The 72,089-nt window shown below is 42.9% G+C and overlaps 2 protein-coding genes and 1 long non-coding RNA gene across 4 annotated transcripts; 1 reads left to right on the forward strand and 2 right to left on the reverse strand.

Moving 5' to 3' along the window:
• Positions 1-5,300: 5,300 nt before the first annotated feature.
• txndc11 (thioredoxin domain containing 11) lies at positions 5,301-34,198 on the forward strand. Of its 2 annotated transcripts, XM_056280020.1 has the most exons (15): positions 5,301-5,523; positions 11,216-11,312; positions 16,137-16,256; positions 19,377-19,474; positions 21,451-21,580; positions 21,997-22,090; positions 22,675-22,787; positions 22,991-23,194; positions 23,339-24,074; positions 24,511-24,695; positions 24,818-24,930; positions 25,111-25,191; positions 32,929-32,981; positions 33,174-33,306; positions 33,571-34,198. In XM_056280020.1, the coding sequence occupies exons 1-15, from the start codon at positions 5,399-5,401 to the stop codon at positions 33,677-33,679; spliced, it is 2,391 nt and encodes a 796-aa protein (XP_056135995.1). In that variant the 5' UTR covers positions 5,301-5,398; the 3' UTR covers positions 33,680-34,198. The 2 variants fall into 2 exon arrangements, with proteins under 2 accessions (XP_056135995.1, XP_056135994.1); XM_056280019.1 differs by lacking the exons at positions 32,929-32,981; positions 33,174-33,306; positions 33,571-34,198 and adding an exon at positions 27,627-29,210.
• A 3,543-nt stretch (positions 34,199-37,741) lies between these two features.
• Positions 37,742-51,573, reverse strand: LOC130112904 (mesothelin-like protein). Its single transcript, XM_056280427.1, has 14 exons — positions 51,566-51,573; positions 51,136-51,265; positions 50,928-51,013; positions 50,548-50,677; positions 50,109-50,299; positions 49,780-49,870; positions 48,806-48,935; positions 48,444-48,634; positions 46,125-46,286; positions 45,863-45,999; positions 42,578-42,717; positions 42,375-42,469; positions 40,168-40,456; positions 37,742-38,474 (listed from the first exon to the last, which is right to left on the reverse strand). Exons 1-14 carry the CDS (start codon positions 51,571-51,573, stop codon positions 38,380-38,382), a joined length of 1,875 nt encoding a protein of 624 aa, XP_056136402.1. The 3' UTR covers positions 37,742-38,379.
• A 4,710-nt stretch (positions 51,574-56,283) lies between these two features.
• Positions 56,284-56,906, reverse strand: LOC130112335 (uncharacterized). The gene is made up of 3 exons (XR_008810235.1): positions 56,858-56,906; positions 56,514-56,632; positions 56,284-56,396 (listed from the first exon to the last, which is right to left on the reverse strand). It is a non-coding gene; the product is annotated as an uncharacterized LOC130112335 (long non-coding RNA).
• Positions 56,907-72,089: the final 15,183 nt, after the last annotated feature.

A 72,089-nucleotide genomic window follows, 5' to 3' on the forward strand; every position in this document is an offset into this window, starting at 1 on the left:
TATATATTTTAAAGAGAGATAAATATATAAACAATGTAGCATAACAATGTAGGGGAAAAAAATAAAAGTTGCTAATTAAAGTTTGACATGAAACCCCTAAAATCCTTGAAAGAGAACTGTTTTGCAGAGTTTCTTTCTCGTGCTCCCTTTCTGCAGGTCAAGAGAGGTGAGTTTTGCAATGTGGTGCAACCTTATCTTGAGAAACACAGACACAACCAAAGACAACAAGTTGTAGTGGTGGTTGTCGATGCCAAACTGTGTCTCTTCAATGTGTTCCCCAAGCAGAAAAACATCCTCCATGCCAATCTCCTCTCGGGCGATGTGGGTGACTGTAGACAGCTTTGGAGTTTGCTTTGTTGCAGCTTGGCGAATCACCCTCTCTGCAGCTCTCAGCACCTATAATAATAATAATACATTATATTTATATAGCGCTTTACACAGTGCTCAAAGACACTTTACAGAACAGAGAAAATAAGAACAAAGAGCAAAGCAACTTTAATATACAAAGATGAAAATATTTTTTAAAACAAGATAATGAAATCAAACCTTCACTGTGCCTTGTGATGGGATCACTAGGCCGTCCGCCGTTGTGTTTCAGGGCTAGAACGTGGTAGGCAGCTCTCGTCACATGATGATGGGACAGCGTCTCTGACAAGGCTCGTTCGGCACACATCACAGGACAGCTTTCGCTCTATAACTTTTTTAAATAACTGCGTATCGCGCCAATTTTTTGGGAGAAGGGAGAGGTCTTATAAACACACACACTGATTTAATTGCATCACGTCCTGTTTTGTTTCCTTCGAAAAAAGCTCTGTGTTAATTTCGCGGCGTGTTACTTTGGGCCCGGTTCTCCCCTATCTTACTGTTGTTAGGATGGATTACATGTGAATAATACAGTCTGTGCCACCTGTGTAAAATTCGCTGGTCAATATAATACCAGTAACGTTAATATTGTTTTATTTGTACAATAGCATTCTTTTGTCAGTTGTAAAGTCAGTGTTATGGAATATGACTTATAAAGTCTCAGTTCATAGCCGGGTGAACACCGGCACTGAGCATAGCCTAGCTAGCTGGCTACGATTTCGCACTTGGACATAAATACAGTACTGCTCCGTTCGGACTGTTCCGAGTTCCTGCGCATGCCGTTTGGGCTTAAGAACGCCGCGCAGTCCTTCCAACGCCTCATGGACTCAGTGTTGCGGGACCTGCCTTTCCTCTTTGTGTACCTGGATGACATCCTGGTCGCTAGCACCTCCGTGTCCGAGCACTTGTCCCACCTCAGAGCCCTTTTCGAGAGACTCAGCCTGCACGGGTTGATAGTTAACCCGGCCAAATGCCAGATTGGTCTGAGCACCATCGACTTCCTGGGCCACCGGGTCACCAAGGACGGGGCGGCCCCCCTTCCATCTAAGGTGGAGGCCGTCGCAGACTTTCCACGCCCACACACGGCCCAGTCCCTCCGGGAGTTCATTGGCATGGCGTCCTTCTACCACCGGTTTATCCCCCGGGCTGCCGATCTCCTCCGCCCCCTATATGAGGCTCTGAAGGGCACAGCAGAGAGGGACACGGCTTTTAAGGATGTGAAGGCCGCCCTGGCTGACGCGGCGATGCTGGCACACCCTGTGTCTGGAGCGCCCATTGCCATCACGACGGATGCTTCGGACTACGCTGTCGGCGCGGTTTACGAGCAGTGGGTGAGCGGTGCGTGGCAGCCGCTTGCCTTCTTCAGCCGGCAGTTGAACCTGAGAGAGCGCAAATACAGCACCTTTGATCGTGAGCTGCTTGGCCTTTTCCTCGCTGTTAGGCACTTTCGTTTCCTACTGGAGGGCCGTCAGTTCACGGCTTTCGTCGATCACAAACCGCTGGTGTTCGCGATGGCCAAGGTGGCAGAGCCGTGGTCAGCCCGCCAGCAGCGACAGTTGGCCTACATCTCAGAGTTTACCACCAACGTGAGGCATGTCGCTGGGAAGTCCAACCCGGTCGCTGACTGTCTCTCCCGGGCCATCGCTGGTGCCGCCCATTTGGGACTCGACTACAGCCAGATGGCGGCTGACCAGGCCGCCGACCCAGGAGTGCAGGCATGCAGGACCGCCGACACAGGGCTGCAGTTGGAGGATGTGGCCACGACTGCTTGGACGCGACGCGACGGGTCTTCGACGCAGTCCATGGGCTGTCTCACCCTGGCAGAAAGCCTTCACAGAGGTTGGTGGTGGCAAAGTTTGTCTGGCATGGACTCAAAAAGGATGTGAGGGACTGGGCTGACACCTGTGTGGAGTGCCAACGCTCCAAATTGCTCCGGCACGTCAAAGCGCCCCTGATACCTTTCACGGTACCTGAGAGGAGGTTCAACCACGTGAATGTGGACCTGGTAGGCCCCCTACCCCCCTCCCGTGGTTTCACATACCTGCTCACCATGGTCGACAGGACCACGCGATGGCCAGAGGCCGCCCCGCTTTCGTCCACGACAGCGCCTGAAGTTGCCCGAGCGTTCATCGGAACCTGGGTCGCCCGCTTTGGCACCCCATCTGACCTCTCCTCGGACAGAGGGCCGCAATTCACGTCAGCGCTCTGGGAGGAGATCGCCGCGGGTTTAGGGGTGAGGCTCCATCGCACCACAGCATATCACCCTCATATCACCCCCGAATGGATTGGTCGAGAGGTTCCATCGCTCGATGAAGGCCGCATTGCGGGCTACCCTCAAGGACGACCGCTGGGTCGACAAACTGCCTTGGGTCATGCTTGGGCTCAGGACGGCTCCCAAGGAGGACCTCCAGTCCTCATCCGCCGAACTGGTCTACGGACAGCCACTTCGGGTCCCGGGGGATTTCCTTCCCACCGCCACAGCTCCCTGGTCCGCCAGATGCCAATGGACTGCGCTGCAGGAGGAAGCCAGGGCTTTTTCACCGGTCCCCACTTCTCAGCATGGCGGCTCTCAGTCCTATGTCCCCACGGAGCTGCGGTCGGCGGAGTATGTTTTCATCCGTCACGACGCGCACCGCGGTCCCCTGCAGCCACCCTACGACGGCCCATTTCGGGTACGGGACACTGGAGATAAGCACTTTGTGGTGGAGGTTGGCAGCAGGCTGGAGCGGGTTTCTGTGGACCGCCTCAAGCCTGCTCACCTGGACTTAGACCGCCCTGTTGGTCTTGCCCTGCCCCCACGGCGGGGGCGCCCCCCGGCTCTGCCCCCCTCCCCCGGCGAGCCGCCCCCTGCTTCCCCAGCCCCTCCCTTTCCCCGGTCCAGCTGTGAGGACTCTGCTGCTTTGCCTGCGGTTAACCAGACCCCAGCTCCTGTTCAGCGGAGCCGTTGGGGCAGAGAGATCCGCCCCCCTCGCCACACTGACTTTTCGTATTAAGGCGAATTCTGGGGGGACGTGTGTAGTGGTTATGGGGCTTCATAATTCCCCTTATTGAGCTCGTAGGAACGTTAGTTTACAGCTGCTGTTTCCTCGGTTCGGGTTTACAGTGACACACTTCCGCTGCGCGGGTTTTTTTTGGTTGTTGTAATGGTGGAAGGAATAAATGGTGCACGTTGTGTAGCCGAAAGAGAAAGTTGTCACGACTCCTGCTTGAGCTCTACAGTACAGTAATATTATATTCACAAAATACAACCAATAGTGATGTTCAATCTTACTTGTGAAAAGTAATCCCCCGAGCCCTGTTTTCGACGGTCCGCCGATTGGAGCAGGAATATGCTGAACAGTGTTCTGGCATCTTTCTCAGTCGTGTATTCTGCTGCTAGGCAACTCGTAGGATGACCGGTCCAAGATGGCGGCCGTATTTCTCGCGCCCCAACAGCCAATTCGGCGTCTACTCTTTATATGTCTATGGGGTCGCCTGTGTCCTAGACGATTACCGTAATTTTTTAAAATGTCGTAACACTTCCATTGCTTCAGAAACATGTGCCAGAGTTTCAAAAACTGGACCAGACGGTGTCTGATTTCTTGCGTCCTAGCTGACTGCCGTAAAAAGAAAAAGTATGTCGTTAAACCCAGGTGTCCTGGCGTGTGGTATGTAGAGCTGCAGCGCTTCCACACCAAATAAGTCAAAATAGCGGGCAAACTATATGACTGACATAGGTGGTCCCAATAGTAAAGTTGTTGAGCACATTGAGATGCATGGGTCGATTAAATTTTGTTTTGATCTGACTTATGCTGTGGGAGTTATGGCCTTTTCAGCATGACCCTTTGTTATAGCGCCACCATCTGGCTGACATGGGTGATTTGTAGTGCCATAGTAGTGGGGGGCCGTATGAATGCACTTACCAAATTTGGTTGGTCTAGGACTTATGGTTGCTGAGCCTCAGACACTTTTAGCTGAGAAACCGCGCCCAAACTAATACAAGTCAAAATGGCGGGCAAACTATATGGCTGACATATATGGTCCCAATAACAAAGTTGTAGGGCACATTCAGATGCATAGGTCTGTGCAGTTTTGTGTTGATGTGACTTATGGTGGGCGAATTACGCATGACCTTTTGTTATAGCGCCACCATCTGGCTGACATAGGTGATTTGTGGTCCCGGAGTAGTGGGGGGCCATAGGAATCCACGTACCAAAGTTGGTTGGTCTAGGACTTACGGTTGCTGAGCCTCACACACTTTTAGCGGAGAATAATAATAATAATCCTAACAAATACAATAGGGTTCCACCAGCTTCGCTGCTTGGACCCCTAATAGTCGGCCTCTGAAGAGACAGGATATACAGAAAATCAGTCTTGGCATTCACACACAAGCGCATTAAACATATTTTTATATGGGTCTGAGGTCATTGAGTGTGGGATCTTCAGCAGAGGGGTGCAAGTACATGCTTTCAATATGACTGGTTTATGGGTTAATATGATTACAGTAATAATTCATTTTTCAACATATGTAAAGTGCTTTAAGCAGAAATGTCATTGGCGCCTATTCTTAAAGGGAATGTGGTTTTCGAGTAGGCGTTTACAAATCACTCACAACAACGTTTTCTGTCGTCACAGCAAAATAGAGACAATCTCGCAGGAGTCATTTGGCTCAAAACGTGTAACCACAAATACATTGATTTTGAGTAAAACATAAACGAAAATATGCTTCTTCATTTATTTTGATTAAGGACTATGCCTTAGCAGTTGTTTATTTTCCCAGTTTGTCGTCACAACGGTTACAACCGCTGCGTTTTTATAACTACCGACAACAAGGTGACGCTCCCTTGCGTCACTATTGCGGAAGTAATAAGTCTACGTGGGGAAGAAAGGTTGGTCCGGTCGTGTTTGACCACCCTGTTCGGAAATAGGGCCAATACCCAAACTGCGATAGCTTTATTATGTTGACAAGGTTATCGTCTCCCCCCCCAGTTAGGTAAATGGACATCTTCTGCACCACTCGGGGCGTATAAATGGGAAGGAGAGCCGAAAATCTGTAATGCTGCGCCGGATACGGCGGTCTCTCCGGCAGGTGCTGTTTCTGATGGCCCGGAGACCCGATGTTGTCTGTGGGGTTTTACTCTTAAGTGTACTTCTCATACTCGCCGTCAAGTTTACTTGCAGGTAATGTGCACAAGATAAACCTCCGAATGCAACGTGTATTGCAATCCCAACTTGCTTTTGTCTAGGTAGGCTTACAATGCTGAATGATCCATTACCTTGCTGAGATATGTAACTAGTTAGATTGATGCTGCATGGTAAGAAGTAGGTCATTCATTAACCGCTTTTAAAAATGATCATTGACGTTGCCTCGTAATGTGCAACGAACCGTCATCGACACCGTCACGTTTAGCTGCTCAACGATAACAAACTGACGTGTACTTAGTGACAGTGGATCATTACTCTGAGCCATGCAAGAGCAGCTGTTGATAAATGCTAATGGCAGTTGGTTGGTGTCTTTATGCATGCTCAATCATCCAGGTTAGGATTTCACAGAAAGTTGAATCAGTTCATCTGGACTCAACGTTTATTGAGAGAAACATTTCATCACTCATCTAAGGGACCTCTTCAGTCTCAACTGACTGCAGGTATTCCCACCCTTATAAACAATACAATGGCATAATGACCCAACAACAACGATCGGTATCATATGCAAATTGCCTTCACGGCATGGATCTACTAGGCAGATGCACTGTTGTATTAAACCAGACGAGAAAGTTATGACGTTACTTAGCGACATGAATACTGATGAGCTCCTGAAACGAGATGCAGTCAGAGGTTACAAGAAAAATGTGATAGGACTATGCTATTGACAGAATTTTGTACCACAGATTATACCCTGGGGAAGCTACACCTAGTCTGGGTCACCTAAGATACATAACCAGGATGTGCCATTATGGCCTGTTGTTTGTATGATTAACTTGGTGACCTATAACATCTCTAAGTTTCTTGCGTCTATTCTTAACCCGTTGGTAGGCAGTAATGAACATCACATTCAGGACACTATGGAGTTTGTGGATAAATTGAGGAACATCACTATGGAGGGGATGAAACAATAGTCTCTTATGATGTTGTCTGTCTTCACGTGCGTTCCTGTTGATGAAGCAGTGGAGGTAATCTGTATGAAATTACAAAATGACCCCACCCTTAGCAATAGGACCACTCTTAACACTGACCAAGTGTGTCAGCTCCTGAAGTTGTGTCTTCAGTCCATGTAGTTCACATACAGGGAGCAGTACTATAGGCAGAAGCATGGGTGTGCTATGGGTTCTCGAGGTTTCACCTATAGTGGCCAACTTGTATATGGAGGAAGTAGAAAAGAGGGCTCTGATGTCCTGTCCAGGGACACCACCTAGCCCTTGGTTCAGGTTTGTGGACAACACCTGGGTTAAAATTAAATCTCAGGACATACGACATTTCACTGACCAGATTAACTCTGTGAACAACCACATCAAGCTCACCAGGGAGGATGTGAAAATTACAGGTTAGCTTTCTTAGACTGTAAAATTGGAAACCCACTTTATTTTTGTCATTGTACAGGTATGAAATTTGTTCTCTGCATTTAACCCATCCTATTGTATAGGAGCAGTGGGCAGCTGCAGTGCCCGGGGACCAACTCAGTTCTTCTTTCCATTGCCTTGGTCAGGGGCACAGGCTGCTATTAACCCCAACATTTGGTGATGGGGGACATTTGATTGTTGATGTTTACCGTAAACCAACACATGCTGATCAATACTTAAGGTTAGACTCTCATCATCCACTGGAGCACAAACTAGGAGTCATCAGGGCACTGTACCACCAAGCAGACAACGTCCCCATCGACAAAGCGGCCGGGGAAGGGGAGAAGCCCCACATTAAACAAGCCTTGGTTAAGTGTGATTATCATCATGTGTTTGTCAAAGCCAGGAAGATGCCCAAACAGTGCACTAGCCAATCAAAGAGAGAAGGACAACAGCTCCCTAAGCGTAAACCAGTGGTGATTCCGTACGTGGCAGGAGTGTCGGAAAAGTTGAGATGTGTATTTTCCAAACACCACGTCTCAGTTGCTTTCAAACCCCAAAACATGCTGTGCCAGAAGTGCCAGGAGAATTGCTGTGACTTGTACATCGGGGAAACTAAACAGACGCTGGCCAAGAGCATGGCACAACACAGGAGAGCTAATACATCAGGCCAGGACTCCACAGTCTACACCAGGGGTTCTCAAACTTTTTCACACCAAGGACCACTTGATCATAAAAATTTTTTCCGTGGACCACCTAACCAGCCGGCCAACACCCTCCCCCGCCCAAAAAAAACCCTTTTAAAACAGTCTATATTAAGCTTACAATAGCATATTATGTTTTATATTACAAATTATGTCTGCAGAATATTACAATACAAAATATGTAATAAATAGGCTACTAGCAAAATTAGGCTAGGCTTCTACCATATACCTCGACCTTGATTTTTGTGAGATGTATGTGTAATTACTGTTTCATATTAATTTTGTTCAGAGCTATTGCCTTTGGTTGTGATGTGATGAATAAAACATGGGAATTTATTTGAAATACCACTGTCAGGGTGAACTCAATGTGAATTCATCATTAAAAGAGTGAACTATTAATGTTAATTTAACAAAAATTCGTTTTAATAGGAATCAAATCTTTGTACTGGCTCTTGTGAAGCTATGAAATTACACATTTCAAATAAGCACAACAGATTTACAGGTAGCAGCAGTCAACAACTAATGGGAGGAATGCTGTTGCTTTTGCTGTTGCATCACTGACTCAATGTTTGGCTCCACACTAGAGAGTTTCTGTCTCATACAGGGGGCTACATCGATCTTGTTCCTCTGCTTGGCTTTCAAACCAACCAGTGTGGAGAACCCAACTTCACAGTTGTAAGTGGTTGAAAACGACATTAACACTTGCAAAGCAGACTCAGCCAGCTCAGGGTGTTCAGGTTGGACGAGAACCCAGAAGTCTGTCAAGCATTTTTCTCTGAACGCCATTCTCAGTGTTCCAACTGATGCAATGTCCACAAGACTATCCACCTTCCGTGCTGATAGTTTGGAACTGACGCGCTCAATGTGAGGTTGGTCTCCAAATGGATTTCTGATCCATTCAAGGTCCACATCCAATTCTGGAAAGTATCTTCCCAATTGCGTGTGAATGCCTTGCAAATGTTCCTTGAAGGCTGCAAGTGTGTCGCTATCCAGAACCTCTTTAGCTTCGGGGACAAAATCGGCTAGAGTTGGGAAACAGTCAAACTCCTGGCGATCAAGACGCGCGCACCACAGATCCATTTTGATGCGAGTGGTTTTAACTTTGTCCTGCACTGTAAAAACCGTGACCGCTTTTCCTTGCTGTGCTAAATTCAGGTTATTAAGCATGCTGAACACATCAGCAAGAAAGGCTAGTTTTGCGAGCCATTGAAAGTCATGCATTCTGCCATAAAGTTCATCAGTTTGATGCAAAAACAGCTTGACTTCATCGCGTAGTTCAAAGAGGCGGGTGAGAACTTTACCACGCGATAGCCAGCGAACTCTGTGTGGAAAAGAAGTCTTGTGTGCTCACTCCCCATTTCTTCACACAGAACTTTAAAAAAGACGTGAGTTCAGTGCCTTGCTTTTAATTAAGTTGACGATTTTTACGGCCTCGTCCAAAACCTGTTTAAGACAGGGCGGCATTTTTTTTACTGCCAATTGCTCTCTGTGGATACAGCAGTGCATCGACGCGGCAGAGGGAGCGACAGCGCGTACACGTGTAACCAGGCCCTTGTGTTTGGCTGTCATCGCCGTGGCACCGTCAGTGCACACGCCAGCACACCTCTTCCAATCAATGTTATTCTGCAAAATGGAGTTATTTAGGGACTCAAATATCGCCTCTCCTGTGGTGTTGGTTGGTAGGGATTGACAGAAAAGAAAATCATCGTGAACAGCACCCGCATGTATGTACCGTACAAAGCAGAGGAGAATAGCCTCGTTACCGATGTCCGTGGACTCGTCCAGTTGGAGAGAGAAAGAAAGACTCTGACGCAGACGCGTCACCAGCTGATCTTGGACATTTGCAGCATGGATGTTATTCGCCGCTTGACTGTATCATTGGACAGAGGTACTTTGTAAAGTTCCTCACTCGCTTTCTCCCCTAGCATTATGTTGGCCATAACCTTTGCAACTGCCTTAACCAAGGTCTCGCCGATTGAGTGAGGTTTGCCAGCTTTCGCAATGAGCAGGGAGACCTTGTATGAGGCTTCGGTAGCTTTCGCGTTTTCCCCTGGCATAAAAAACTGTGTGGCTTCCTTTCTCGTGTGTCGCTCAAGCTCTTCACGTTTTCTCTCAAAAAATTGCCAAGGTTTCGAGGTGTATTCCTTGTGTTTTGACTCGAAGTGACGCTTGAGTTTGGCAGGTTTCATTGCTTCATTAGCTAATATGTCATAGCACACAACACAATGAGGTTTTGGATCCTCAGCATCTCCAGTCCAGAAAAATCCAAATTGAATGTAATCGCTACTGTATTTACGTTTCACTTTTGCAGTCGCTTTTTCAGAGTGTTGTGCTAGCTAGCTCCTGCTGCTGCAAACTGTTAGCACTATGGGACTCGATGCTAACACTGACGCGCTCAATGTGAGAAGGAAGTCTTTGCACCTTGTTGCTTACATTGTTCGTCGTTTCTCCGGATTTTCTCTTCAGCCACCGATCCATGATGTTTGTATTTTGAACGGTTCACTTCACTCTTTGTTAGATTCTACTTAATTTTCACAATAGTCAGGAGGTCTTTGATATGAAAATCCTGTTATTGGAATGGAAGCTAACTAGGTAACCTAGGTAACACAGGCTAACTGAAGAGGCATGACTCAAAACGCAGGTTTGCATTAGACAAATTGAACAAAATTCTTAGGCTTATTTAGGCTACATTTTGATTCACTTTTAATTTAGAAAACATTTAGAAAACAGCTGTACTCGTAACTTTGCATTGGAACGCAGATGAAGGTGATTTGAGAAACACGATTTTTTTGCAATCCTCCCGCGGACCACTTGGGGGCGCTCGCGGACCGCGGACCACACTTTGAGTATCACTGGTCTACACCCATCTACAGGCCAGTGGCCACCCTTTCAAGAATGAGGTTGTGCACATCCTTGAAAGGGAGGAATGCTGATTTGAACTGGGAGTCAAAGAGGTCTACTATGTGAAGAGGGAACAACCATCCGGGGGGGGGGGTGTCTAAGAATATATCTGTCACCATCTTACAATGCTGTTATTGCAAACACTCCCAAATCCTCTGTGAATAATACACATGGCCATTGAAACTCTAGGTAATGGTCACAACAGATTGCATATGAAACTGAGCGTTGTTTTCGGTCGTTATGCCACTGCATTGTTTATAAGGGTGGGGATACCTGCTGTCAGTTGAGACTGAAGAGGTCATTTAGACGAGTGATGAAACGTTTCTCCCAATAAATGTGTCCAGATGAACTGATTCAACTTTCTGTGAGCCGGTTATAGTGTTTACGTTTGGTATGTATAACTCCTTCAACGTAAAGCTCTCATTATGGTCTATAAGGGAAAGGCCTCTATAAATGCAAGACATTGAAAAAGGCAGTGGGTTAACACTACATGCAGAATCTGCCTCCTGATGCAACTGTGTTCCTCCCTGGAAGCCAGGATAATTCAAATTTCAGGGAAACCGTAGACAAATTATCTCAGTTCCTCCTCTCTGTCATTTTCAGATTAATTCACCAATCTCTTCCAGGCCTGTATTAAATCCAACAGCAGAAAGCTTAAAGTGTGTGTCATCCTTATATTTGACCCAACATATACTGATTTTTTTTTTCTAGCCGTGCTAAGAATGTGGTTGCCTCAGCCCGCCCACCTGTGCGATTCTTTTCTGCCGAGGTACCAGTGGTGGACCTATACCTGGGCCAGCTGGATCAGGTAAAATATAAAGACACATTTTGTGCTGAGTAATGGCTTAAAGATGGTCTCTTAAATCATAATTTCAACAAATCTTAAATCATCGGGTTAAATAATTCAGGTCTTGGGAAGAATTATACCTACATAAGTAGGTCCTTGGTGGCATGGTGGCGCAGTGGTTAGCACGGTCGCCTCACAGCAAGAAGGTCCTGAGTTCGAGCCCCGGGGTACTCCAACCTTGGGGGTCGTCCCAGTCATCCCGTCCTCTGTGTGGAGTTTGCATGTTCTCCCCTTGTCTTTGTGGGTTCCCTCCGGGTGCTCCGGTTTCCTCCCACAGTCCAAAGACATGTATAGTCTGGTCAGTTAAGGGCAAATATGGGGTCAAGGCTGCAAAAAGTCATTCACATTTGAGCCAATGTTTTTCTGTTAATTTAGGGTCCAATAAAGAAAAAAATGCAAGGAGCCCAAAATTTTAGGTGGGGGAAGTCTCTGAAATGGCCACGCCCACTTTTTAGGCCTGGAAATCAGTATCTCGGCTCCTGAATGTCGCAGAGAACTGATCATGGGCTCAAAAGAAGCAGAAGCACCACATTTATATAAGCATTATGAACAAACATATACCCCAAAACCTTTACTTTTTCAGGTATTTACAAAAAACTAATTTTCACTGGTCACATACATGGCCACGCCCACTTTTTAGCCCTGGGACTATATCTCAGGCTCAGCTCTCTGAGGTTGCCCCGAGTTGATATTGGGCTCAAAAGATGTGGAAATAACTATTTATATTAGTGCTCTGAACAAATATACTGTATGCCCTAAAACCTTCACGTTTTGAGCTATTCATGAACATGTTCTTTTTTCCATTGAATTGATCAGCAGCATGCAATCAACTTTAGCCAAATCTGTGCAAGAAGGCTATACAGTTTGTTTGAGTAAAAGTGTTACATCTACTCATGGAGTGCTAGTATTCAAGTTGACTCTTTGTTATAAGAGGAGGAACCCAGTAACCACCAAAGAAACAAAGCAAACCATGTGAGGTCCAAAAAAATCTTTATTTTAACCTCACACATCCCATCAGACTGGATTCAAACACTTGCTGAGGCACTTGCAATAAATGAGACATTTCATCCCTCTGCCAGCACAAGAACATGAGGTACACTTATTAGATCTGCAACTACACACCCCTGTTACTTGAGACAATGTATCTCTTGTGGAAACTGTGCTCCACTTGACGAAGAGTTCCTCTCCTTCGGTAGTCCAACCCCATTCAATGACAGGGGGACAAGGGAGTTGTAGCAGGCTGTTTCCCCACAGCCATCCTGCCTGGAATGTAGCTCTCAACAGATGCTGTAGAAGCGCATCCTGACTTGGGGGTAGGTCTCTCAGCTCATCATTAACTGAGTGCTTGAACAGCTGGAATCTGAGCTCATCTATACTGACACAGTTGTACAGTCCAGTCTTGTTGTACCAGCTCATTACCCAGGGCTCAATAACTTCCATGCTTTCCTTAACTGTCTCGATACTAGGGCAGCAACTTAGTCCTCTCAAAGCAGCAGTGAGTTCTGTGGACTTACTGTGGTTTATCCAGGCTTTGTATTGAGCAGTCTTTGAGTGGCCAAAGAAGGCGCTCACAGAATCACAGCCACTAAAAGAATGGAACACAGGCATGGCATCGGCCACATCTCCACCAAGCTTCTTGTGTGCTTCTGTGATTGAGTAGAATTGGCGTTTGCCAGGAACTGCAAAGTCAACTATAAGTTGCAAGTCATTACATACTGATAGGAACTGTGTAGTGAACCCTAGTAGGATGACTACCACATCGGAGTCGACTGTTCTAACTGTAACTGACTTGATCCCCTTGTTTAGCATGTGCATCACATGGCAAACGATGCGGTTGTCAGCCTCCTCAAGCATATCTCTGCTGTCATAAAGCTGGATCTCGAAGCTTTCGCCGAAGTTTGCAAGCACCTTTCTGCCGTAGGTGATGCTGAACTCCTTGTCCCAGTTCCACGCTTGTGCCTTAGCAATCCTGGCGAACATTAGATTCAGGGCTACTTTGTTGTCTACATTAGACAGAAAAGCTTCAAAGAATTGCTTAGATTCTGGCATGGTGTCATTCTCACTGAAAGCCATCTGTGAACTACCTGCTGATCCCCGGTTCTTCCTAGTCGCAGTCTTGATACTCATATTCTGGTAGAGGTCAGCCACAATGTCAATACGATTGGCTTTCTTCTCATGACCGATCCTGGCAATGCTGTTCAACACTTTGATTACAAAGTCTTGGAATGTCATGCCTTTGGTGAGAGACTTTGCCATGATTCGTACTTGCACAGACAAATCTATCACAAGTCCTTCTGAGGATGTAGATTGAACTTGTACACCGATGTCCTTAAGAATTTGAGACTTTTGGCTATGATAAATATCTCCATCCTTTGTTGACAAGGCGTCGGGTAAACCTGAAATTGAAATGAATAGTTAAGCTAAGTGTAACTCTTGGGCTTACTGTCAAATCAATTAACTTGAATGTGAAATTGAATCAATGAATATCACTGTATTAAAAATCTGGTAAGACTTAAGTAACATCTAAAATATTTGAATAACTGACTTTATATCAATTAGTTTCACCTGTGAATTCACCACCAAATAACTTCCTTGTCTCTTCTTCTCTTGATCTGCAGGCCTCCTTCAGCTTTGCAAAGGTTCCTTTGGGTGGCTTGATTGCAGGGCTAGCGAGTTGGACTTTTGCACATGAACTTGGGAGTTTCAGGGCATTTCGTGAGATGGTTGCATTGACATCCTTCTTACTTAATACAATTCGCTCCTGCACAAACTGGTCATGCTGAGTTTTGCCGACTGTAAAGACAAAACTGGAGTCTTTACTTATGACATCTGGGAAGGGAATGGATGAGTTCAACCTCATGAACTGAGCTTCATCGAACGGGTTGGTAAGGATACCCTGGTACACCTTGAGTGTGTGGCTTGAAAATGTTTCCTTGAAGGAATCCAGCATTTCTTTGTGCCCGTGTGATGGATCTTGACCTTCGACCTCATCTAGGTAGCGCTGGATTTCGGGTAGCGCAAGTTCGAGTTTCCTGAAGAACTCTTGATCTTCCCGATTGATGATATCGACATATCCAGTGTCAGACTTGATGACCTTTATGTTATGTTCCTGCTTTTGATCACATGCAATCTTTGAGAATGGGTTGTCTCTGGTGTTTACTGTGAAAGAGCCTGAAAGAAATTCCTTGAACAAGTATGGGTGTCTCCATTTGAGCTCTTTGAGATCCTGAAGAAACACTGATGCCCATCTGGCATAGTGTGTATGATCAAGTGCAAAGAAAAGAGGAATGAGCTGCTCAAGTGCACTGATCATCATGATGAAGTTTGCCTCTCGAAAGGATCTTATGAAGATAAGAACCTTCTTGATTGTGTCAACAACATTGTTCCAGTAGTGAAACATGGGGCTGTTTTCATTGGCCACCCAGTTACTCCAAGTCAAACTGTTGTCCTCTAGACGTTTTGCCTGAAATGCTTCATCTCTCTTCTTGGCCAGCACCACAGCCAGGAGTTGAATACAGTATCTAGCCTTCTTTATGGAATTCACATCGCAGACAGCAGTTGTCAGACCTGTGATATTCAGATTAGCTGAGGTTAAGATGGTATCAAGGCCAGTTCCTTTTATCAACTGCCCAACACAGACAAGAGAAACCTTCTCAAGGTGCAGCCCACCCATGAACGCGAAGTATGAATGAGAAAACTCTTCCCCCATGGCCCACTGTATCATCTTCTTGATGGCATAAAGGGGCTGATCGGATCCACCCACTGCAACCTGGCCTGGGTTAAGATATCTTGTGTATGATACTGCTATTCTCATGACATGGAGCTGAAGACAACTAAGATATTTTCTAAACTCATGATTCGTGTGTGTATTGTGCTTCATGCTTTATAACATAGGCAGCGAATGAGATTCATGTCAAATATAGCTTTTTACAACCTTCAGGAGCTGATACGTGAAACGTGACCAGTAAAAATTAGTTTTCTTAAAATATCTGAAAAAGTAAAGGTTTTGAGGTATATGTTTGTTCATAATGCTTACATAAATGTGGTGCTTCTGCTTCTTTTGAGCCCATGATCAGCTCTCTGCGACATTCAGGAGCCGAGATACTGATTTCCAGGCCTAAAAAGTGGGCGTGGCCATTTCAGAGACTTCCCCCACCTAAAATTTTGGGCTCCTTGCATTTTTTTCTTTATTGGACTCTAAATTAACAGAAAAACATAGGCTCAAATGTGAATGACTTTTTGCAGCCATTTTGCCTTAACTGACTAGACTAGTAGGTCAGGTGAATCGGCCATACTAAATTGTCCCTAGGTATGAATATGTGTGTGTGTGTGTGTGTGTGTGTGTGTGTGTGTGTGTGTGTGTGTGTGTGTGTGTGTTGGCCCTGTGTGATGGCCTGGCGGCCTGTCCAGGGTGACTCTCCGCCTGCCGCCCAATGACTGCTGGGATAGGCTCCAGCATCCCCATGACCCTGAGAGCAGGATAAGTGGTTCGGATACTGAATGGAAGGAAGTAGGTCCATTTAATCATGTATATGAACATATGATGTGTAAATAGTAGCCAGGGAATATCATTTACTCTCCAACATCAACTCTTATCTTGTCATCAAATAAGGTTGAATCAGTTCATCTGGATACAACGTTTATTGACAGATACGTTTCAATGAAACGTATCCATCAATAAACGTATCCAGATGAACTGATTCAACCTTCTTTGATTTTCTTACCTGGATTATTGAGCATGCATCAAGACAGTAACTTGTCAGTAACTTTAAAATCGTTCTCCAGGTGGAACGTCTGAGGGCTGTGGCTGAAGTATCACTTGTTTTCTTCTATGCACCCTGGTGTGCTCATTCAATGGCTGCCCGGCAAGAAGTGCAGCAAGTGGCCAAAAAATTGGCCAAACAGGTATATAATGCCAAAGAAAACAAAAGAGTACTTCAGAGTAGTAAGAATTGATTGATGTGTGTTGACTGTTATCCCTTACACAGTAATGCTCTTAATACCCATTTTGCAAAACTACAGAGTTGGATCTCTTAGATCTCGGGTTTGCCTTCACTGTATGTTTGGGTTAGCTGGGGCTACTGACTTGTGTATTGGCTTGGGTCAGGATCAGGGTCATGGCAACAATATAACTTGGTTCAGTTGTAACATGAGGAGGCTTAAAGGTCAACCACAAAGGTGGGTCCTGTACTCTTTATATACAGTGCATCCGGAAAATATTCACGCCCCTTCACTTTTTCCACATTTTGTTATGTTACAGCCTTAATCAAAAATGGATTAAATTCCTTTTTTTTCTCATCAATCTAAACACAATACCCCATAATGACAAAGTGAAAAAGGTTTTGTAGAAATTTTTGCAAATTTATTAAAAATAAAACACTGAAATATTGCATGTACATAAGTATTCACACCGTTTGCTATGACACTGAAAATTGAGCTCAGGTTCACCCTGTTTCCACTGATCATCCTTGAGATGTTTCTACATCTTGATTGGAGTCCACCCATAGTAAATTCAATTGATTGGACATGATTTGGAAAGGCACACACCTGTCTATATAAGGCCCCACTGTTGACAGTGCATGTCAGAGCAGAAACCAAGCCATGAAGTCAAAGGAATTGTCTGTGGACCTCCGAGACAGGATTGTATTGAGACACAGATCTGGGGAAGGGTACAAAAAAATTTCTGCAGCTTTGAAGGTCCCGAAGAGCACAGTGGTCTCCATCATTCGTAAATGGAAGAAGTTTGGATCCACCAGGACTCTTTCTATAGCTGGCCGCCCAGCCAAACTGAGCAATCGGGGGAGAAGGGCCTTGGTCAGGGAGGTGACCAAGAACCTGATGGTCACTCTGACAGAGCTCCAGCGTTCCTCTGTGGAGATGGGAGAACCTTCCAGAAGGACAACCATCTCTGTAGCACTCCACCAATCAGACCTTTATGGTGGAGTGGCCAGATGGAAGCCTCTGCTCAGTAAAAAGCACATGACAGCCCGTTTGGAGTTTGCCAGAAAGCACCTAAAGGACTCTCAGACCATGAGAAACAAGATTATCTGGTCTGATGAAACCAAGATTGAACTCTTTGGCCTGAATGCCAAACGTCACGTCTGGAGGAAACCAGGCACCTCTCATCACCTTGCTAATACATTCCCTACAGTGAAGCATGGTGGTGGCAGCATCATGCTGTGGGGATGTTTTTCAGCGGCAGGAACTGGGGGACTAGTCAGGATCGAGAGAAAGATGAATGGAGCAAAGTACAGAGAGATTCTTGATGAAAACCTGCTCCAGAGCGCTCAGGACCTCAGACTGGGGCGAAGGTTTACCTTTCAACACGACAACGACCCTAAGCACACAGCCAAGACAATGAAGGAGTGGCTTCAGGACAAGTCTGTGAATGTCCTTGAGTGGCCCAGCCAGAGCCCAGACTTGAACCCCATTGAACATCTCTGGAAAGACCTGAAAATAGCTGTGCAGCGACACTCCCCATCTAACCTTACAGAGCTCGAGAGGATCTGCAGAGAAGAATGGGAGAAATACCCCAAATATAGGTGTGCCAAGCTTGTAGCTTCATACCCAAGAAGACTTGAGGCTGTAATCGCTGCCAAGGGTGCCTCAACCAAGTACTGAGTAAAGGTGTGAATACTTACGTACATGCAATATTTCAGTTTTTTATTTTTAATAAATTTGCAAAAATTTCTACAAAACTTTTTTTGCTTTGTCATTATGGGGTATTGTATGTTGATTGATGAGAAAAAAAAGGAATTTAATCCATTTTGGAATAAGGCTGTAACATAACAAAATGTGGGGAAAGTGAAGGGGTGTGAATACTTTCCGGATGCACTGTATATATATATACATCGTTTTTTTCAGAAACCCTCAGTGGTGTTGTGAGTGCTCAACTAATGAGGAGTGGAATATCAATAAGTTGATATATATATATATATATATATATATATATATATATATATGATTGGATCATGCAAAATCAAACTGTGATGATGTGTAATCAGAATCAGACTCATGTTTATTGGCCACGTAGGTTTGCACAAACATGGAATTTGACTCCGGTTTCGTGGCTCTCTCAGTGTACTTAACATAGAATAACTACACTATAACACAACAATCTTTCGATATATACACAAGAATTGACTTATGCAGGCGAAATAAGTGATGATAAGGTGCGGCACGGTGGCACAGTGGGTAGTGCGGTCGCCTCACAGCAAGAAGGTTCTGGGTTCGAGCCCCAGGGTAGTCCAACCTTGGGGGTCGTCCTGGGCCATCCTCTGTGTGGAGTTTGCATGTTCTCTCCATGTCTGCGTGGGTTTCCTCCGGGTGCTCCGGTTTCCTCCCACAGTCCAAAGACATGTAGGTCAGGTAAACCGGCCATACTAAATTGCCCCTAGGTATGAATGTTTGTGTGTGTGTGTGTGTGTGTGTGTGTGTGTGTGTGTGTGTGTGTGTGTGTGTGTGTGTGTGTGTGTGTGTGTGTGTGTGTGTGTGTGTGTGTATGTCAGCCCTGTGTGATGGCCTGGCAGCCTGTCTAGGGTGTCTCCCTGCCTGCCGCCCAATGACTGCTGGGATAGGCTCCAGCGACCCTGAGAGCAGGATAAGCGGTTCAGATAATGGATGGAATGGAAGGTGCAATGGTGCAGAGAATATATCAGAGATGCTGAGATAAATTTTAACAGGTTACTTACATACATACCTGAGGTAGATGGACATGACAGAGCGTACCAGTATATGTAAGAAGATGAGAAAGTTAGCAACAAAGAATTACAATTAATGATGAACCAGTAGAAAATTAACAGCATTACAATGTGCAATTTTAAAATGATATGTACTCGGGGGAAAAAAAAACTTTGGATGGTTCTTTATTTTTCATTTTCCATAACAGATCGATAGGTTGTCCTAAACTGTTCTGAGGAGTCAAATATAAACTGTCCCCATCTCAAAATATATCATGCAAAGCGCCAGTCTTTTGTTTAAATAGATTTTTACTACTCTGTTTTTCTGGTGAATGCTCACTCACAGGTCCAGTTTGTGGCTGTAAATTGCTGGTGGAGTCAGGGAAAATGCCGGAAGCAGAATCATTTCTATCACTACCCAGTTATCCATCTCTTCTATAGAAGGTAAGGCAGGGAGAAATTCCTTTTTTTTTTTTTACAGTGGATCGTACACCTTTCTCATCAGAATCACATGTTATTATCATAGTTGACTGTGAGAAATTGTATGTGGGAAAATTGTTAATAAGAGTTTTTACAAACAGAGGGACAAAGACAACAAAGATAGTAGTAAAAATAACAAATGTTAAAACACATTCTACACATGGATATTGAAGAAAAAAAACATCTTAAATATTTGATATTTTTTACTGCCATCTTTTGAAAATGAGTAAGAAATATCTCCAGTTGTATATACACTCACTGGCCACTTTATTAGGTACACCTTGCTAATACCGGGTTGGACCCCCTTTTGCCTTCAGAACTGCCTTAATCCTTCATGGCATAGATTCAACAAGGTACTGGAAACATTCCTCAGAGAGTTTGGTCCATATTGACATGATAGCATCACGCATTTGCTGCAGATTTGTCGGCTGCACATCCATGATGCGAATCTCCCGGTCCACCATATCCCAAAGGTGCTCTATTGGATTGAGATCTGGTGACTGTGGAGGCCATTTGAGTACAGTGAACTCATTGTCATGTTCAAGAAACCAGTCTGAGATGATTCGAGCTTTATGACATGGCGCGTTATCCTGCTGGAAGTAGCCATCAGAAGATGGGAACACTGTGGTCATAAAGGGATGGACATGGTCAGCAACAATACTCAGGTAGGCTGTGGCGTTGACACGATGCTCAATTGGTACTAAGGGGCCCAAAGTGTGCCAAGAAAATATCCCCCACACCATTATACCACCACCACCAGCCTGAACCGTTGATACAAGGCAGGATGGATCCATGCTTTCATGTTGTTGACGCCAAATTCTGACCCTACCATCCGAATGTCGCAGCAGAAATCGAGACTCATCAGACCAGGCAACGTTTTTCCAATCTTCTATTGTCCAATTTTGGTGAGCCTGTGCGAATTGTAGCCTCAGTTTCCTGTTCTTAGCTGACAGGAGTGGCACCCGGTGTGGTCTTCTGCTGCTGTAGCCCATCTGCCTCAAGGTTCGACGTGTTGTGCGTTCAGAGATGCTCTTCTGCATACCTCGGTTGTAATGAGTGGTTATTTGAGTTACTGTTGCCTTTCTATCAGCTCGAACCAGTCTGGCCATTCTCCTCTGACCTCTGGCATCAACAAGGCATTTTCGCCCACAGAACTGCCGCTCACTGGATATTTTCTCTTTTTCGGACCATTCTCTGTAAACCCTAGAGATGGTTGTGCGTGAAAATCCCAGTAGATCAGCAGTTTCTGAAATACTCAGACCAGCCCGTCTGGCACCAACAACCATGCCACGTTCAAAGTCACTTAAATCACCTTTCTTCCCCATTCTGATGCTCGGTTTGAACTGCAGCAGATCGTCTTGACCATGTCTACATGCCTAAATGCATTGAGTTGCTGCCGTGTGATTGGCTGATTAGAAATTTGCGTTAACGAGCAGTTGGACAGGTGTGCCTAATAAAGTGGCCGGTGAGTGTATTTGATGCACCCATAATACACCAGTGTCCACCTTTTCATCCTACATATATTGCAGATCCATGCTGTGCTTCTCCCTCCTGCTTAGTTTCCATTTTTAATTCAGATTGCTGTATTGCTCATGATTGCAGTACTTACTGTATCTTTTAGCTGCACATCATTTCCATTGTCGGACAGTATATTGCAGGGGAAAGCATCCACCTCATTGTGATTCAACAAGGCCATTATTTCATTTGATGTTCATTAAGTTTATTAAACAAAAAAAAAATCAAAATGTCATAACAGCTAGCACTTGTCATCTGTAAGATTTGACACCATGCACTTGTTAGTGTGTCGTGGTAAATAGACACAATGCAAAATGGAAATGCACAGGATTACCACCACTGCTACAAGCTTGCTATAGGTGAGGGTTCTTGTGGCTAAAGTTAAATTATACTATGCACTGCACATCTGTGGTTCTATCATCTAGGTTTGGGCCTATAGAGTACAAGGGTCCGTTCATTGCTGCCTATGTTGAGAGTTTTGTGCTCAGAGTCATCACACCACTCACTTATCTGCCATCAAGAGCCACTCTCCAGGATTTTCTCTCCTACCATGAGGTGGGTTCTGGAGTCGGCAATCCAAAGAAAGGGTAGCAAACATGTGGCTTCGTACAACAGGAGGCAAAAGGAAAATGGGGCATCGATTACCAAATGTGTGCCAATATAAAATGAACCATTTGGGCACAACTTTGTGAAGTGTTGATTACAGCTTTGATAAGTTTTGAGTTATGTGATGTCTTACTTGAAGTCTCCTATGTAGTACATACTAAAATATTTTGTCATTTTTATTAAAGCTCTCAAAGAGATCAAGAAGTTTCACATTGTTTGATGAATAGATAATAGCTGCACATTTTTCTGCAGGATCTCCTTTGTATTGTTTTGAAGTTAGTATTCTATACAATTAATTCTGATTCAAAGCGTTGTGGTCTTTCTTTTCCGTTTACGTCCTTGTGCTTTCTCCTCTGTATTCCTAGCCAGGAGTGGTTGGTTTCTTTCAGTTCAACTCCTCTCCTCAACCACCAGGATACATTACCTATCTTTCCTCTGCCCTGCAAGCCCTCAAGAGGGGTAAGCTGTGCTGATAGAGCACATGTACTGTGCAGTGATCCTCAAAAGGCTCCCCAATCTTTGATATATTTTAGTTTTTATTTTCTCGAGGCCAGAAATGGAAACCTATTGAATCAGACTCTTCACTTTTACACTTTGCATACAATAATAGTAAAATAAAGATAGGCAAAAGGCGGCTCTTTCTGATAATGTATGGGAAATTAAAAACTTAAATACCTAGGATTGCTTTAACTATGGTTGCCCATGTCTGCACACATCTTATGATGGGGGGTGTATTATAGTGTCAAGATACAACTAAACACATTTCAAAACAAGGATTGTATCACTCATCATCTAAAATTAAAGTGATATTAATTCACCAACATCAGCTGAAAGCATAATTTCGCTCACCGTTTGTTGTAAAGTTTGTCAGTGTGCAGATACAGGATTAGCATGGGCAACAGTAGGCTGACAAGAGGTCTCCCAGATGGTCATTCAAAATCTTCAAAAACATTAACATATGTTGTCCATATAAATTAAGTCTTGAAATTTGACAAAAAGAGCTTCAGTCCTCATTCAAAATGACCGATTTTCTCCTGGTATAGATTTCCGTGGTGTAATACGTTTTGGAGTGGTGACCAGTAGTCAAGTGGCAGAGGCGATCTCGATCAAAGACGATGAAACTGTTTATCTCCACCGACGGTTCAACTCGTCCTTGGTAAGTGGCATCATCAGACAACTGATGACTGCTACACTGAGCATTTGAGTAGAGAAGAAGATTCACACCATAAATTTTTTTTTATAAAGTTGTGTGTGTGTATAAACATATAATAATTGAGTCAAAATAGTAGAAATAATCGGACTCTATGGACAAGCAGTAGCATTTTGCATAGAATTATTCTTTGTATCCGCGTCCTTCAGATTTTCCCTCGCAAAGAGCGGAACTTCACCTCAGTGAACATCTGTGGCTGGGTGTTTGAGCACCGTGAGACAGTCCTTCAGTGGCTGCAGCCTCCTGGGACAAAGTCCCGCCTCCTGGAACAGGAACTGACCAAAGGCCCTGCACTCTTGTTGTTTCTGCCTCACACTCCCCTTGGGTCCAAGCCAAACCCCATACTCACCCAGGTGGGTCATGACCAAACAATTATTAAAACTCTGTTTGAGATTTAAGATTTTCTGAAAAACTTTCTAAATGTTTCTGACTGCCCATCATTATTTCTCTGACACCTCTCCTTTGTTTTCTTCTCAACTGTTTTCCCTCTTGTCTAGATTGCAGACGTTGCTGTGCGTTATCATTCGTGTGACAACCCCAGCTGGATTAGTGATGGCACCTCTGTGTTTGACTCTGTGTGCTGTCAGTCAGTGGTTGTTCCTGGCTCTAGTACAGTCACCGGCACTAATTTTTGTGAGTTGTGCTTAAATTTTTCTAAACGAGATTCAACCAACTCTGCAATGCCTTGCTCTTTCCTTGCTGTGGCTCAGGGAGGGGCTGTGTTGCACTCTTACCTCAGACACTGCTGCCAGTATGGACCACCCACTCCTGTGTCCATAACAGCTCCAACAGTGACTCCTTCAGCTGCATGTAGCAACTTTTTAAGTAGCTACAGCCCGTTTGGTCTGTACAGTGCCTGCTGCAGACAAATCAAACCCCAACTCCATGCCTATTCCTCACAAGCCAGTGTAAACTCGGAGAGAATACCCGTGGCACCTCCCTCTTCCGCCATCTCTCTGTCCTCCGTTTCCTACCAGGGAGTAGGCGGGATCACTGGACTGCGATGTCGTACCAATAAAACACTGAGGTTCTATGTGCTCGATGTTGCCTTGAACTGGCCTCTGGCTGTGAGGCTTGGGGCTCCAAGCAACAAGACCGCTTTTCATCAGATGGACCTGGGGTTGAACGGTGATGGTAGCGCTGATTCTCTGTTCGCAACCATTGTGAACCTTAAGGACGAGGTTCATTATATCCTTCAACGCACCCCAACAACTCCCTTAAAAGAGTCTCTAGGTAAGAGTAGAGAACAGGATTTTGCTGATATTAGTCTAGTCTCACTCTGTTTGGGCCTATGATATCACTTAGCTCTGTTTACAGTGTCAAAAATGATAAACCACTGCATATTGAATTAAATGTGCGTTGAATGTTACAAAAAAGTTTTTAATTACCAATAACCACTTATATACAGAAAATTTCAAAAAAGAAAAATATTTTTTAGAGATAATTTTCAAAGTTTCCCGTATTTTATGTTACACTTGCAGCCTATTATCAGCCCACCACATTAAATAAATAAAAGATTGTGCATATATTTTGCCACGGTATCAACACAGCCACTGATCCTGGTGGTAATTTTCTTTTTTAATTCTGTATGCATGCATGTGTTTGTTCCTGTATGGATGTGTGTGTGGGCGGGTGTGTATGATTGCATGTGTGGCTACATCTCTCTTAGAGGCCTTCATAAGGAACTTCAGTGCACCCTACAGCCTCTTGCAAAGACACCTGGTGGAGTGGAAAGGGGAGGAAGGTGAGGAGAAGGCCAGGCATCCTGTAGAGGAGCAGTCACCTCCTTGCCCCCACATCATCACAGAGCTCACCACCTCCTCCCTCCTGCCCTTTGTCATGGACCCTGACAAGGTGACAGCAGACTGCACACTGTTGAGCCTATCTGAGCTGGACTGTACATGGTTGGCTGCCCAGAATTCCTGATTCTTAGTTTTTGTCTGTGTTAGTGTTTCTATTACTGTGTGTTCCTCTAGGATGTGCTGCTGTTCTACTACACCCAATGGTGTGGCTTCTGCTCAGTCCTCAACCACATTGTCATCCAACTGGCAAAACTATTCCAAGGCAATGGCACTGTCACTATTGCTAGGTAGGTGTGTTTGTGAATCTCTCTCTTGCTCTCATGTAAATAGTATATGTGGTTTTTCAGTTATAGTTTTATCAATTTTTATTGCCTTTCCAGTAACACTGTATAATCAAGGGTTAGTTCCCTGCCACTACCTATTTATAATTCAATTTTATGTCATAACTCTCACTCCCCTGTATTTAGGATTAATGTTGCACGTAATGACCTTCCATGGGAGTTTATGGTGGACCATGTTCCCTCTATTCTCCTCTTTCCTAGACACAGGTAAGAAGAATAGTATGTCTCACACATATATTCAAACAGTACACATTGTACAAGCAGCTAACTCCTGGTCTCCATTAAAAAGAAGAAAAAAAACAGCTGAAAAATAAAATAGATAAAAAGTTTGAACCAATGAATAATGTCCATAAACTAGACTCCTCCTTAGCTGTGTAAAAGGGTGTCCTGGACCATTCCATCATATGATCATTTTTGTGACTAACTACAGGTACCACAAAGTATTATTTTAACGTGTGTATTAACAATTGCATTTTGTTTACAGTACCTTTTTTGTTTAAAATACCTTCCACCTGATGAAAAGAATTAAAACTAGACATAATTCCAACATTAGCCTAGATAACTTCACCAGAACACTTCCATTGAAACTGACGTAGTTATTCCACCCAAGTTCAGTGGAAATGTTCACCCTTGCTGCGCTCAGCCCCAAGCCTCTGTATGCATTACCATAAACACTGGCTTCAGACAGTATTTACCCCCCCCTCGAACCTTTTCATATTTTTCTCTTTACTCTGCCAAATTTGTGTATTTGAAAAAATAATTCACTAGCACAATAAATTCAACACATTTATGAAAAAAAAATTTTTGTTAAAGAATATTTGTTTTTAAAAATGAAAAATTCGCAATTCCCATGTTGAGAAGCCCCCCCCCCCAAAAAAAAATCAGCTGTGAGTCTTATTGAGTATGTCTCTGAGTTTTGCACAGTTCGATTTTGGGTTTTTCCCCCATGCAAATTTGTTCCCAGTCTGCCAAATTAGATGGAGATTTTCAGTGGACAGCAATTTTTAAGTCATACCATAGGTTTTCAATGAGTTGCAAGTCTGGTTTTCGTTGAGCCCTTCCAGAATATTAAGCTTCCTTGTTGAGCCGTTCTTAAGTAGTTTTTGCTGTGTGCTTTGAGTCATTGTCCTGTTTGAATGCGAATCTTCGCCGTAAATGCTCTGCTCTTGTTGACTGAAACACTGTCTCCTCAAGTATTTGCCGGTCTTTGGCTTTATCCACTTTGCCCTTGACAATAAACTGTCCAGTGAGCTGAACAAAGGTCAATGACACTGAGTAGCTCCCCTAGAATGATTTTTGATTTTAACACACATTTACAAGAGCATTTAGATCGACATGATCTTCATCAGGTTCACCATTTCTAAAATGATCCACTTTCATATAACGTAAAGACAGTCTTCGGGAGTGGTAGCTTTCCAGTCTCTCCAGCTGAAAAGCATCTCCTTGGCATGAGGCTGCCACTATTATGCTTTATGGAAGGAATGGTATAAGGAAGGAATGGTATAACCAGGATGTTGGGCTGTGTTTGGTTTGGTTTGTGTTGCGAAGTGTTTTCTCTGGACAGATTCTACCAAACCATAGCAAGTCTATGAGCACTGTAGCTGGTCTCTTGGTCTGTTCTCTGTTAATTGCCCTTTCTGTCCGGTTGCTCAGTTTGGTCAGACTGTTTGAGCTTGGTAGTATCTGGGTTGTACAATATTTCTTTTTCCATTTTAAAATGAAAGTGCTCCTAGGAAGAGTTAAAGTTTTTTGGTTTTTACCTTTTTACAAGTCGTCATGAAGTGCCACAGGCAGGTCCTTGATCTTCATAACAGCAAGCATGATCTGATCTGCTTTTTCACTTGTGAACCTCACACAGTCAGGGGTATGTATACTGTGTAACCATGTGGCTGAATACAGGTGGATTTAAAATCAACATGAGTGGACCTTGTTAACGTATTGTGTGCGATCTCGAGAAAATTGAATACACTTGGCTCAATGGAAGCTGTTAATCTGACAGGGATGAATGTTTTTTAGTTATCCCCGAATGTTGAATCAATTCATCCGGACACAAGGTTTAGTGCGAGAAACGTTGTGTCCAGATGAACTGATTCAACTTTCTGGGATTTCGTTACCTAGACTATTGAGCATGCGTCAAGACACTTATTAGTTAAATCATTTTCAGGTTTTAAGTTTTGATATAACTTTGAACACATAGAAATATTTTATTTCATTTTGAAATTACCCCTGAAACCCCTGAATAACTATGCAATTGTTGTTATGTGTATCCTCAGCATTTATTTATTTATTGTATTTATGTTGGGAAGTTGGGTATGTTAGCATGGAGCTACCATGCTCTACTGTAAACAAATACCACCAACCGGGTTGTGTGGCAGTAAAGTTTCTTGAATCCTGCTTTGAAAATGGCACCTATAGGAGTTGGAAAACAATTCCCATTTAAATTTATTTTCATTTCATTTTGCAACACAGCAAAACAAGAAATAATCAATGGTGAGTGAATACTTCCTGGAGCCACCGTAACTTGAGAGTTGACGAGTAAATTTCCAAAATGTGCATTTAAAAAACTTTACTGGAAAATGCACATAATGTCCTGAAATACCTGATTTCTTATCTAATGCACCACCTATTTTTACATCTTCAAGGAAACAACAAAGTGTGAAATTCCCAGATGACATGCCCATCACATTACCCAACCTCTTACGGTTTGTCCTTAAACACTTGGGCTCAGGCCGTCACACAGACAGATCTACAAAAGCATCAGGTGAGGGCGATGGGCTGGGGCCTGGCGCTCTCCTACGTGCGGAGTTCCTGGCACTCCAAGGCGAGGTTCACACACTGCATCTTGCTTGCGAGCGTCTCTCCCAACAGTTAACGCAGCTTTGGCGCGACAACCGTCGGCTGACGTTCAACACGCGCACCTTAGAGGCCCAGAATGCTGAGCTACAGCAGGAGAGGCAAAGCTTGGAGGAACAGCATCGGGAGAAGAGCCGTCAGCTCGAAAAGGCAGTGAGACGGCTCCAGGAGCTGGCAGACGCTTCTGAGACCCTCCTGAATGAAAACACACTGCTCAGGGTTTTACTAAGGGCACTGAAGGACAGGACAGAAGTGAAGTTGAGGGGGGATGTGGGGAAAAAAGGGGGGGAGCAGAAGCGAAACCATCTAGCCTCATGACAAATGGTCTCCAGGGGATCTTGACAGCAGCTGAGCAGAGGAGCGAGGAAAGAAAACCAGAGGCATGGTGGCCAAGAAATGAGTGGACGATGGGAGAACACCTGGCATAGATGAATGGGCGAAATCAGAATTTGGTAGGAGCTGAAAAGGAGTCATCAGAATTGCTGAGCAGAAGTGCTAAATGAGGATGAGATGGAAACCCAATGGAACATGACCACAAAGAATTGGTGAGGATGGAAGTTAGACATTTTTGGGGGTAAAATTAGAAACGCCACCTAAACAATACAGGGCAACATCTGCAGCAAGGGAATTTTTTTAGTGGGGTGTGAGCAGAGAATGAGAGAAAAGTAGTCACAGGAATTAGCAGGGTGCTTCAAAGAACAGAGTTTGGCTTTAGGGTTTGACACAAAACCAATCTCCAATGGGTGCTGTGTAGTGAGTAACCAAGCTCTGAACTCTAGACACTGTTGGATAGAGCTTTAGTGCCAACTGTCTTATCAAAGGGCTCTTTTCTGATTTGGAGCTTGCATAACTTAAACATCCAATGAAGGATAGAGAAGTGACCAGTGTCACCTGACCTCTTACAGAGACCTTGTACACGAGTCCTTTACCATTTTGAAAGTATGCCCTCTTCCACTGTCCTACAGGCTTGGGGTTGGTGAGTTTTACCCTATAATGCCATGTTTTTGGATTAAAGTGGGGCAACGTCTGTGTGCAAATGCAAGCGATTTAAAAAAAAAAAAAATTGAGATGCAATAGGAGTTGGCCTTTAATGGAGCTGAGCTGTATTTAAAATTGAAGATGAGAGCCTGCTCTCTGAGGGCTTTTTTTGGGGGGTGGGGTGGCCCAATTAACACTTGGAACTAATTCACGAGACATTTGAAGGGGATAATAATTATCCAGCGAAAATCATCTTTTGTGGACTTAATATATTTTGGCAGGAATCCTGGAATGACAAAAATTATGTCTATTGCTATGTAACTATTCAGGTCTTAAAAATACAATGCTCCAGTTGTTTACATGTGAAATATTGCACCAGTTTTTACTGATTAAAAAAAAACCAAACTTGAGCTTCTTGTTTTTCTTGAATGTGTTTTTAAGTGGTCAATAGTCTACTGTATGACATTATTGCATTATCACCGCCTATTTGATAGATAACGTTACTTTCAAAAACTAAGGTAACAAGGTAAAAATGAAATGAATAGATTACCCAAGCTATTGATCCATATTACTCAAATCCTTGCCTTGGTTATTTTAGTCACCTGATGTTTGTCTTGATATTCCTCTGCATTTACAGACAATGGCACCCGTTTCTTTTTTGTAGGCTCTTACAAGAGCTCACAAAGAGAGCTCTTCTCTCGTTTCAATGAGCAGTATAATAATCATTGTTTGTCTTTGCATGCCACCTTTTTAGTTTTGTGACCCATAACTCCAAGTAGATTGAAAACCATTCCAATAGTCCCACTTTTTGACAGTTTTCAATTTCACTGGACATAAAACCCCATTAATCTTTTCTCTGACTGCAGTAGAAAGCCCCATTTAAAGAAATCTCTAGTTTCTTTATTTGTCTAAGAATGCAACTAGAGACTGATACGTGTTGAGTGAAAGCTGTTTAGATCTTGCCATTTTTCCTTGTAAAACTACCAAACGGAAAGAAGAACTGACAGAAGGACTACCTAGGGGATGATGACATGATATACCCATGCTGTGATGTCGGCACTCTGCCTTTCAGGTGTTCAAACCATCTTTGGGGCTGAAGAGTTTCAGTATGTGCTCCTAATAATAGTTTTGAAAAAGAAAACTGGCTGTTTGGCCCATGACATGATCAGGCAAGGATGTAGAATTACTTGGATTCTCATGACCCTGCCTCTCATATTGCCTGTGTGTGCGCGCATGTGTGTGTGCATGCACGCGTGCGCATCAGCCAAGAGAGATAAACGTAATCTAATTCAGCACAACTGAATCATGTGCTGTACGTTTCAGTCCGGCTGGGAGTTTGTCTTCAACTGCAAAGCTTATTCAAAACTGCTTAAAACCCAGTCCTGTTCGCGCCTCTCCATCTTTGTTTAACTATATTGCTCCAGTACAATATGCAACCAGTGTACACACACAGTCCCCTTTCCTTTGTCGAAGATTAAATTTGATTAAAAGTTTCCACATTCTTTTCCCGAAGTCAGCCACCTTGGACTAATAAGAGACCACCAAAAGACAGAACAGAGGATATTTTGTCTGCCGAGAAGTGGAGGAGTCTGACACGAATTAGCAGTTGAATGAAGCCGTATACAACACAATCAAACCGTACAGGTCCATGCCATTCAATAAAGTTGTTTCAAACTTTGTGGATTCCTCCTCACAGATGTGAAGATATTGAGCAAGAGTGTGTAAGACGAGCAAACTTGAATTTCAGGGGACATTCCTGATGAGATTTGCTCAAACTGGAGTGGCCTACTGCAAGTCTGAAAAGTCTGAGCACAAACCAGACCTTCGAGCACAAATCTTTTGGATACACATTTTGGAAGAGGTTAGCTGGGTGTCCATTGGCATATTTCCTTCACTCCCCTCCACAGACGTACATAAAAGGATTGGATGGGTTAACGGAAGGCTGCCGGACCAGTCGGCATACCGGGTTGGGTCCTCCGGGAATGCTCCGACCAGCTGGCTGAGGTCTTCGCAACTATATTTAACCTCTCACTATCCCAATCCATAGTCCCGGCATGCTTCAAGACCACCTCAATCATTCCTGTCCTCAAGAAATCAACACCCACATGACTGAAACACTACCAACGAGAGGTGTAAAAACCAGGTCCAGAAAGTAAATGTCCAAACTGTATATTTGCTCCAACCATGTGACTAAACCAGCTGATTTCATAAACTAGTTTTCCCTACCTAGTTGAGGAGTGGTGTTGACTCGAATCCGCTGGTGTAGTGCATGAGTAGAGCAAATACATAGTTTGGACTTTTACTTTCTGGACCTGGTTTTTACACCTCTGCTACCGACCCATAGCACTCTTCCCCATTGCTATGAAGTGCTTTGAGAGACTGATTCTGGCTCACATCAAAAACATTATCTCCCCTACAACTGGCCCACATCAGTTCGCCTACCATCCCTAAAGATCTACAGAGGATGCCATTGCCACTGCCCTGCACTTTGCTCTGACCCACCTTGAACTTAACAACACATACATCCAGATGCTGTTCATATATTACAGCTCTGCTTTCAACACTATCATCCCCACCAAACTAACCACCAAACTAACCACCAAACTCCTCTCCCTTGGCCTCAACCCCTCCCTCTGTAACTGGACTCTGGACTTCCTGACCAACAGACCTCAGTCTGTTAGGTTAGGTGACTACACCTCCTCCACCCTGACCCCTCAGCACAGGTGCCCCTCAAGGCTGTGTTCTGAGCCCCCTCTTTTTCCTCCCTCTTTACCAACGACTGCCTGCCAACTCACCCTTCAAATGTAATTGTTAAATTTGCAGATGACACCACAGTCATAGGCTGTATCACCAACAATGACGAGACGGCCTACAGGGACGAGATTCAGCACCTCACATCATGGTGCACCACTAACAATCTTGTCCTCAATGTGCAGAAGATGAAGGAGCTGATTGTGGACCTCAGGAGGTCTAGAAGCTGCAGCCATTCCCCCATACACATCAATGGGGTGGAGTTGAAGCATGTCTCCAGCTTTAAATTCCTTGGAGTCCACATCAGCAAGGACCTCTCCTGGACACTAAACACCCAAGCCCTTGTGAAAAGGCCCAACAATGCCTACATTTCCTGCGGAGGCTGAGGAATGCCTGTCTATCCCCCAAAATTCTCACCAACTTCTACCACTGCACCATAGAGAGCATCCTGACCAGCTGCATCTCAGTGTGGTATGGCAACTGCACATCAGTAGACCAGAAAACTCTGCAGCGGGTCGTCAAGGTGGCCCAGCATATCACTGGTACCCAGCTCCCAGCCATGAAAGACATTTATCACAAACGCTGCCTTCGAATGGGTCTCAGCATCAGCAGAGATCCCACCCACTCCAACCATGGACTGTTCTCCCCCTGCGCCTTGGGAAGTGCTACAGAAGCCTCAGAGCCCGCACTACCAGGCTCAAAAACAGCTTCTTTCCCCAAGCTGTTACCCACCAGAATCTGGCTACCCACTGAATGTCTGTAAATATGTTTATACTCGTGCTCTTTATTTATTTTTTTTATCTATCTTTAGCTTTTAGTCTTTATCTGTATATATCTCATACTGTTTGCTATGTTTGTCTATGTCTGTCTTGCACTGTTTGGTGAAGCTGCAGCCCTCGTTTTGTTTTTACACATGTGCCTGCACATTGTTTTAATGACAATAAATTGAATTGAATTGGATTAAGTGCTGCGCTGAAACAGAAGGTACTTTGTGCACACTGCATGGCCATCGCATGACTGCAGTGGGACGTAAACAGGGATGTGAAGGAAGGAGTTACCCTTCAGAAAGGCACATTACCTACCCTCCAAAAGCTGTCATCATACTTTTCTGATCTGACGGTTTTGTCTGTTGGTTTGAGTGTCCGACCAAGTCTGTAAGTATTACAGGATTTCCTCAGCAATGTCATTAATGGTATGTTAGAGAAGTAACAATGCTGCTGCTCTTTTATAGGATTGTATTTATTCTCATGGCTTGATTGACATCTCTGTTTCATGTTGAACTTGTTAGCAGACATTGATATTCAAACGTGATATGTTGTACATGTTATGACATATGATGTACTATTCCCTGTATTTAACTAGATCTTTGACCCATGGTATAACGGGAACAATGGCAAATGCCCAAGTGCCTGTCGGTGAGTTCTCCATTATATATTTTTGACAAAGAGTAGTTCAAATTATGATTTTTTTAAACTTAGCCATTATTTCTTGGTATGAATGACATAAGTAGTGTTTGCAGTCGGTCTATGTATTTCCTTTTGCTTTGCTGATTCTGTGCTCCCTCTTTTTGCACACCTGGACAACAACAATCACCGTTTTTCTTCAAGTGACAATTGGTCCATTTGGAGACAATCCAGTTCAGGTCAGCTGTCCTAGTTGCCATCAGACAGTGGTTTCTAAGGTGGAGTACTCCTCCGGTTGGCTCACCTACCTGTTTTGTGCAGGCCTGTTTTTCTGTGGGTATGTAGTGCAGAAATAAAATGTTACCGATCCCAACAAATTACATCAGTTCGAAATGGAACGGGAAATGGCCATAGCATTGAGAATGGCTAAGAATTTACTATAATAACAGAAATTTGTGAAATGTAGTATTAAAGTAATATACATATTCTTTCATAGTTAACATGATTAATTTTACAATGCATACATTCAATGTTAACCTGGATAAATAATCAGCTGCCTTAGTTGCCTTGCAATCACTAACTAGTTCTCACCATCCTCCAGCTTTGCTCTAGGTTGCTGTCTCATCCCCTTCTGTGTGGACCGACTGAAAGATGCAAAGCATACCTGTCCTGTCTGCAAGACGGTCCTTGGCGTATATAAACGCTTATAATTGTGATATACTTTTTTTAGACTCTACATTCTTTTGATCTAAAACCCAAAATAAACGAGGCTTCACGACATCAGGGTTCCCATGCGATTGGAACGGGATAATTCAACTGAGACCGATAATAACAAAATGTTATCACTGACACTGTTATAGCCTCTTGTGTCCTTTGTTTGGTTGTTACAGTAGCTGCTGCCTTGGCACTGGGATAAGATGTTGAAAAAATATAAATACACGTTATGGTACTGACTCTTCTGTGCATTGTCTTCATAAAGTCTGTAATGTGTGCAGTTTTATTTAGTGGTACTTTGGCCGGTTGGTGTATAGGCAAGGCTAAATTGAATTAGTGGTACCTCTACATTTCTATAATTGCTTTTTGCAGCTTTGTGACCAGTATAATGGTATTGAACAGATAATGTAATATTTCAGACTTTTCTTTCTAATCTTTCACGCTATTTAATGTTTCAAAAGAATATTACCGCAGAGGTGAAAGTATAATAAGTACCTTTTCAGCCAATAATTTGTCAAACGATTCATAAAGAAAAGTTGTTCAAAGAACCCCTGCCATGAAAATCAAGTATTTAACCTTGTTAATATGTACATATGGTGTTAGGGTAATGTTACAAGACATATCAGGAGCAAAATAAGCAGCCAACGCCATGGCCGAGCATTTGAAACTGCAGTGTACCAAGGACAGGCTCAAAAAAACAACAACCCTGATTCAGACAGACAGGGTTTTATACGTCACAAACATAAGGAACCAATCCCGTTAATGGACGGGGTGATTTCCATATTATCTGCACCCGCTTCGGCGACACGAACCAGAGGAGAAGCGGTGTAACCATGGTATGGTAATGTTGCCAGCTGTAAGTTTGTTTGTTAGTTTTTTTTCGGCTGCAAATTTACGAACCTGAACCAGTGAGCCTTCCTTTATTACCAAAGGATCCGAAAATCCGAGAGAAATTTATTTGTTTATTTGAAGAGAGAGAGAAAAAATCGTAATGGCCCAGCCAAACTTTCAGAGGAAACGTGGGTTTGCAGTAGTCTTTTCTAGAGCGCCGATTTTAAAATTTATCACAAAATAGACGAATTTTGCCTCAAAACTTACACTGAAGTCCGACGCTGTGCCATCCTGGGGACACGGCGAGTACGAGCCGACATGCGGGTCAACCGGTAAATATATTTTTCTTTCTCTTACGCCAAAGACTTTCTATGGTGTTCAAAGCACTTCTTCCTAACGGCACATCTGAGTGTTTGATTTGTCAGAGCTGGCAAGCGGGACCAAGGTTTAGCTAACATTAGCAAGACATTATTAGCTGGTTGATAACGTAGTCAAGCCGAAGTCTCGTGTTATCTATTACCGTTGCATTTAGAGAGCGATACACTTGCACGCGACCCTGTCCAATTTGCTCTTATTCTTCGGAATCGGTTTCCGGTTCGAACATTTATGGCTGAATCACTCCTATATTATCACTTGCCATTGTGTAGCGTACAGTTGCAAGCAAAAACAGAAAACAGGGTTCTGTGATGGCCTGGCGGCCTGTCCAGGGTGTCTCCCCGCCTGCCGCCCAGTGACTGCTGGCCTGGGATAGGCTCCAGCATCCCCGCGACCCTGAGAGCAGGATAAGCGGTTCAGATAATGGATGGATGGATGGATAGATAGACACGTTGCTGTGATTGATGAGCAGAGTCAGCGGTGAGCAGGTATATGCACTGCAGGCCAGCAGCGGTGGGGAGATTTGAATTGAGGGCGGGGATAATTTGTATATTCATAGAGCTGGATTTTGTTTTAATTTGGGAGGAGTAGATGTGATTTTAAGGATTTTAACAAGATAACTGAACTTGCCCCCCCCCCATTTTTTCTCCCCAATTATATCTGGTCAATTACCCCACTCTTCCGAGCCGTCCCGGTCGCTGCTCCACCCCCTCTGCCGATCCGGGGAGGACTGCAGACTACCACACGCCTCCTCCATACTTGTGGAGTCGCCAGCCGCTTCTTTTCACCTGACAGTGAGGAGTTTCGCCAGGGGGACGTAGCGCGTGGGAGGAACAGGCGCCCCGGTCGACCAGAGGAGGCGCTAGTGCAGCGACCAGGAGACATACCCACATCTGGCTTCCCACCCCCAGGCATGACCAATTGTGTCTGTAAGGATGCCCGACGAAACGGGAGGTAACACGGGGATTCGAACCGGCGATTCCCCTGTTGGTAGGCAACGGAATAGACCGCCACGCTACCCGAATAATTGAACTTATCGTCGTTCTGTAAGGACTTGCATTTATTTTTCTAGTATTTTCTCCTTTCTAGTGGTCGTTTAGGAGTAATTTATGATTCTTTAGTTTGCGCCCTGTTATTGTTTTCATTGGTTATTTTAGTCATATGATACAATCGGGTCATAGTTCAGAGATTCAGATCAGGAAACGCTTTCGTTGTTCATCACATGTGGTCAGCTTGCAGCTCCAGCTACCTTATCCTTCATTACTTATCCTTATTGCTTGTGAGTTATATTTACTTTCACGGTGAATCAGAATAGTGCACGGGTGTCATGTGGGGTATTCTGTTATGTTACATTTAAATATTTAGTTTATTTGCATGTGAATGCGGTCAAAGCTAAACTAGTGTAGCCGGGTGGTAAATCTGTTAAATATGTTAAATGATTTTCCACTTAAATTTAGTATAGTTTAACTGTTAATATATGTAATTGTTACACTGTCAAGCCATGTAAAATGTCATTTGATGTATTTAAATTGTGAAGCAGATTGTGAGTGTATTTTTATAGTTTTGGTTGTCGTTGCATGTTTTGACCAGTAAGTGGCAGTGTTGCGGACTTTTATTGTAACTCCGTGCAAGTCATCCAAGTGCATCTTGGGTACTCTTTCTGCAAGTTATCCAAGTGCATCTTGGGTATTCTTTCTTTCTTTCTTTCTTTCTTGTGTGAAGCACCTGAAGATTGCGGTGTGACGGTGCTCTGACTCCGCAGTAAGTAGGGGTAAATATCTTGTGAGATATACCTGTAACATTATTCCAAACAATATTGTATGTCGGTAATTTGACACGATGGTTTGATTTAGACGCTACTGGAGTTGATGTTCGGTGATTTTGGGCGCGAGCCGTCGACCACTGTTCGCCATTGCAGGCATGACAAGGTAATGTTGGCGTGCATAAAGCCACACCATGCCATTGTATTTGGGCAGTAAGGGAAATGTAACGGTTTTATATGCATTTTAATTCTGTTAAAGGTAACTGACAGAGTGAGAAGTTGCGCGATCTTCAGGAAGTTCCACATGTCTTTGTTAAACCCTGTTTAACATACATAGTCCACTGCCGTATTTTGCACCGTATGTTGTATGTTGTATTTATTTTCCTTTTAAAATCTTTTCTGTTAAACTCGCCACATCTGTGAACATTTATGGGCTGTTTGCTCGAAAGACACAGGAATTTATGCACTCAGTAAAACGATCTGCATTCGAAGGTTCAAACAATAAAATTAAAGCTACAAGAACCCCGGAAGTAATTGTGTCCTGTGTGGTATCTAATTCCACGGGCTACACTAGTGTAACCGGTTATTTTCTTGCCCGGTGCGGGATTCGATACGGGGTGTACTGCACCACGAGGCGACATCACTAACCGCTCGGCTAAAGGGTTAGACCTGTTAGCTAGGGACTAATGTGTCTTATTAGTAGTTTACACTAGCTATGAGTGGCTATGGCGTTTCCTATTCTAATACCTGTTTGATAGTTTCCTTCTGCAAATATGCCAGTGTTGTTTCTATTGGTGTTTTGAAGCTGTTGAAGGTTATGTACATTATTTGCAAGATATTTACAAGTTATGTACAGCTATTTACATATCATTTCAATCAGGTATTTGTACATTGTAACCTGTTGTCATTTTACATAATTTTATGTCTGTGGATGTATAATGTGATTTATATGGCATACAGTAATTGGTGTCATCGTTATCATTTCAGTAAAGAGCATTTAGCTTTACTCCAACCTCCGACTTTCTCTCGAAGCCCGTTAGCTATCTGTCAATTTGTGTACAGACACACACACTGAGGACAGAATACTTGTCTTGCAGAAAAAACATATCAGACAATTTAATATATCAACCAGGGCATTTTATATGTCTTTAAACATGACTGGGGGGGGGATCTTCATTATGCTATAATATATACGTTTAATGATAAAAATGATAAACTCCAGGCTTGCTCCTACAACGCAAGGCTGTGTTGGGACAGTGCTGTCTGCAATGGTAAACAATCAACACGTTGTGAAGAGATTGACTGGCACCACCATCCTTCATTTACACCTTCATTTTAAGAATATAAACACTTAAATGCATTTTAGCCAACAAGACAAAGTTTTACATTATTTAGAGCAGATCACAAAAATGAGGTATGAAAATGCGTAAGAGCATTAATATACGTACATGGCTATATGGGGCACATTAATATATAAGTGCTAAATTCTATCATATCTGTGTGTAAAATATTTATCATTTCCTATTTATAAAGCAAAAAAAATTAAGGATTTTTTCAAGTTGATAACCTGATGTTTGTGATTCAGCTGTTTGAAACTCATTTTTTCCTGCCAATGCTAAAAGCAGATGGGTAGACCCATTTCATCCCTTTTTTCATTGAATAAGTGCATACATTCATTTTTTCATTGAATTTATAAGTGCAAAAGAGAGACATTATAAGAGGACTGTGCTATTGTTGTGAAAAATACTTTGAAGTGATGTAGCAGGTAAGTAGAACAAGTAAAGAGAGGCCGATGTCTGGTCTGATGCATGTGCTGCCACTACCTGAAATAGGCACATACAAAACACACATAAGAGATGAGTAAAAATACAATGAATTCACTCATCTACAAACCCCAGTTCCAAAGAAGTTGGGACGTTGTGTAAAACATGAATAAAAACAGAATACAATGATTTGCAAATCCTTTTCGACCTATATTCAATTGAATACACTACAAAGACAAGATATTTAATGTTCAAACTGATAAACTTTATTGTTTTTTGCAAATATTCACTCATTTTGAATTTGATGCCTGCAACACGTTCCAAAGAAGCTGGGGCAGGGGCAACAAAAGACTTGGAAAGTTGAGGAATGCTCAAAAAACACCTGTTTGGAACATTCCACAGGTGAACGGGTTAATTGGAAACAGGTGTGTCATGTACCGGTTTGGCATGTAAGGGCAGAACAAGGTGAGTGTCATGACTGGGTATAAAAGGAGCCTCCCCGAAAGGCTCAGTCATTCACAAGCAAGGATGGGGTGAGGTTCACCACTTTGTGAACAACTGCGTGAGCAAATAGTCCAACCGTTTAAGAACAACATTTCTCAGCGTACAATTGCAAGGAATTTAGGGATTTCATCATCTACAGTCCATAATATCAAAAGATTCAGAGAATTTGGAGAAATCTCTGCACGTAAGCGGCAAGGCCGAAAACCAACATTGAATGCCCGTGACCTTCGACCCCTCAGGCAGCACTACATTAAAAGCCGACATCATTCTGTAAAGGATCTTACCACGTGGGCTCAGGAACACTTGGGAAAACCATCGTCAGTTAACACAGTTTGTCGCTACATCTACAAGTGCAATTTAAAACTCTACCATGCAAAGCGAAAGCCATAGGGAATATCAGGGAATATCAACAGCACCCCGAAACGCCGCCGGCTTTCTTTGGGCCCGAGCTCATCTGAGACGGACTGATGCAAAGTGGGAAAGTGTGCTGTGGTCTGACGAGTCCACATTTCAAATTGTTTTTGGAAATCATGGACGTCATGTCCTCCGGGCTAAAGAGGAAAAGGACCATCCAGATTGTTATCAGCGCAAAGTTCAAAAGCCAGCATCTGTGATGGTATGGGGGTGTGTTAGTGCCCATAGCATCATGGGTAACTTGCACATCTGTGAAGGCACCATTAATGCTGAAAGGTACATACAGGTTTACACAATACACAATGCCAAGCCACATTCTGCACGTGTTACAACAGAGTGGCTTCGTAGTAAAAGAGTGCGGGTACTAGACTGGCCTGCCTGCAGTCCAGACCTGTCTCCCATTGAAAATGTGTGGCGCATTATGAAGCGCAAAATACGACAATGGAGACCCCGGACTGTTGAGCAACTGAAGTCCTACATCGAGCAAGAATGGGAAAGAATTCCACCTACAAAGCTTCAACAGTTAATGTCCTCAGTTTCCAAATGCTTACTGAGTGTCGTTAAAAGCAAAGGTGATGTAACACAGTGGTGAACGTGCCCCTGTCCCAGCTTTTTTGGAACGTGTTGCAGGCATCAAATTCAAAATGAGTGAATATTTGCAAAAAAACAAAGTTTATCAGTTTGAACATTAAATATCTTGTCTTTGTAGTGTATTCAATTGAATATGTCGAAAAGGATTTGCAAATTATTGTATTCTGTTTTTATTTATGTTTTACACAACGTCCCAACTTCATTGGAATTGGGGTTTGTATGATAACAGGAACGAGGTAGTCACCTGTAGTGGTAGCTGATCCTCCTGTAGTGCTGCTGATGCCAGACCCTGCTGTGGTTACTTGTGCTGAAACAGTGGTCACTGTACTTCCTGTTCCTGTACTTCCTGTTCCTGTACTTCCTGTTGTGCTTGTGGGATCTGCCCTGCATGCAACCAGCCCCAACGCCAGGCTGTCGAGATCCGACTGGTACTGATTACAGATCCAGTTCTGTACCACAATCTGGTTTTCATAGGATTTCAAAGTTGGCAGGTTGGTACCCAAAAGACCTCTAACCTCATCAACACTCAGGGCCTGGGGGAGAGCAGGACATAAGAGATATTTATAAATCTTTATTATTTACATATATACATGCTATGATGCAAAAATACACTCCAACTCGCCCTCTTTGTTCTACATCTGGAGGGCTGCAGTATTTAACCACTTCAATATGGCCAAGCTAGGTTCAGACTCTTCTCTCACCTGGACTCAAAATGGTGGGAGAAAAAACTCCCATCTTCGAACAGAGAAACTGACTTTATTCAAGAAAGGCTAAAAAAAATCTTTCTTTTCAAGGCCTACCTTAATCTATTGAAGGTCTCTAAGCATGTCTGTTATACTGATTTGTGGCACTGTCCAGCTAATTTCTAATTTGAATACCGGTAGTCCCCAGGTTAAGAACGAGTTTTTTTTTGGAGTCTGTTCTTATGTCGAATTTGTATGCAAGTCGGGGCAGTTACGTACAGATCACATCTAGCGTCAATTAGTCAAATGTTTATCTTAGTATATAGCATACATTTTACCTAAAAAAATAAATATAATAATGCAGTTGTGGATTTATGGCCATAATTCACCATAGCTTGTTGTCTGTATGAAGTTGACACGCTTACTTTAAGGGCTCAGGGTGTGGCCATGGTGACACAGCGCCTTGTGGTCGGGCGGGGTGGTGTATATAAAGAAATAAACGACACGTTGGGACGGGGTGGTGGTCAAAGAGAGAAGTTGTTCATCTCCGCTTCCACACAGTAATAATAATAACTCCAACTATAGTACAGTATTTATAATTCAGAGAGAGAATGTGTGTATCGGTACAAAAAACTTTAAAGTAACATTTCTTGCATTTTAGATTCCCCACCTGCCACTGTCCCGGGAGCAGGTCGCAATTGGCGGAGGCCGGCCGTTTGATTCCAGAAATGAGAGCCTGCTCGGGGCTCATCTCACCAGGTAAGTGGGAAAAAAAAACGATTAGCGTTTCACCTCTCTCTGAACGCTTTATTGTTTCCACTTTCGTTTCAATCGTGATAGTTTTCATTTTCTTTAATGCACACACTTCAATGCATTCACGCTTTGAATTGGGTCCGCAGTGGTGTAGCGGTTTAAGCATCGGCTTTGTGTCGATGCAGTTGCCCACTGGGGACCGGGGTTCACGTCCCGGTCTCGTCAGATCCGACTATGGCCGGATTCGATGAAGTGGCAATAATTGGCAACGCTGTCTTCGGGAGGGGGGCGGAGTCGGCTTGTGTTCGTCACACGAATGCGTCTCTAAGTGTGTCGGAAAAAGCAGTGGTTCAGCCTGGATTCGCCTTGCCATGAAAATGGCGAGGCGTCTCCTCCAAGATTGCCGGCCGGAGAGACGCAGTTGACGAACGCATACAGTACGAGGGTGGGTGTTTTATTAGAATAGGGAGCGATTGGCCAATACGTTGGGAGAGGAAAAAAAGATTTACGATTTGAAGCCATGATTATGAGGGTAAACACACGAAAATTTAAATGAAAACACAACGCACACAACGTGATCCAACGATGGCGTGGCATTGTTCTCCCTCGTGCCGTCGAACCACCCCAGTGTTTTGCGCGTCGCGCAAAGTAGTCCGTCCGTTTGTTAGTACGAACCATTGTGTGTAACTCGATAAAAAAAAGGTTTTACGTAGGGCGGTTCATAAGTACGGGAGTTCGTATGGCGGGCGTTCGTAACTCGGGGACTACCTGTACTACTATTACTAGCATCACTTTTGGTGATCTACCTATTTCATACTAATCACACCTGATATGATATAAACCCTTGGCTATGATACGATAACTCTAGTTCTCTATGTCTATAGGTTGACACGAGTATGTTTGCCACTTGCTGACTCTTTTTTAAGTCGCTCTGGATAAAAGCCTCTGCTAAAAGAAAAAGTAAAATGTAACTGTAGATACTTTCGTCGTTCATTCATTCTCATACATCTCTAACCATTATAATGCTTTCATCCAGTCTTATGAAGGTAGCCATGTCCATGCTGACATCTGAGGAAGCCAAGCTTCGAACATAGCTCACAGGTGCACCACCTGCATGAAAGGAATGAAAGAGAAGGCATGACCACCATTATCTGTGGTTTGTTCACTTTAAATATATACTGTGTGTGCGTGTCATGTTTGTGTGTATCATGCATCTACCAAGGTAGGGTTTTATGAGCTGGTAGCTGGTAATGGTGTCAGCTGAGCGGGTGTTTCCAGAGAAAGCTGCAATGGCAATGGTAAAAAGCACTTTCTTTTTCTCCAATGTGCAGTTGGACACCGTCAGTGCTTTGGCCTTTCTGCAAGAGATAAATACACAATTTACCCCTCAGAAATTGTAGCGAACAGGAGATTTTCGATTGTCAGTGTTCCTTCTGAGATATTCTTTGTTTTCAGTCATTAAAGAACCCTAAGAAGGCAATTATTTTAAGTTCTTTGTCTTTCTGTGTAATAGAAACATGCATTTAAATGTTCACTAAATTTGTCAATTTGGTCATTTTAAGGATTATCCCTTCAAAGGAGCCACACTGTCGTAAGGAAGCCACAAGTGGCTCGATCACTAAATCAAAAAGCAACTGGGAGAGTGGACAACCTTGTCTTGTTCCCCTGTCCAGAGGGAAATATCTTGATTGTACCTCGGTAGGTCAAACCGATGCTAAAGGGTCGTTGTATAATAATTTAACTCAAGAAAAAAAATTTGGGTCCAAAGCCGAATCTTGAAAGTGTGTTGAAAAGGAAACCTCATTCCACCCAATCAAAAGCCTTCTCCGTGTCTAAGGCAACTGCAACTTCAGGTGAAGCAGATTTTGACTGGGTGTATGTTATATCAAAAAGCCTACGAGTATTATTGAAGGAGTGCCTACCCTGAATAAATCCTGATTGATCGGGTGAAATAAGGGCTGGGAGAACCCCTTCAAGGCGCTTCACTAAACATTTCGCAAGAATTTTAAAATCCACATTAAAGAGACTGATTGGACAATAGGATTCACAGCGCAGAGGATCTTTATCTTTTTGGGGGATGAGGTGTATTAAGGCTTGCCTCACAGCGCAGAGAATCTTTATCTTTTTGGGGGATGAGACATATTAAGGCTTGCCTCAATGTTTGTGGTTGCTGACCATCCAAGTGGGATTGATTATACATTTTCAGGAGTAATGGGGAGAGTTCATTTGAGAACTTCTTAAAAAAAATTCACTGGGAACCTGTCTGGCCCAGGTGTTTTCCCTGACTGCATACACTTGATGGCTTCCCAAACCTCTTCCACTGTCAAACTGCTATCAAGGTTGGACTTCTCTGCATCTCCAAGTGTAGGTAAATTCAATCCTTTAAAAAAGGAATCTGCCTCATCAGGACCATTATTACACTCGGATGTATATAGTTTACCATAATACTCAGCAAATGTATCATTAATTTGTTTATGGTCTGTAACTGTGGAACCTGAAGTGGTGTGTATTTGTGTAATTTGACGCAACATGTATGCCTGGCATGCCTGGTAGCCAACAGTCTACCCATTTTGTCCCCAAATTCATAGGTAGTGTATTTAGCCCTTGAAAGAAGATGTTCAGCCTTAGCTGTTGAAGCTAAGTCAAATTCTGTCTGAACACGGATCCTCTTTTGGTAAAGTTCTAGGGTAGGTGAACTGGCATATTGTGCATCCAATTGGGCTATGTTATCACTGAGGTCCTGTAGTTTGGAAATATTTTGTTTTTTATTATGTGAGGTGTAATTAATAATTTGGCCACACTGGTAGGTTTTCAGTTTCCCAGAGATTTCCATGGGAGATATCTGGTGTAGCATTTGTTTCAATAAAAAACTTAATCTGGGTGCTCAAGTACCTAACAAATTTAGAGTCTGAGAGTAGAAGAGCGTTCAGGTGCCATGCTCTGCATGGCGTGGGTTGTTCAGGGAAAGACAATTCAAAGGAAAGGGGGCATGATCAGAAATGACAATACTATGATACTTAATGTGGTCAGTGATGGGTATAAGCCGAGTGTCAGGAAGAAAATAATTAATTTGGGAATAGGTGTGGTGAACTGGCGAGAAAAAAGAAAATGCTCTTCTGGTTGGGAAACTAAACCTCCAGGGGTCAAATAACCCATATTGTTCAATGCAATTAATTACTTTGGCTGTTTTAGACAGTGGCAGAGGTCTGGTGGCAGAGCAATCTAACATGGGATGCACATTGGGTAGAGCTGAGAAAAAAGAAATAATAAAAGCATCGTCATCCCAGTTAGATGCATATATGTTTGCTAGGATTACGGGTTTTTTTTTTTAAAAGTTTGACAGTAACTGTCATATCTACCATTCTGGTCAGCTACAACTTTTTCAGTTTCAAATGAAATATCTTTGTGTCTAATTATAGCAGTTCCCCTGGCCCCTGAATTAAATTTTGAATGAAAAACCTTCCCTACCCAGCTTTTTCGGATTTTGTTGACATCAGTGTTATGAAAGCGTGTTTCTTGAAGAAATTATATACTCATGTTTATAACTGAGAGAGGTGAACTAGTACTCTGTTTTTTGTCACTTGGTTGTTTAGGCCCTTCACATTCCAAGGGCTTGGATTAAAATTTCTATTCCTAACCTTATTCATTAATGAGGGCAGTGGAACCATATAGATTGGTTAAATCCAGGGAAGGAAAAGTCTTTTGCTTAACGAGATTGATGTAGGTGAATATGGTTGAAGTTGTAATGGTGAACTTTACAAAATACAAAGCAAAAAACTACAAAAAGATAAAATTCAGATAAGAGGGTACCCCCCCCCCCATAGCACTTACCCAAACTAAGCGCACAAAGCCCCACATAGTACACAACTGCTTAAGATGCCTTAAACCTAACACTCTTGCATCTTGGCACTCCTCACTAAATACCAGAAATGGAGGTGTAAACTTATATCGTTGGAAAAAAAAAGAAAAGAAAAAAAGAACAGAACACCCAGCCTTCACTATTAGTGGCAGCCTCCAAACATTGGAATGAGTGAGAATTAACATATATCTAAGACTGGATCATGTCATTGGCAACAGTCTGACATGGATAATAAACACAAATTACAATTGTGAACTGAAGCACTTTTTAAACCAATGCATTTCTTCACATTAACATAATATTTCTTCAGTTGGTTTATGTAATTTTCTTTGTTAATGAAGTAATCTGCCTTTATTCTTTGAACTTTCCATGTATTTGTCAAATACAACCCATCAATAACAACAATCTGCTGAAAAATCTACTTTCTAATTTTGGTCTTTTTGGTCAGAATACACTTCTTTTACAATTAACTTTGAAACCATTTCACAGATATCCAGACCTGCATTAATATTCCTTATGTAGTGGGACATTTAGGGGAATTGATATAGATGCTGCTGTGATTCATTAGCATTGATGAAAAGCATTTGTCTGGTTAACACCAAGGAACCACCCTCACTTATAGATGCACTCATTTCAACCCTCACCTGAGGCTGTCCTGGGAAATTTTCTTTAAAACATCAGCATCTAGGGAACACAGGTTAGCTCCTCCAATGAGATTTAGCTCTGCACTGCCGATGCTGTTCCCTTCTTCACTCAGATACTTGGTTATGATGGTATTTGCCTTGTTGTGGGGTACACGAGGCATAAAAGAAAATATGCAATGTTTAACTGCATGGACCAGCATTGGCAGATTCGTACTTGCATATGAAAAAAAAATCCACCAGAACTGATTAATATTTTACTTACCATGGCTGGATCCCACTCGCCATTTGAAGAGTCCATTAATGCAGACAGTGTGTCAGTCTTGGTTATCTTCCACATACTGATATCTTCATTGGTGGCCACACGAGATGCTGGCCCTAGGATGTGAACCTTCTCTTCTGGGATGGTTGAACTGGCAGCATAAGCCTAGGCGACATTGAAACCGTTAAATGTATTCAATTGAGTGTATGACCAGTAGTGGTACTACAAATTGAAATAAGAAAAGCATGAAGAAGCACATGCACATCATGAGTACAGATGGGGGTGATGTATTACACATTTCTACAATACAAAGAAGAAGAAGACAACATGTTGGCTGGAGGAAGTGAAACAGCTGCAACAAAAGCAAAGAAACATAAGCCTGACTGGAATACAGAACGAAGAAAACAACAGGACAAAGAAAGAAAAAGCTTAAATATTGGCTCCCCCTAGGTGGAAAAAGTTGCAGTTGGAGAGTGGTTTTTGTACCTGATGGTCAGGTAAACAAGAAAAAGTGAGCATTTACTTCAAAGACTTGGCCAGGTCAATCAAGTGAAGGTGCAAGAGTAGCTGAATGACATTTTGCGCTCCCCCCCCCCCACTCATTTGTTTCTCACATTTCATTCCTGTTTCATGCAGTTCGACAGTTTGTGGTGGTATTGCTCCATATCCACCAATTAAAAGAGAAGAAGAGAATCGCAAGCCGAACAATGCAGCTTTCAAAACATTCCAAAAAAGGTTTTGCAAATGTTTCATGAGGAAGGAAATGCATTCAACATGTTAGGCTTCAAGGACACACACAATGTGTTTGGTTGTTTGGTGTGAAACCTGGACTGTAAACAAAACTGAGCTGTTTATACAGGGAAAACTCCATTGGATACCTTTAAGTAGTAATGTTATTACATATTTTTGCTGAGAATCAGAATCCGAGTCACTGTATTTGGCATGTACAGTAAATCTACAGGAATATTGTCTTGATGAAAATGGGGCATCCACAGCGAGACAACATAGCAATAACATAGTAGTAGAGCATATTGTGGCATACGGATTGGACAGTGCCAACTAGACCTTTGATGCCAAGCAAGTTGACAGTGCAGGATTGAAGGCAAAAATTATTTAACCATATGATGCCATGATAACAACCTCTCTCTAAATGTCAACAAGACAAAAGAAATCATTGTTGACTTCAGAAAGATCAGAGGAAATCACATTCTTGTTTTCATCTATAGGTAATCTGTTGAAATTGTGGACAGTTTTAGATTTCTCGGTTTACACATCACAGACACCCTCACATGGTCTCTAAACACCAATTGCATCCTCAAGAAGGCACAGCAAAGACTGTATTTTCTGAGGCGTCTCAAGAGTTTTGATATGAGTACCAAAACTCTCGTGAACTTTTATGGCAGTACCATCAAGAGTGTCTTGACAGGCTGTATCACAGTGTGGTTTGTCAACCTGACAGCTCAGGACTGCAGACTGCTGCAAAGGACTGTAAATACAGCAGCAATAATCATTGGCATAGAACTACCACAACTTCATATTTACACCAATCGCTGCAAAAGGAAAGCCCAAAACATAATGACAGACACCAGCCACCCTGCTCATGTTCTGTTGTCGCTCCATCCATCTAAAAAAAACATTCCCGGAGCATTAAATTACACACCACCCGTCTCAGTAATAGTTTCTTTCCCCAGGCAGTCAGGTTGCTGAACAGCTGATGCACCCATATGCACCTTACATTGTTGTGTTAGTATGCATTGTATATTGTGTATATAATGTATGAATTCATTGTGTACATAGTCTATGTAGCTCTGTAGTGTTGTCTTTTTTTGAGGGGGTGGGGATGGCATGTCCTTGTTCTTTGTCCTTGTGTCCCTTGTTAAGGCAGAAACCCAGAGCACAAGAATTTCATTGTATGCTAATACACAACAATAAAATTGAACTTGGACAGTAGACAATACATCTCACTCTTCATACACACATTCAACACTCGTTCGACTTACTCAGGTTGTATTACTCCCAGTTCAGTATTTTCCCCAATAGTGAAGTCATTTTGGTTACTGATTATGTAGCTATTATGGCTTCAGCTCAGTCTAAGAAAATTTTGATTTTCTAATTTCACACACACAAAATTCCACTCATCTTCAGCTTTAAGGGGAAACTTTTTTTTAAATACTTAGCAAAATCTGTCTGTTGGTGTCAAATCCTCTTTTCAGGGGGGAATGTAACTGATTCCCAATAAATATAAGCTTTGACTACTCATAAAAAAAAAAAAAACTTGGAGCACCAATCAGAAAAACACAGTCTGCTAGTTAAGTGACGGACCTCTCGTAGCTTTTTGAGAATAATCCCGAGGTAGTCCTCGTCGTCCACTTTGTCTGTGATGGCAGCCAAGTTGTCTTTAACTGTCTTATTGCTGAGGCAAATGTTGAATTGGTTTATGTCATCATAGTCGAAGGGGAAGGCTTCGTCACTGATGGTCACCTGGGTAATCTGTCCTACAGTGCACTCATTTTCTATAACAGATGAGGAGAAATTGTGCAAAGAACAGACAGTTACACACATATAAGGATTTGGGGTATAACATAGAAGTGCTTTGCAGATGTTAACACCTGAAATGGATCAGAAAACAAATACAATGAGAGTCAGTAACAGGGAGGAATTACTCATGAAAGAGAGAGACTTACCTATTGACCGCTTGGATAACTTCCCTTTGGACTGTCTGATGGCTTTTTTCATCCTCCTTATCTTTTTCTTCTTCACTCCATCTCTCCTAAGTTTTTTCAGGAAGTACCGCAAGAACTTCTGCTTTGCTTTCTGCTCAGATAAATTATAATATTAACAGTCAGACACAGCACCTTCAATAAATCAACACATTTGCAGACAGTCCAAGTCATTTTGATATCAAAAATACTACAACTGCAACTGAAAACACATGCTCCATTTTCTAAATTAAAATCAGACCAAAATTGAGACATTAATATCTTCTAAAATCACTCAATATGATCATTATGCATTTTGCACAGTATCTTTCTACTGAAAAAAAAATATAAAAGTAGAATTCATCCATCCATCCAGCCATCCATCCATCATCCAAACTGCTTATCCTGCTCTTGGGGTCATGGGGATGCTGGAGCCTATCCCAACAGTCATTGGGCGGCAGGTGGGGAGACACCCTGGACAGGCCACCAAGCCATCACAGGGAGGTAGAATTCAGTTTTTCTATATTTTTAATAGAGCTACCCCATTCTAGCTTATTTCAGCTTATCATTTTTGCTGTCACTCACGAGGTCATCAGACACTATATTTACATACAGCCAATCAGATCAAATCATTAAATTACAAAACACTACCCACTCTTACTGCCAACCCTTACTTTTATCTGTCATTTAAAGGTCACTCATGAATTTTAATAAGTACTAGACCACTTCCTCACAGTTCTCCAGACAGTTGAGAACAGTTATGGATAAAGGTACAAAAAGACAATATTAGTCTTTTACAAGTAAAAAAATTGTTGCTAATTGTCTTATTATGCAGTTATAAACGTTTTTAGACATGAAAAATTAAATCTAATTACTGATTTCAGTCTGATTTTAAGAAGAAACATAGAACCCCCTTCCACCCGCAAACACATACACAGCCAAGTTTATGCATTACTCACTTTGTCGAAGTGTTTGTAGAAGGATTTGGTTAAGTAGAGTGGTAGAATCCCCAAGTCCTTTAAAGTTTGTATATCCCATGTTGACGGAGCACTGATTTTACAAAAATAAGAGTGAAAAAACTTTATTTCATATACGATCGCGATGAACAACAAACCCCCCATTTGCCCCCCCCCCCCCGGTCTATACAATGATATGATTTCTGGACAGAAACGGAAGCAGGTATCAGGACACTTAAGAGGGAACCACAGAGAACCTGCCAGATTGACTCAAACTGCTGACTACACACATAATGTGCATCTTTTATTATGAGACGGACAATGCGACAAACCCATATCTTGTGGTGCCTGTCATCAGCAGGCTCTCCATTGCAGCAACTTGAGCATCATCGATGTCTGGGCAGTTTTTGAGTTTCTCGAGGATGGACGAGTGCGAATTCTGAATGTAGGACCCATTGAGAGTGCAACACATGTTTCCCAGAACCGATATGTTACCCTCAGTCAGTTCCACTCCTGTTATACCCTAACAAAGAAGCAAGACAAATAAAAGAATTAAAAGTGTAGATCATAGTATAAAAAAAAATCATTAAGTCCACAGTATCATAGCACTGAACTTATAACAGTACATTGTTTCCTCTAACAACTGCATGTTATACATTTATATATGTAAAGGGTGTACAGATCTTGTGTATTATTAATTTAAAACAATAAATGTTACTTTAATCATTCGAAGTAGCTGAGATATTTATTCCCTATTGTTCCTGGGCTCACCAGACAGCTCCTAGCATTGGTAAACAGTATGGGGATTCTGTAGCTGAGGGCATCGGAGAAGACTGAGAAGTCGGCATCTGCAATCTCTTGAAAATAGGATGTGCAGTTTGCTTGTGGCACAAGCGAATAACTAAAGAAAAGAGGGAGGAGTAACATCGAAATGACATATGACCATTATTTCCACCATCACAAAAACCAGTCCATTGTCTCTGAAAACGATCCTGCAACTTGGAAGTTCTCATCTAGTTTGCAAGGCTACTCCCATTTGTCAGTCATTAACTTGAGCAGACAATTTACGCTAATTAGGTTTATTTTAAATCCAAATACCACAACACTGAAGTCAGTTGTGAACATTAATATGGTGTATGTGCTAAACTCACTCATAATAAAGCAGCATATCTGGAGGGTAGATGTTGTAGTTGGTGACATCTGGTTCTGCTTTGATGTAGTTGTACATGCACGTCAACTGTTGGTGATGTAAGCATATTTACTAAAATTGTCAACATAATCACATCTCTCTCTCACACACACATTCACACAAACACATACTGTCTTCTCCCTCTATTTTCATGTTTCTCTTTCTCTCACCTGAGTCTCCTGCAGGATGACCGTTCTCCTGCGCTTCCCCCTGCAGGCTTTAACTAGGTTCTTGATCTTCTCCCTTGACAGAGTCCTCACTCTGGTGCACGTGAACCCTTGGAGGATGTAAGGTGACAAACTGAAGACAAACACAAGCAGCATATCAGACGCATTCTGAACACTCACTGGCAGACCTCCTAATAGGCATATTTAAGGAAGGTATCGTTTCAAATTTTTACAGGAGAGACAGTCAAAACTCACATGCTTGCATCTCCAAATCCCAAAGCCACTGTGTCAAAGAACAACACTGCCTGTAACAGAAATATACTGTGTCTAAGTGAAAGAGAAGTGTGTGGTACTTAAAAGTATTTGTGTGTGCGCCCACATTTGTACATGTGCGCGCGTGAACATGCATGTACGATGTAGCCCACCTGCTCACGCTTCCATTTCTTCTTGTTGAGTCTATTGACGGTACTGTTACTGCTGGTGAAGCTCAGTAGAGCGCCAGGGATCTCAGAGGCAAAATCATCGGGAACATTCTCTATGATTTTTTCACTGTTGGTGTCCACCAATATAATCTGGTGAAGAAAGATGTGTTTTGAAAAGGGAGGTTAATACTGTCTAATATTGTAGTGAATTCAGGGGGCAGCCGGGAGTCCGCCACAGCCGGGATGTGAACCCGGGTCGCTCGCACGATAGGCGACTGCGTTACCCAGTCGACTAAAGGATCCGACCCATTGGCCAAGGGCTAGCGAGTCTAGTCATCCGTGGTTGTTACACTACTCCCTCCTTCAGGAAACGCATCCCCGCGCTTCAGCATATGAGCTCCCTCACACCTCTGGGCGCACGCGCTTCCGATGGTCTCACGGTCTCACCATCCCACTTCTGACACCAATGTCGCGAATTCGGGGGGCAGCCGGGAACCATCGCAGCCGGGACATGAACCTGGATCTCCCGCACCACGGGCGACTACGTTAACCAGTCGACTAAAAGGTCCAACCCGTTAGCCAAAGGCTAGCAAGTCTAGTCATCCGTGGTTGTTACAATATGAAAGATACATCTGAGATAAGGATATCCCCCGAGACACGCAAAGAAAAAAAAATCTAACAAAAACATCTTGTATTGCTGATGAATTGTTAACAAATTAATGTTGTTTTTTTTGTTTTTTGTAGGAACCTAGATCTCTGCCAGTGGTGAAGTTTGTTATGAACACGGTGACCAATTGTGCATTTATACAGTTTATGAGTTTGGTAACAGAATGACAGAATCCAAGGAACAATTGTACCTGAGTGACAAAAGTCTGCTGGATGATAGTAGGAGCGGTTAACATATGTGTCAGGAATCCAGGATTCTGGGATGCACTGAGAAGCTGAGAGCCACTGATGCCACTAAACGTTGATGAGGGCACTCCCACCACAAGAGAGCCCAACATAATCAGTGACGATGCCTGGTTGATCTGGTGGGACAGAGGGATGGAATGAAAACCTTACTTTTAACTGATACATGGAAATATGCAACCTTTTAAAATTCAAGTCTTTAACAAACTTGGTAAAACACACGCAGACACAAAAAGGATACACACAAACATACAGACCACACACACACATACACAGATGACACACATACACACAAGCCAACTACCTTCAACAGCCCTGAAGACGTCAGTGACGAGATAATAGCCATAGCCTGACCCTGATTCCAACGAGGGACAGTGCTGAGGGTGCTGAGGGAGGCATTGAGGTCTTCAGGCTTTGCCATGTTGATCTGGCCGGTGGACAAGCCACTGCTCTCTGTGCCGAGGGCTGTGATGAAGTTGACATTGATGTTGTCACCAAAGTTAGCTGCCAAGGCAGCAGGAATCTACAGAGGCCAGGAGGAAAAATTCAGTAAACCATGGCATTTGCAATTGTTTCATTTTTTTGGTGTGTATTTGAGTCTTTGTGCAGATTTGTTTGTATGTGTGTGTGTATGTGTGTGCATGCGTGTGTGTGCGTGCATGCGTGCATGTGTTACAGTGACTGTGTGTGTCTATGCATGGTTGGTGGGTGTTACCTGCGGGTCCAGGTCTGTGCAGTTGGTAGTGAGGGTTCGTAGTATAATCTGGCTCTGGGCTGCAGTGAGCTGTGTGAACGCTGAAGCAGGAGCAACACAGCGAAACAACGGAGGGAGACTGGTGGGAGAGAAGGATGCTCAGAGAGACAGTGGTGCAAATTTTTTTTTTTGGGGGGGTGTGAGATAGTTGTGTACTTTTTACGGGTTCAAACTCACTCTATGGGGTTGAAGTTGCTGTCCTGAAGGTACAGGAGCTCAGTGTAGTAGTTGGTAAGGTTGAGCGGGAGGGTGTATTGCTTCAGCAGCTTAATGTTCAATGGATTCACTGTAAACACCTGAATAACCTGGGGATGAAATAAACTCAGAGGTGTTGGTATTTTTCTGGTACCCTGTTATCCACCCATACATAGTACATCCATTAGTTCAACCATCTAGCCATCCAACCACTCATCCAACAATCTATCTATCAATGCATCTGTCCAGCCATCTGTACAACCAATAGCATGTGATCTATGGTTTAGAAGTACCCTATGCTTAGTTCAGTACCTGTGCAGAACCAAATGTATTGAGGTCCTCCAGTGTGAGAAAGGTTATGAAGGGGCCTATGTACTCTGCAAACCAGGCTGTTGAGTTCAGTTCTGGGTCGCTGGCATTGTAGCACTTTGGCAATGTCCCTACAAGCACAAAATGTTGAATAGTTTGCTGGTGAATCTTTAAAATTAAATATGGAATTCAAGGGTTTGTTAGGTAGATAAAGCAATACATGTTAAATTAAACCCGTATAGCTTTTCTCATTAAAATCTGTTTCTATACATTTCAGCACAATTACACAATTGTTCACAACAGCCATGATTTCTGACCTGAGGTAAGGTAGGACTTGATGATGTTGAACACATCGTGGTCCACAAAGTCTGCAGAGCTAGAGTTGTGTTTCGCCAGTACTGTGACACTAAAGCAAACCAACCAACACATTTAAAATGCTCAGGTTAAATCAGAAAATAAAAAATAGGAAAATTGCAGCATCTACAAAATGGCTTCAATTGAATATACTAATATTACACAATAGGGCTTCTGTGAGCCTCACCAAATCAAGCTCATGAGCTCAGACCATACATACTGGAGAACTTGCGCAGAGTACATTGCATTGTATATGTTAATATGATTACAACAAATCTAAAACTTTTGTTCACATACAGTTTTTGGAAGGCCTGGCAGGATGCATTCTGTGTGGCAGTGGAGGTGAGCAGGCTCTTTGTGAGGAAACCCAAGTAGCTTGGAAGGCGCTGGTCAAACCAAGCATTTACTTCTGATTTGTCAGGGCTACTAAGAGCCATGGGCCAGATGCAAGGCAGGGTGGGCTGCCGCACCACCTCAGGAATAGTTTCCTGCAGCAGTATACAGTGGTTAGATCATCATATACTATATGTATATGTATTTATGTATGTATGTATGTATGTATGTATGTATGTATGTATGTGCATGTGGGTGATACCCACAGTTTCCAGGAAAACTGGCGTCTGAATGTAGTTCTGGTAGATTGCACAGAGTTCTGCATCATTATCGACAATGCCAGGACGATGGAGGAAGTCGGCAAGATCAGCTGGAGGCATGGAGTTCACCAACTGGAGACCCAGGAAGGATGTTAAATGTCATTTTTTCCCCTCTTCTCTCGCTTAATTTAAAAAGCAGGTCTTTCACTCTATTCTTTTTTTTTTTGTTTTGATTCCCCTCATCCAATTTTTTAACCCTTTCCCTTTTTCTCCTGCACAAACACAAACAGACAGACACACTCAGACACAAACACACACACACGTGCAAATAACCTGATGCATTTTGTCGTCAGGCATGAGTGACAGGAAGGTGGTCAGGTTAGGGAACTGGAATCCTACAAAGCGACGCTCCAGGAATCTGTAGAAGCTGAGTTTGTAGTTGTCGCCATAGCAACGAAGAGGTTTTAGTCCTAAGAAAGAGGAGCAGTGCGGTCAACCACAGCGAGTTCAACTGTCAATCAGACTTTGCTCTCCGATGTCAAATGTATTTGTACCTCTGAGAGACTGAATGATGTTGTTATGGATCTCTTTTCGTGTAGTAACATTAAGGGTTGAGATAGTGGAATTCAGGACCTCCACTCTGAATCAGAAAATTAACAATGAAAAAGAAATAATTAGTTTGGGTCTCGTACACAACTCAGTTATGCCCATAATCTTAAAGGGATCCATATAAATGAATCTCATATTGGCCCGTTTGTCCAACAAAAAAATCTCCTCCATCAATGAAATGAGTCGAGTGGAGAAAATGTTAAAAGTCTCAAATTTATTTTAAGAAAAATAAAAACACTCCTGTAACCCACGAGCAGATTCACTTACGCCTGCTGCTCAGTACTGCAGTTCCTGCCCACTATGATCCTGAAAAAGGGGGCGACGTGGCGCGGTGACAGGTCAACCAACAGCGGGGCAAGGCGGTTATGAAGCCAGTCCAATACTTCCCAGTCACGCACAGAGGGTTCAGAGAGGTTAGCTCGATCAAACACCACTTGTAACATGGCAGACCGCACCTCAGACAGGAGCACGTTCTCACGACCCTGCAGGATGAAAAGTGGAGAGAGAGAAATGATAGAATGAAAAGGGTTTCAAGAAATGAGAGGGGAAGATATGGGAAGTCATGAGGGGAGGTTGAGAGGCGAGAGACAGAGTTATTCTCTGCTGGCTAATTTCAGGGAGAAAATCATGGATTATCAATTTAATACAGCAACAAAGAGAGAAAGTTGTCCTAATAAATAATAGCTGTTGATTAGAGGATTTGCAGACTTCAAGGCAAATTACTTTGCAACTAACTTGTGCAAAAGCAATTATCTACTGCGTTTCCTGAAAGTCTGAGCAGAGTTCTTAATTGTCTTCCTGAACAGTAGTTATTCCTAGGTAAGCTGATGAACATCGTCTTGGCTATGCGGTGTATGTAAACCGAAACATGCTTCCTGGTGCCAGCCAGAAAAATGGTGTTTATTGAAACATGCTTTTCTTTTCTTTTTTTACATGAAGTTGCCAAGTATGACCCTGTCTCACCATGATAGCAGGAGAGAAGTAATCAAAGAAGGCTGTGAAGTGTTGGTTTGGGACATGGGCCATCACCATGCCAACCTGACCCGGAGAAGTGAGCTGACCTGGTGTGGACGAGACTTCTGCAAGCTGTCTCACTGTCAAATGTGGCAAGGCTTCCAGCTGAATGCACACATTCAAACACACACATGCAACATTAATACATCGCACAATATATTATAGAGAGTGTCAAAGGGAATAAAGTGATTTGTGATGTATACAACTTATCATAAAACATACCGCCGAAAACTTTGAATACAGCTCTTGCAGGTCATGGAAGGAGACAAGGGCAGAAAAGCCTCTGAAGTTCGCCTCCAGCCATTCGCCGCTGCTTTGATTATGCGATCTGCACCGAGGCTCTGAACCACAGAGAAGACTGGATAAACACAACTGGACACAGCCCAACAAAACTGATGACACACCAGAACACAATGTTTACTGGCATGGTTAATGAATGTCTTTCTACAAGCTTTTAGTTGTATTATGAATAAGTGTCCAAGAACATTTTTATTTTAGATAAGGATTTTGGAAAAGGATTGCACTCACTTATCAAACTCAAAACTCATAGAAATTTAAGAACCTACCTCCAGTGTCATCCCGGCTGAGGAAGACTTTTATGAAGTGTGTGTAGACAGACAACTGCCTGGAGATTTCCATGTTTGACTGATGACGGCTCAGGCTCTGCACACTGGGACCAGAGATGAGGTGAAAAGTCATTTTGGTTATGTTGATTATTGAGAAGACTTGTATTGGAAATTTGAACAAAGTTCTGTGATAAAATATGTGAGATGACTGCTATGGGTCAAGGATATAGTGAAGCTCTTAGATTACCCAGAATGCTCTGTACACAGTAAATGTAGTGACACTCACATGGCTTGGTAGGTGCTGCAGCTTAAATTCTTGGTGCTGAGACAGGACAGGAAGGCTTTGGACACAGCAGGCAGGAAGAGGCGGAGCCTGTGGTTAAACCACAGCTTGATGAAGGCGGGATCTTGGAAGTTCTCCATGGTGAAGGTGTCAAATCTGATTTCTCCAACTGAATCCAGGACCAGTGACATGGCAGGATGATTGAGGTCAAGCGTCTACAAGAGATAAAAATGCGTCAATGAACGCTGTCTACTCCTGCAATTCAAAACTCTAAATCAAACTTTCAGGGCTCTAGTTTCTGGATGGTGGAAGGTTGGTGCTAACCTGGACATAGTGACAATTTTGTTGGGCATGTAACGATCACTGATGAATAGACTCTCTAGCCCTTGGCTAATGGGTCAAACGTCCCTTGTAGGGTATGACTTGGGATCGCTACTATACGTGAACACAATACCCCTGACCTTTTGGGGCCCCTCGTGGTCCGGGGCCCCGGAGCACTCGCCCAGCATGCTCAGTCCATAATCCAGCCTTGCAGAAGTGGGATGGTGAGAGCGTGAGCCATCAGAAGCGCGTGCGCCCAGAGGCGTGAGGGAATATGTATGCTGAAGCGCTGGGACGTGCTTCCCGAAGGACGGGGGGGTAGTGTAACGGTCAAGGATGAATAGACTTGCTAGCCCTTGGCTAACGGGTTGGACGCTTTAGTTGACTGGTTAGCGCAGACGACCCCGGTTCGCGTCCTCATGGTGGCGGTTCCCAGCTGCCCCCAAAATTTGCTACAGGCGCAAGGATGTTTTTCTCCCGTCTAGGCACGTTTGATAATTTCCGGTCTCACCATAACCTCGTTTGTGCCGAGATGGGTGTGGTGGTGCAGTAGAGTGTGTGTCAGTCAAAATCAAGGTGGCACAGAACTAGTTTAGTGCCAAATAAAATCCACCAAGGGGATTTTAAGTTGTTAGATATTACAGTTAAAGTTAAAAAGCAAATAGAGCAACAGACAAACAAATCGTCAGCTGGGAACCGGTGGGGGGGGGGGGTATGCTGTAGAGGGTGTGTCAGTCAAAATAAGGTGCTGAAGTGCGAGTTTGGTACCAAATAAAACCAAATATTACACCTGCATCTCTGCCTGATCAGACCACGTCTTAGTGCCGACACAGATGTTGTGTGGTAGTTTCCGGGCTTTAGGTGAAGATGCACTAAGCATAGACTTGTCCAAAATCACAACATGCCACTTCTATGTGTGTTATGGTAGCCTATTTTGTGAATAATCTAACTAATGACTACTCCCCTAAACCTTTTAAATCACAAAACAAAATATCTGCACATGTATCATTGTCTTCCAACATGAAACAGTCAATGCGCATCGTTACACATGGAAAACAACATGGTGATGGGGATTTCAACATTTCAAATTAACTTCATTCAACCTGAGAGCACGAATTGATTGCCTAGGCTCATTGATCTGTGATCGCAACTATTTAAGGTGTCCTGCTGTGTTCATAGAATGGGCAGGAAAGCAAGAAAGACACCGGTGAGAACGAAGACACATTAAACGGTAGCCTGTCAAATAACCTCCTTCGCATGTTGTTTCATATCACATTGGAATTGGTGTTAATGTCTGTTGAATGCGCAGTTGGCAACTCTGCACCTCTCACACAAGGACATCAGTTTCCAGCTGGGAGAAGCTTTTTCGCCTTAGCTGGTCTGGAATTCCGTCGTCCATTACAAAATTGGTAGTTCGCCGTTACAGAGAGCGCATTGCTTTTAAAGGGAATGAGAGGAACGGATTTGATTGGCCATAATTGTAGACAGCCCCCACCACTCCTACTGACAATTTATTCCTTCTAATCCAGGGGTCAGGAACCTTTTTGACTGGGAGAGCCATAAAAGCCAAATATTTCTAAATATATTTCATTGAGAGCCATATAGTATTTTTAACGTATAATAAATTAAATATGTCTTACTTTTAATGCGACTTCTGGTGCTGCATGGTTTTGCTGATGGTCTTGTAGTCTGGTTCATACGTGGTGAAGTTGAGCTTCATGCAGGCGTTGAGGCTTCCATCAGTTAAACGTGAGCGTAGGTTGGTCTTAATGTTCCTCATATGCGAGAATGACTGCTCACATGCATATGTAGAGCCAAACATGGTCAATACGGCAATACTCACACGCTGCATTGTGTGGTATGTCACAGGAAGCTCGTTCCAAGTTTTAAGAATCAGCTGGTCTTCAGGTTGAAGATTTTTCATTTCTGTCCACTTGTGTTCGTTCCCTCGCCAGCTCTGCTCGCTGTCGCGCAAGACTTTCCAACTCTCCATTAAGTGACTTGAACTTACTCATCCACATGTCTGATGCCTTCAGGTCAGCAACTTCCAGCTCAAAGTCTCCGATAGAGACCCCGGGGATGCATGTCAGGTCGATTTTGTCCACTGCACACTCATGTGGATGAGTGATGAACTTGATAAGACCAGTGCGCGCACGCAATTCTCCAAAACGTGCTTTGAATGACTGCAGGAGATTGGACGTAAAGCCAGATAGCTGCTGGAGATCCAGATGTTGAGTGGAGTCACTTGCTAAGCATGCATCTCTAAATTGTTGCAGTCTTTCAAAGTGCAGAAGACGACCTGTTTCAATGTCCCTGAGAAAGACTTCCAGCCTGCTTTCAAATGCAAACACTGCTTGTTGAAGGGATGAGATTGTATTTCCAATACCTTGCATTTTCACATTGAGCTGGTTCAGATGGCCAGTTATGTCCACGAGATAGTGAAACTGCAGGAGCCAGTCAGTGTTGTGTAGCTCAGGATGCTTGACGCCTTTCATTTCAAGAAAAGTCCGGATTTCACTCAGGCAAGCTGCAAAACGGCTGAGCACCTTCCCCTTGACAACCAACGCACGTTGCTGTGTAAAGGCAGACCGGGATAATGATTCCCAACTTCTTCTAACAGAGCTTTAAACTGGCGATCATTTAAAGCTCGGGCAACAATAAAGTTGACCACTCGAATGACCAGAGACATCACCTCGCCAAGCTCCTGGCCACACGTCTGAGCGCAAAGCGCCTCCTGGTGCAGGATGCCATGAAAACTTAGGATGGCTCTCTTTTCATGTTCACGGAGAAGCGCTACAAATCCTTTGTTCTTCCCCAACATACAGGGTGCACCATCAGTACAGACAGAAATAAGTTTATCCATCGGTAGTTTTTTTTCTTTTGCAAACTCCATGAAAGACGTGAATGAGTCCTCTCCTCTTGTTGTCCCTTTCATTGGCAAAACAGCCAAGCTTTCCTCACGCAGTGTGTCACCTGCAGCATACCTGGCAATGATACTGCACTGAGATAGATGGCTAACGTCTGTTGACTCATCTAACGCGAGAGAAAAGTATGTCCCGGCGTTTATGTCCTTAATTTGTGTTTCCTCGACTTGATTTGCCATCATGATGCTACGATCGTGCACAGTTCTTGCTGACAGGGGCATGTCTTTTATTCGTTTGATTAGCTTGTCTTTATTTGGGAAGTCATCAAACAGTTCATTGGCCACATCAAGCATGAATGTTTTGGCATACTCGCCATCTGTGAATGGCTTTCCATTCCTTACTATTGCCAAAGCCCCCGCAACGCTAGCGGAATTCCCGTCACCTGGCTTGGTCCACACACGTAGTTACTGCTGACTCGTCTGTAGCTCCTCGCGTGCCCTTTTCCTGCTGGCCCCCCCTGGAGATTTCCATGCAAATGTGCTTATATTTGACCGTTTCATCGATGCAATTTTATCATTGCATATTAGACATACCGCAAATCCTGCTCTCTCCACAAATGCAAATTCCTCTGTCCACGCAGCCTGGAATACACGGTTAATCATCGTCTTTTTTTCTTTTCGCCATCTTTTCCGTTACAAGGGTTGAAGCGGATAAACTAGTTGGCTATCTGATCAAATTGATTTTTTCACCTTTACAATGACCCGGACATGCTCGCGAGCCATTGGTTCCCGACCCGACCCACGGGTGACCCGTGACCCGTGAAATTTATCTTCAAAACTAATTTCTGTTTACTTTAAACGACACAGTATTATTAAGAAATATCACAAGTATTTTAAAATCAGTTGCAAACTGATTTTTTTTCAACTCAAAATTGTCTGGGAGCCATATGCAGTCACCGGAAGAGCCATATATGGCTCGCGAGCCATAGGTTCCCGACCGCTGTTCTAATCCAACCGTTTTACAATTGAGCCTCCATTGCGCCCGACTACTGCCAGCGCAACATGTCCTGAAATCAGCAAAAAAGTACTGGCCACACCTTAGATCGACTTGTGCCGTGAACAAGTGCCAGCGCCTTCAACTGCACTATAGGAGGGTTTCCGTGCAACATCATCACAGAGATGCGTGCGCAACTAGGGGGCAGAAAGCAGCTACAGCGCAGAGATCTTAACCAAGCTAGAGCTCAGATACAGCAGAGATGACGCGCAGTTGTTGTACAATAAACTGCACAAACTGCCAAAAGGATGGGTGGAAAATGTTGAACATTTCCATTGTTGAACCGCTTTGGTAGCTCTCAAAAGACTATGCATCTCACAATCTTTTGAGAGCTCCCAAAGCGGTTTTGCCCCCTGGCTGTGCACACACCCAGTAATGTTTGTAAACAGGAAACCCATCTATCGCCCGGAAACAAGGACGCCTGACCAAGCCGGAGGTAACACGGGGACTCGAACTGGCGATCCCCATGTTGGGTAGGCAATGGAATAGACCGCTTCACGACCCAGATGCATCCCCCCCGCCCCCCGCTACCTTGTTTTTAAAAATGTAGGCATACAACTAACTGTAAGAGGTTTGTGTCTGAATTAGTGTCATGATATATGATGATGCATTATGTAATCTTTGGCATCAAAAATATATAAATCACTTTAATTTTTGTAGTAGGATCATGTAGTAAAGCGAGCTATCCAATAGGGGACAATAGAGGGTCTGTGAAGGCAGATACTGAGGTAGAGAAGGCGATGCAGAGGAGCATATCAGGAAGAGGAGAAGCAAAGTGACGTTGTTCATGAGTGTTATGTTATGTAACAATAAAGTACCCAAAACCCTGACTACCTTAATCAACGTACTAGAGATCTTAAGTTTGTTTTGTACCGTGTTGGCAAGAAGATCCAGAGCTGCATCCATCACTGCAGAGGCTTTGGAGAGGAACAGCTTCCAGGCAGGTCTGGAGCCACTGGAGGACCAGTTACACTTCAAAACTGCAGCCAGATCCTCTGCTTTCAACAGCGACAGCTGGGTGACAATAACAAAGTAGAATGAAATTAGGTGAACTGAAAAGAAAAGTGAAGATTAGAAAATGCACTGAATCTCAGAGGTGCTGTGACTTACTGAAGCACAGGCGTATTCTTCAACGCCAAAGTGACAGAAATGTCTGTTCATCGTTCCATTGTCAAGGTGTTGCTGTAGCCTGGTGCTTTGGTGGAGAAACAAGACAGAAACTTAGAGCCTAGCTGATACTGAAAATGTTTATGTAAGATGAAATCAAGGCACTACAGGACACTTCAGCTTTAGGGCACGCTTTAGAAATCTTACCTGTTCACTCCAGCGCAAATATCTGTTACTGTGAAAATAGCAATAAATTCATTCACGGTGACAATTAACAATAAAATGTAGCATCATTTAACAAAACGGGGTCATAAAGGTTACTGAGCACTTACCATTTGTGGGCGTAACATGGCACTTGGAAAGAAAAAAGATTACATATCCATTACTTTACTGTTCTTGACTATTAGTTAGACAACAGTTAGACGTAGGTGACTTAAAGTTAGTCCACATACTTACCTCTCCACTGTAAATGACGCAACCTGTGAGAAGTACATGCAGATAGGTTTTAGATAAACTCAAGATGGCATACCCATATGATTTTAACAAATGGCATCAAAATGGTGTAACACATTTTTTTATTTCTTTGTCTATTGTATTTATGCTTTGCTCACAATGCTTTTCACAATTTTCCCCAAGCGGAAAAATATCATACTTAAATTATACTTTTTAAAGAATGTACTAAATACAATTTCATGTTCTTTGTACTTTTTTTGTCGCTTTCAAGTATACTAAAGTGTATTCAACTACTGCTTGAGTACAACTTCAGTTGTTAATGACATCTATTTCGAAGTACACTTTTCAAAAGTACATTTTAAGAATACTTTAAGCACAAAAAGTAAAAGTATACTTGCACTAACTTTAGCATACATAGATTATATTTCTAATACACTAAAGTATACTACTTTTTGACCTGGCCTTGCAAATGAATCACTGAAATTGATGTAAAACTGATGACAGCAGTAGATAAAGGTTTTAATTGTGAGTGTGATAATAATTGTTATGTAGACCAGTCCTCTCACCTGGGGGCAGTTGTTCAGATAAGTCCGTCTTGCTGCGGGTGATGGCTGACACCATATTACGAGGAACAACAAGCAAGGCCTGGTCCAGTCTTGTGAAACTGAAACCCAATGACATGTTTCGATTAACATCAAACTGCAGTAATTTATCAATAGAGGTAAAAAAGTACATTGCAAAATACAAATCAGATATAAACTGAGAAAGAAAAACTCACATTGTTTTGTATGAAGAACAGGAAATATTTCCCTTAAAGAAGTGAAACATAAAGAAGGTTACTTCAAATGATCAAATTTATGAAATTTATGAAACCCAGTGAACAGTAAACATTTAAAGGGTAGTAACCCTATTTGAGCTGAAAACTTGTAGGTAAGGATCAAACATGGTAGGACTGATTGCTGCTACGATAGACTCAAAAAATGAGAAGCTTCAAACTGATACTTTGAGGGAGAAAATCTTTTTCCCCCCCCTTTTTTTCTCCCCAGTTGTATCCGGCCAATTACCCCACTCTTCCAAGCTGTCCTGGTCACTGCTCCACTCCCTCTGCCGATCCGGGGAGAGCTGCAGACTACCACATGCCTCCTCCCATACATGTAGAGTCGCCAGCCACTTCTCTTCACCTGACAGAGAGGAATTTCGCCAGGGGGACGCAGTGCCCTGACTGACCAGAGGAGGCGCTAGTGCAGCGACCAGGACACATACCCACATCTGGCTTCCCACCCGCAGACAAGCCAATTGTGTCTGTAGAGATGCCCGACCAAGCTGGAGGTAACACTGGGATTCGAACCGCCGATCCTCGTGTTAGTAGGCAACGGAATAGACCGCTATGCCACCCGGACACCTCTGAGGAAGAAAATCTATGCTTTGTACTACTTCTGGGAGAAAACTTCCATCCACCCCTGACTTAATATGGGGGCATCAAAGACGCGAGACCCATGTGATGTACTCAACATGTGGGGTCCAGCGATTAGACGAACGAAATATGAGGTGAGTAGAAAAGCAACACGTTGGCATCAGCCAACTAAACTCTCTGGTTAGACTTTTGAGAAGCTGGGGTGATGTGTTTTACTTCAACACTGCCACCTTCACTGACCCCACACCACCATCACTGACTTCCATTTCAGGTGTGGGAAGATGGTGGCGTGAACTTATGTTTGCGGCGGCCTCACCTAGTACCGTCCATGCAGTGTCTTTGTCCATGTCTGCGCCTAAGTTTTGTCTTCATTTGATGGCTGGGAGAGCTGGCGCTGGATCGGCTGGGAGAGCTTGGTCTGCTGTGTCCTGTGGGCCCAGGGATCACAGCCCTGCCTGAAGCTGCGCCCAAAGAGGTAACACCGAGGCAGTTTGACAGGATGCAGAAGCGGGGCAGGCAAAGTTAACTGCTAGCCTATGCAGATTGGCAGTTCCGATAACACCAAGGGCGGTCTGGCGGAAGCCTCACCTAGTATTGACTGTGTTTTAGAGTCGTTGTGTGGAGTGCAGGGTGGTGTGTTGGGGGTGTCTGGCTGAGACAGCCTGGTCTGCTGTGTCCGGTAGGCCCAAGGACCACAGCCCTGCCGGAGCTGCGCCTGAGGAGGAGGCACCGAGGGCGGTCTGACAGGATGCGGAGGTGGGGCAGGCTGAGCTGGTTGCTGGCCATGCAGACTGGCAGTTCCGACAGTCATCCTGGTGTTGGTTCTCTTGGACAGTGATTTTTTTTCTTTTGCTTAGTTTGGATATATGTGTTTAGTTTGGACATGTGTATTCTTAGTTTGGATATATGCATTATAGTTTGGATATATGTGTTATAGTTTGGATATATGTTCTTGTAGTTTTTGGATATGTGTTTTTGACTTTGTGTTGCACTGCTGTGGACTGGGGGAAACGATATTTCATTTCATCTCATGTACGCAAGTACATGACGTGACATGTCAAATACAGTGTTCCTGATTCCTCTCCTCTACATCCCTGTATGTTTGTCTTATGTGTATCTGTTGTCTTGTTTCACCCCGTTTATTGTAAAATGACTTTGAGTGTTAGAAAAGTGCTATATAAGATTGATTTATTATTATTATTAATATATCTCCACCCCTTTTTATCACCTTTAAAAAAAGGGAGTAGGCAGAGACAGGCTAAAAAGGAGTGCTTACTTTACCCTTTAATTACATGCTTCTTACCTCTCCAGAGAACACAACCAGGTGGGGCAGGAAGTCAGTGAATTTCCTGTCCCTGGGAGACTCTGTCAGGTGGTCAAACACCTTGTTGATGATGATTTCTCTCTCTGGATCAGTATGGAGGGGCAATGTAACCAGCTCTGCACTCTGCTTTGGTGACAGCAGCCGCAGGGCCTCCAGCTGGAGAGAGAAAAACCAGATGAAAGACAGGACAAGAGAGAAAAAGGAAATGGACAGATTTGAAAGAATTCAATTACTTGAATTATTTTGATATATTTAGTAATGTATTTCAGTATGGATGTTCACGTTCCTCAGACTTACTCCAGAGAAGTTGGGGTTGAGGTGATAGAAGTCTCTCAAAGAGGCAAACACGGAGAAGAAACCAAAGTTCTTCTGCAGCCAGTCAGCACTGTGGTTTGTTGTTGAGAGACACTGTGGGTCTAAAAACACATGTCAGTACATCATGGATGACTTCTTTTCCTGTTATTCACCGCTGCTCTCATTGTGCAAACTTCACCTTAACTCTGAACAAGAGCGTTATCAGAATAAAATCAAAAGGACACGGACATAAACACCAGAAAACCATGCTTTAGGGTATAGATAATAAATCTATGTACAATCTTTTTAGTTTTGTTTTAATTAGCTATGACATCATTTTTTGGGAATCTTCAAAGACAAGTATTTCAAACTGTGATCCTTATAACATGGATCATGGCTCACACTGCTTATCTGTCAGAATATGATTATGTTTATGTGTCTAATGTTGGAGAATAACGTTCAGTGATCAAACCCAAATCTCATAGAAATGCAAAAGCCTACCTGCAGTGTAATTCCTGTTGAGGAAGACTTTTATGAAGTGTGTGTAGACAGACTTCTGCCTGGAAAGCTCCATGTTTGACTGGTGATGGCTCAGGCTCTGCACACTGGGACCAGAGATTAGGTGAAAAGTTTATTGATAGACTTGTATTGGAAATTTGAACAAAGTTTTGTGATTAAATATGTGAGAAGACTCCTATGGTTCAAGGATACAGTTACGCTCTTGTATTACCCAGAATGTTCTGTACTCCCGCCTATGGAACCCTCTCCCTCAAGAAATTCGCAACATTGACTCTCTTTCAACCTTCAAATCCCATCTCAAAATGTACCTTTTCAAACTGGCATATTCAGTCTGATCCACACTTCATTGAGTTTTGTTCAGATGATTATTTTATAGTTATCTGTTGTATTAACTTTTTATTGTCTACCCTGCTTTGTTTTGATTTTATGCTGTCTGATACAGTGCTGCATGTTTTTTACTGTGTTCATTTTATTTGTAGGCGCCTTTCAGCGCCTACAAATAAAATGTATTATTATTATTATTGCACGGTAAATGTTGTGACACTCACATGGTTTGGTAGGTGCTGCAGCTTAAATTCTTGGTGCTGAGACAGGACAGGAAGTGTTGGGACACGGCAGGCAGGAAGAGGCGGAGCCTGTGGTTAAACCACAGTTTGATGAAGGCAGGATCTTGGAAGTTCTCCACAGTGAAGGTGTCAAATCTGATTTCTGCGATTGAATCCAGGACCAGTGACATGGCAGGATGACTGAGCTCCAATGTCTACAAGAGATAGAAAAATGTCAATGAATACTGTCTATTCCTGCATTAATTCAAAAGTAAACATTCAAATTGTTTGTGTTATCGCAAAACAGAATCTGTTTGTCAATGTCAATTTTCTTGTTCATCTTAAAAACTATTTTCCCGAAAAATTAAGCTTTATCAAAATACTGGTGTGTTCGTTCAGGATTTGTCACATCATAGCAACACCTTTCCATCTCTTTTTACTTATGCTACCAACAAAGTAAAATCAAAAAAAATTTTTAAATTAAGTTTATAGTTTTATTTTTTACTATTTTTTGTAAGGCAATACAAGTGATTTATATCAAACTAATCATTACCTGCAAAGACTGGATTACAAAGACAAAATTTTATCTTAAAAACTTAATTTTGTACTATTTCCAATATCTTTAAAGTTTCGGTTTTCAGCTTGAATTTGCGTACAAGAACAACTTTTTTCTAATAGACAAACCGCTGGTTTGTGGAGGAAATTGGTGGAAAACCAGTTTTCCAGAGCTTGTGACCAGGTAGAGTATGTAATGGTCACAGTATCTGGTTCAAAATATCATGAAATAATACTTATTGTGGGTTGTATTAAATAACGGAATCAGTCATCAATTCATTGTGATTGACCCAGCTTTTTGTCTCATCGCCATTTTTGAATTGGTGCCATAATAAATGATGATGCATTGCTCAGTCCAACAAATTATAATTGCATTTTAATTTCATTTTTGTAGTGGAATCCTAGGTTTGTTTTGTACCGTGTTGGCAAGAAGATCCAGAGCTGCATTCATCACCGCAGAGGCTTTGGAGAGGAACAGCTTCCAGGCAGGTCTGGAGCCACTGGAGGCCTGGTTACACTTCAAAACTGCAGCCAGATCCTCTGCTTTCAACAGCGACAGCTGGGTGACAATAACAAAGTAGAATGAATGTCTTGATGCATGCTCGATAATCCAGGTAAGAAAATCAAAGAAGGATGAATCAGTTCATCTGCATAAAATGTTTATTGGCAGATACGTTTCCTCAATCAGCCAAGTGACAACTTCAGCCTAAACTGACTGCAGGTATCCCCACCCCTTATAAACAATACCGTACAATATAGTGCCTAACGACTGAAACCAACGACCAGTTTCATATGCAAATATGGGTGTGACGATTGATCATGTGTACTATTCACAGAGGATTAGGGATTCAACTCTGGGATCAACTCAGGTCAAATATGGTATAGACAACCACATCAAGTTCACAAGGGAGGATGTGAAAAATGACAGGCTTTCTTAGACTGTGAAATTGCAGTTGGTGATGGGGGACATTTGATTGTTGATGTTTACCGCAAACCTACACATACTGATCAGTACTTAAGGTTTGACTCTCATCATCCACTGGAGCACAAACTAGGAGTCATCAGGATGCTGGACCACTGAGCTGACAACGTCCCCACTGACACAGCGGCCGGGGAAGGGGAGAAATCCCACATTAAACAGGCCCTGGTTAAGTGTGGTTATCCTACTAACTTGGCATTTGTCGAAGTCAGGAAGCTGCCCAAACAGTGCACCAGCCAATCGAAGAGAGAAGGACAACAGCTGCCTAAGTGTCAACCAGTGGTGATTCCACATGTGGCAGGAGTGTCGGAAAAGCTGAGATGCATATTTTCAAAACGTCACGTCTCAGTTGCTTTCAAACCCCAAAACACACTGTGCCAGAAGTTGGTCCACCCCAAGGATCGGGTCCCCTGGCACCAACAGAGCAATATGGTATATTCTGTTAAGTGCCAAGAGGACAGCCGTGACTTGTACATTGGGGAAACAAAACAGACGCTGGCCAAAAGAATGGCACAACACTGGAGAAGTAACACGTCAGGCCAGGAGTCCACAGTCTACACCGATCTACAGGTCAGTGGCCACTCTTTCGGGGATGAGGATGTAAACATCCTTGGTAGGAAGGAACGGTGGTTTGAACGGGGAGTCAAAGAGGCCATCTGTGTTAAGAGGGAACGTCCATCCCTGAACTGAGGGGAGGGCCTAAGAGTACATCTGTCACCATATTACAATACTGTGTTTGCCACTATTCCCCAATCCTCTGTGAATAGTACACATGGCCATCAAAATTCTAGCTAATGGGCACACCCATTTTTGATCATGAAACCGGTCGTTGGTTTTGATTATTATACATCTGTTGTCATCTTTCAATGCTGTGATTGCAACAATCCCTAATCCTCTGTGAATAGTACATATGATCAATGACCACACCCATATTTGCAGGTGAAACTGGTCATTGGTTTCGGTCATTATGCAACTGTATTGTACTCTATTGTTTATAAGGGTGGGAATACCTGCAGTCAGTTTAGACTGAAGATGTCACTTAGTTGAGCGATGAAACCTATCTGTCAATAAACGGTGTATCAAGATGAACTGATTCATCCGTCTTTGAAAGTAGAATGAAATTAGGTGAACTGAAAAGAAAGTGAAGATTAGAAAATGCACTGAATCTCAGAGGTGCTGTGACTTACCGAAGCACAGGCGTATTCTTCAATGCCAAAGTGACAGAAATGTCCGTTCATCGTTCCACTGTCAAGCTGTTGCTGTAGCCTGGTGCTTTGGTGGAGAAATGGGACAGAAACTTAGAGCCTAGCTGATACTGAAAATGTTTATGTAAAATGAAATCAAGCACTACAAGACATTTCCGCTTTAGGGGGCATGCTTTAGAAATCTTACCTGTTCACTCCAGTGCAAATATGTGTTACTGTGAAAATAGCAATACATATATTTATGGTGACAATTAACAATAAAATGTTAAATAATAGATACATACATATTTGAGTCATTAATGTAATTACAAAACTTACCATTTATTGGGGTGATGTGGCACTTGGGGAAAAAAAACCAAACATTAAATGGTTATTACTTTACTGTGATTAACTAATGGCTTGACAACAGCTGGACGTAAGTGACTTAAAGTTAGTCCAGATACTTACCTCTCCACTGCTAGTGATGCAACCTGTGACAAGAAGATGCAGATAGGTTTTTCTGTACATTCCAGATATTACACCCATACAATCTTTACTAGTGACGTTAAAAAGTGTTTTATTTGTCTCTCCCTGAGCTTTTTTATTTCTGCGTTGCTCACCATGCTTTTCTCCACAAATACACTACCGTTCAAAAGTTTGGGATCACCCAAACAATTTTGTGTTTTCCATGAAAAGTCACACTTATTCACCACCATATGTTGTGAAATGAATAGAAAATAGAGTCAAGACATTGACAAGGTTAGAAATAATGATTTGTATTTGAAATAAGATTTTTTTTACATCAAACTTTGCTTTCGTCAAAGAATCCTCCATTTGCAGCAATTACAGCATTGCAGACCTTTGGCATTCTAGCTGTTAATTTGTTGAGGTAATCTGGAGAAATTGCACCCCACGCATCCAGAAGCAGCTCCCACAAGTTGGATTGGTTGGATGGGCACTTCTATTCTTGTTCTTAGAAATGAAGGCTATTCCATGCGAGAAATTGCTAAGAAATTGAAGATTTCCTACACCGGTGTGTACTACTCCCTTCAGAGGACAGCACAAACAGGCTCTAACCAGAGTAGAAAAAGAAGTGGGAGGCCGCGTTGCACAACTGAGCAAGAAGATAAGTACATTAGAGTCTCTAGTTTGAGAAACAGACGCCTCACAGGTCCCCAACTGGCATCTCCATTAAATAGTACCTGTTAGAGCCTGTTTGTGCTGTCCTCTGAAGGGAGTAGTACACACCGGTGTAGGAAATCTTCAATTTCTTAGCAATTTCTCGCATGGAATAGCCTTCATTTCTAAGAACAAGAATAGACTGTCGAGTTTCAGATGAAAGTTCTCTTTTTCTGGCCATTTTGAGCGTTTAATTGACCCCACAAATGTGATGCTCCAGAAACTCAATCTGCTCAAAGAAGTGCCCATCCAACCAATCCAACTTGTGGGAGCTGCTTCTGGAAGCGTGGGGTGCAATTTCTCCAGATTACCTCAACAAATTAACAGCTAGAATGCCAAAGGTCTGCAATGCTGTAATTGCTGCAAATGGAGGATTCTTTAACGAAAGCAAAGTTTGATGTAAAAAAAATCTTATTTCAAATAAAAATCATTATTTCTAACCTTGTCAATGTCTTGACTCTATTTTCTATTCATTTCACAACATATGGTGGTGAATAAGTGTGACTTTTCATGGAAAACACGAAATTGTTTGGGTGATCCCAAACTTTTGAACGGTAGTGTACGTATTAGACTTTTTCTAACATTGTCCAATTAACATATTCAAACTAATTTAAAACGGATAATGGCAGTAGAAATAAAGTTATTTTTTCCACTGTGACTGTGACTGTGATAATGATTGTTATGTAGACCGGCCCTCTCACCTGGGGGCACTTGTTCAGATAAGTCCATCTTGCTGCGGGTGATGGCTGATGCCATATCATGAGGAACAACAAGCAAGGCCTGGTCCAGTCTTGCAAAGCTGAAACCCAACAACATGTGAAGTTTAACATCATACTGCAGTCATTATGAAATAAAGTCAAATATATGTCTTAGCAGATTCCAGTCAGATGTAAACAGACAGAAAACTCACAGTGTTTTGTATGAAGAACAGGAAATGTTTCCCTTAGAGATGTGAAAAATAAAGTGTTACTTCAAGTCAGCAGTAGAAGACATGTCATTTACAAAATACATTTTACAAGAAACAATTAACTCCATGCTTCTTACCTCTCCAGCAAACAAAACAAGGTGTAACAAGAAGTCAGGGAATTTCCTGTCCCTGGGAGACTCTGTCAGGTGGTCAAACACCTTGTTGATGATGATTTCTCTCTCTGGATCAGT

The sequence above is a fragment of the Lampris incognitus genome, chromosome 5, assembly GCF_029633865.1.
Source record: "Lampris incognitus isolate fLamInc1 chromosome 5, fLamInc1.hap2, whole genome shotgun sequence".
Lineage (NCBI taxonomy): Eukaryota > Metazoa > Chordata > Actinopteri > Lampriformes > Lampridae > Lampris > Lampris incognitus.

Excerpts from the sequence above, each read along its gene's own strand:
- txndc11 (XM_056280019.1), top strand. The coding sequence starts at position 5,399 with ATGCTGCGCCGGATACGGCGGTCTCTCCGGCAGGTGCTGTTTCTGATG. Across the intron at positions 16,257-19,376 it reads CCAAAAAATTGGCCAAACAG|GTCCAGTTTGTGGCTGTAAA; the intron begins GTATATAATGCC and ends GCTCACTCACAG. Across the intron at positions 24,931-25,110 it reads GGCACTGTCACTATTGCTAG|GATTAATGTTGCACGTAATG; the intron begins GTAGGTGTGTTT and ends CCCTGTATTTAG.
- LOC130112904 (XM_056280427.1), bottom strand. Across the intron at positions 49,871-50,108 it reads ACAGGCACCACAAGATATGG|TGCTCCGTCAACATGGGATA; the intron begins GTTTGTCGCATT and ends TTGTAAAATCAG. Across the intron at positions 38,475-40,167 it reads AGGATCAGCTACCACTACAG|GTAGTGGCAGCACATGCATC; the intron begins GTGACTACCTCG and ends TGCCTATTTCAG.